The 72,089-nt window shown below is 38.4% G+C and overlaps 1 protein-coding gene across 1 annotated transcript; it reads right to left on the minus strand.

Moving 5' to 3' along the window:
* Positions 1-30,217: 30,217 nt before the first annotated feature.
* ELOVL4 (ELOVL fatty acid elongase 4) lies at positions 30,218-60,558 on the minus strand. Its single transcript, XM_004422057.3, has 6 exons — positions 60,184-60,558; positions 40,301-40,488; positions 38,274-38,354; positions 35,240-35,411; positions 34,062-34,189; positions 30,218-31,450 (listed from the first exon to the last, which is right to left on the minus strand). Exons 1-6 carry the CDS (start codon positions 60,281-60,283, stop codon positions 31,175-31,177), a joined length of 945 nt encoding a protein of 314 aa, XP_004422114.1. The 5' UTR covers positions 60,284-60,558; the 3' UTR covers positions 30,218-31,174.
* Between the last annotated feature and the right edge of the window lie 11,531 nt (positions 60,559-72,089).

Raw genomic sequence — 72,089 nt, forward strand, 5'->3', positions numbered from 1 at the left:
TACTAGAGATTATACTAGAAACCGAGAGTAAGAGTATTCTTTAAAAAAAAAAAAAAAAAAGGAAGGTTCTTAAGAGTCAAGTCAGATGCAGAAGCAGCACTTTTTGCTCAGAACCACATTCCCTCAGCCCACCTCTCATTTCAGTGATGTAACAGACAGTTCCGTGAATACTCGCAGTGTCCCATTTCAAGCTCATTTTTGCTGCTTCTCTTTGTTTTCTGCCTCAGGGCTGCTTAGCCTGAGAATAGGCACATCCCAGAAGCTGGGGGAAAGGTGCAGATAATACTCCCCAGGGTAACCAATGGGAGAAAGAAATCTGTGGATAGATGACCCAGTCTCCCATCCTCCAGATACAAAATTCTAAGGAGATTTGTTTGTGGTTCGTCGGAGGGTTCCCCGCAGAATTGTATTTCAGTGGCCCACAATGGTAACTAGCTTACAGTATGCCCTTTATTGGCTTTCCCTCTTTCCCTATCTTACTTTCTTCACACTGCCGCTCCAGCCTCCTGGAATCAACTCTCAAACTCTCTGCATACAAGACCTTGTCTTAAGCTCTTACGGAAACCCCCAAAATAAGACACAAGATGTCTAGGAATCACGGCTATGCTGAGACATGTGGGTGCCCAAGCTGGACCAATTATTTGACACCCCTTCAAATGTAGAGCAACATTTCCTCATTATTTATGTAGAAGAGTGCCTGGCCACATCAAGAGGAAAAGGCACATCAAAGATCGGAATGACCATTTTAGAATACTAGAGCCGTAGAAAACTTTTTTGCTGTTGCATTCTTAGAATAGTATATTTTTACATCACATTGTACTTAATTTAAGTGCCTGTGAAATTTCTTGATATTCATGTCTAATATTCAGAGTTCCCTGCAGGAAACAGAAAGTAGTGTTTTCAAGCAGGCAAGGTTTTACCAGAGGAAATTATGTGCTTACATAATGATGTGAGGCTGGAGGAACAGAGGTCAGGGAGCCACCACTACATCTTGTAACCCCAGGAAGCACTATTGTGGCTGGGAGTCAGGGGTCAGGAAACGGCTTCTGCCGTTGCCGCCACTGTCGATGGCATCACAGCTGCTCCACACTAATGAAGCTGATGAGAGGAGCTGGAACGTGGGCCCAGCTGCTAGCAAAGTTAAGGCTTTCTGAGCTGTTTGGGCTGCCTTCTCCTTCCAAAAACCCCACTCACTCAAGTGCATTTCACTGGCCTAGTATAAACTAGATCCAGAGCTCTAGCTTCAAGGAAGTCTGGAAACGTGGCTTTTAGCACTCTAGCCCTTCAATATGTGATGTGGAGGACAGTGCAAGAAAGAGGTGGGAATGGATGCCATGTGCCAATAGACAATAATGAGCACAGCTCTCTGTGTGGCTACCCAGCTTGCATAACCTTCTGCCCATGTTTAACTTCCAGACTAAAACCAGACCAAAACCAAAATGCCCCCAATCTTGCGTAATATAATTGGCCTTCATATAAACAAAAACATGCTCACTCTCTCTGGGAAGAGAAGATCCAAAGTCTATCCACTGTGTCCATCTAGTGATATTGTTCATTTCTCTTCTAGCTCAGTTATAATCCCACCATGATACCCTTTAAATCAAGGAATAAATTGTAAAGTTTACCACCATTAATATGCCTTATATCAAGTGGGAAGAGAAAGAGAGAGGAGGGCGTTTTTGGTTGTTATACAAATATAAACATAAAGCAAGGAAAAATATGCAGAAGGATCTCAGATCTTCTTCCTGTAACTGGCCATAAAACCATAGATAGTACGGCTAACCTAATTTTTGCACTGCTCATTCCAATCGTGTTTTGCCTCAGTCATAACTTAAGCTGCGCAGGGTTCTTCACGTGGTAGAGGGTAACCTGAACCTTCATTGCTGAAAGTTTGGAGCCCTTGATAGTTTTGTCTCTTTGGGGATTGCTAAAAGCATCCGTTAAATTTTGTCACTGGCCATGTAAGTACTTGGAGGCAACAAAGAGTGTCTGGCTTACAGACATGCACCTTTTTCTCTCCACTTGAAAGCAGCCATTACCTCAGCTGGTACTGCGCTCCCTTCTTTGCCCGTTTGCTCAATGGCATAAGAATCCCCAAGTTCCAGGTGGCAGTTTCAACTTCAAGTTGAGTGAAACCACTATGTATCCCCCTGTGGAAGCTTTCCTTCTTTGGGAACTAAGATCTCTAAATACAATACAGCGCGAAGTCGCAAAGATAAAAATTTTTAAATGTTGCTTGTAGGCGTAATAGTGAAAGGATCCACTTTCAAATTTATCCTTTGATTCCCAAACCCAAGTATTCTGGCTAGGGGAGAAATAGTACCATACGTTTGTGGCTGGTTTCAGAGCATATACCGCATCTTGTAGGAAAGCACTCCAGCTTCTCAAACTGTCGTCTCCACGCTAGGGTCGTAACAGTCTTCAATAGGACATTTTACTGATTTAAAGGCCAAATGCTTGAAGGAATGTGTTGCAAATAATGGTTAGAAGCTCACAAACAGATTTCCTCTCTTCCTGGAGACACACACAGATTACATTTCTCAGAGTCCCTTGCTCTTAAGTGTTGTAATAGAATGAGTTCCTGCCAATGGATTGTGGGTTGTATTTGATGACCATCACCTCCAAACTTGGCTCAATAACAGCCCCTCCCTCCATAAAATCCTCTGAGCAATCTTTCTCTAACCCCATCTATGTGGCTGAATGTAGAAGACCAGTTGAGGGAAGGAGACTTGGGGTCCCTGAATGACTGCGTGGAGCAGAGCCTTCCACCCTGCCCTGCTGACCTCTGTTGGACTGTGAAGTGTATGCAAAGTAGAATTTTTTAAATTATCAATTTATTGTATTTATTTATGTTCAACCCCTTCATTTGGTTTTGTTTGTTATAGTAGTTAGCCCATCCTGAACAATACATGGAAATATAATTAAATCACATGGGTGTGAGCCCATTGTCCCATTTCTTTTATTATAAAATGATTTTCCAGATCAGAAGCAATGTTCTGTTGCATACCATGGTGTTGAATAAAGTCTTCAATAAGTCCACAAATGGATAGTGTTGCTGGCAAATCCATTTTAGAATAAGTGTTACTCCACTAGGAACAAACTGACGCCCTCTCTATAATGGGAGCCACCAAGTGGCTGGCTATTCCAAGCATGGCTCCATACCACAAGTTCAGAGTTGGTCTCTGCTGTTGGCAGGTTGGGCACTCACTCAGCAGTGGTCCTGGCCAGATAAGCCTTGCTGAGAAGTCTATACTGTTTAAGCCCCTGTGTAATCTCCCTGTATGTATTAGCTTCCTGTGGCTGCTGTAACAAACTACCACAATACTGTTGGCTTAAAACAACAGAAGTTTATTTTCTCACAGCTCTGAAGGATGGAAGTCTGAAATCAAGGTGTCAGCACAGCCACATTTTCTCTGGAGGCTCTAGAGGGGAATCCATTCCTTGCCTCTCCTATCTTCTAGTGGCTGCCAGAATTCCGGACCTTCATCACTCTAATCTCTGCCTCCATCTTCACAACACCTTCTCCTCTTTGTGTGTGTCACATCTCTCTTTTATACGAACACTTGTAATGGCATTTAGGGCCCACCTAGAAAATCCAGGGTTATCTCCTTGTCTCAAGATTCTCAACTTAATCACATCTACAAAGATTCCTTTTCTCAAACAGGGTAACATTTATAGGTTCCAGGGACTAGGCCCTGATATCTGTGGGGCCACCATTCAGCCCATTACCTTCCACGTTGCTCATTTTGTTTATGAAGCCATTGAGCAAACATGGGATGGCTAAGAAGAGAGGCTGATTAATATCCATAGAATGGGTCACCCTATCCCTCTGTTTATTGAAAGCCTCTTCTACAGTAGGTGCCTTTGCTAAGCATTTACATGGAATACAAATAATGTCACACACACAGTTTCTTAGAACTTCTTGTCATCAATACTCAATTTTATTCCCACTCTATCCATCCTCTTATTGATCAGACCCAACTAGAAGCCAGCTGGAAAAGGAGCCAAAGCTATGCAGTGTCCATATGGGTCAGTATCCTAGGACACAAAACAACACAAAATGGATCAGAGGAGTGCAAAAACAATTAGCAACATTTCATAGGAGGTTTCAAGAGGTCAAACATGTGGGTTGAGGGAGAAGTCGCAATGCAGCAGGAGCGGTGCAATGGTGGTCTGAGGCACCGCTCATGCTACTTACCTGAGCCTTCATAACCCCCCACTTGGTGAAGGAGTGCTGCTGTGCATGCCCTAGTCTATGACCTGGTGGATCAGATGACACCCAGCCCATGATGGGCAGCTCAGCTTACGTGATTCTTTGATATTCCGTGATCAGATATACAAATTTCTACTGTGGTCTAGAAGCAATCCAAGATCAGTTTCTTTCTTTCTTTCTTTTTTTTTTTTTTTGAGGAAGATTGGCCCTGAGCTCACATCTACTGCCCATCTTCCTCTTTTTTAACTTTTCTTTCCTCCCGAAAGCCTCAGTAGATAGTTGTATGTCATAGTTGTACATCCTTCTAGTTGCTCTATGTGGGATACTGCCTCATCACAGCTTGATGAGTGGTGCATAGGTAGGTGCCCAGGATCTGAACTGGCTAACCCCAGGCCGCCGAAGTGGAGTGCACAAACTTAACCACTATGCCACTGGGCCAGCCCACAGAATCTGTTTCTTAAAAGAATAGTTACTTGGAGGTTAGGTCATGGCTTTGCTCTAAAACCCTAGAGGACTGTACTGTAACTCTAAATTAAGGCTTGCCAGAGGCCCCTACAGGATTGCTTTCTGCCAGACACTTCAAACACTATTTGATCTGTTGGATCTCAAGGCTCAAATAACAGAGTAACTTGCACTGCAGTCCATAGTAGTAACAGAGCCTTCTCTTACTCTGGCCCCATTCAGAACTGGCAGCCTTATGGGTTACTTGATAAGTGGGTCAAAGCAGCACCCTCAAATGTATATATGTTGTTTCAAAAGTACAAGAAGATTTACCAATCTCAGAAATTCATCTCTTTAGTAGTGATGGCTGACAAAGTGTAGCAATTGTCTTTCACTGAGGAGGAAAAATTTCAACCTGGCTATGGACCACTAGACTGCCAAAAACTTTGTTGACCTCATGGCCCTTGAATTTACATAGTTTTTTTCCCTCCCACCCTCTGGCACACATGTACCTTACCAAGGAATTTATGGTACTTGCTAATTTCTACTCACCACATCCAATCAGCATGATGGACCTAAGCAATGTCTTATGACATGATGAGACAAACAAGGTTCCTAGATTATTACTGAATACTGGATAATTGACATTGTCCTGAGATAAGACCGCGAAGGAATGCAGGTGAAAGAAACTACTTCTGTTATCTCTGTTGGAAAGGAGAAGAAAAACTTTAACAGATTGATAACTGAATATCAGATGCCAAAATTATGTTGATTTGCTTCAGTCATCTGACTACATCTGGAACAGCCATTGAACTTGGAATTACATGATTAAGTTAATGATAATCCCCTCTCATTCTTCAAGACTCTCCAATTTCTGCTCAGGTCAAACAGGAAAGTTAAATGGGTGTATGATAAAAAAATCATCACCCCTGAATCTTTCATGCCTTTGATGCTGGCATGAATCACTGACATTCACCCATAAATGTGGCCTTACTTTTGGTCCACTGTTTCAAGAAGGAGGAGATATTTTAGGAGCTTTGACTTGGGCCTTCATGCCATATTAACCCTCATCCCATGAGATAGAGAACAAATGTGGAGATTTAGCCAGAGGCTGAGTATGTCTAATCCAACTATACATTAAGGAACCAGAGAAGGTAGGTTTGGGGACCTACTGGGCCCAATGTGAAATGGACTCAGGCCAAAATTGCATTTATCAGCTGGTCTCCATAAGCTGCCATTTTGACCACAGTAGCAATCTCGGTGCTCAATAATCAGCATCAGATCAGTGTTCCAGTGCCCCAAAGTCTGCTTATTTCCCTTCCCTTTTGATGAAAGCTAGGAGGAGGATTTACAGGATATCCTTGTAACATTTTCATAGGGAATTTCCTCAATGGAACCCAACAGTCCCTTCTTTAAGAAGCTCTGAGTCTGTGAACTGACACAGATATGGAAATTGGTGAGGGGCTGTATCTCTCTATTATGATGACTCAAGCCAGGCCTATATTCACTAACTTTAGAGTCAGGTAACAGATCAAGTAGGACTTTTGGTAGGTTGCTTATCTATTTCAGTCCTAGGGACATCATAATAAATTAGCCACCACCATAGATAATCATGGACTAAGCCATTCTAATAACCACTCTGACTCTGCTGCCCATTACTATAACCATGTCCACTTTGTCTCTGGCATTTAAGTACCGCCATGTGGCCTCTGGCAATGTGTAATACCATCATGCCTACTGAAGTCAGGGAACCCATTCCAGAAACAGCACACTCCATCCCTCATTATCCTGAAGGGGATCAGAATATGTCACCCCAAAACATGGAACTTTGACTTAAGGATTATTTTGAGCTGAAGGCAATTGAGAAAAAGCAGACACAAGAAGAGCTCTCTGACCTCCCTCTATGTGCCTTAGCAGCAAAGCATAAATTTCCCTTGTGAATCTGTCCTCCTTTCCTGTAACAGGAAAAGGAGAACAATACTTATCACAGGAAAGGATGCAAACACTGAGGTGAGTCTGCATAAATAAACTTTATGAAATAACCCTTGTCTACCATTAGTTTCTCCCATATGTTTCCTAGGCACTTACCCACAATTTATCACCCCTAGAAGCCAAGAATCTCTTTCCTTGTCTGGACACTTCTCCACAATTTATTTCCTTTTGTTAAAATGATATATAATCCCCTAAATCTAACCCCTTCTTTGGGTTTTTCACTTCTTTTCCACAACACTCCCATGCATGAAAAATTAAAAATATCAGCATCAATAAAAGTTATAAACTTCTTCTCCTGTTACTCTGTCTTTTGTCAGTTTAATTTGCAGGTCTCAGCCACAAACCTAAGAAGATAGAGAAAAAGTTTTCATCCCTACAATCCCCAGCCTACAGAAAACAGCCACTACAGAATTTTTCAAGGACATATTACCAATGTACATTTATGAACGTATTTCTCAAACATAGTAAGGGGGTTGCACATGATAAATCGATTCCAAGATTCTTAACTCCCTAAGCTTTTGGACTCTCTCCTCCATGTTATACCAATGAATTTCTAACATATGTCTCATTTTAATGTAGGCCACCAATGATTCCAGGTTTTAGTCAAAAACTGACAAATCGAGGTGACGTCAGCCTCATGGTGGAGTGAGCTTTCTCCTTTAGATTCTCCCTAAGATACAATGAAAAGGACATTCATATGCCAACCAAGAGGTTCATTACATTCATATATAAACCAAGAGGACATGCACACAACACACAAGACGTATGAGAGACCCACACAGCCTTACATCTGAAGGTGGAAGTGCTGGTGCCCCTGGAGGAAGTGGAAGGAGGGATGACGTTCCCTAATGACAGCCATTCTGGGACCGGGACCACAAGGCTCTCTGAGAGAGGGGGGAGGGGCATCCCTCTGTAGGAAAACCATCTTTCTCCAAATTCTCTCACAGCCCATGGGAAATTCCCATACGGAGGGGACTGAACTGCTGTGGGGGTGTCATAATCAAGCTAGCACCCCAGGAGAGCAGATAGCAAGGGAAGAGCAAGAAGCCCCCAGGGTTGGGCAGGTGAAAGAAAGAGCCCCTCCCCCTGCCTGGAGCACCAGCACAGCCAGTCCACCAGACTGCCCGTGGATTGTGGTGGGCTCAGAATACAGAGCTCTTGACACCCATCCAATGGCAGCAGGTGGAAGCTGCAACCAGATATTTTCAGAATTAGAAAAAAATAAGCCCATGCCCTCAAGCAGTAGGCAAAAATATATTAAATCTCCAGGCCAGAAGGAAAATGATAAGCACCTAGAAATCAATCCTGGAGGCACAGAATTTTATAACCTAAACAACTGAGAATTCAAAATAGCTATCATAAAAAAGCTTAATGAACTATAAGAAAATACAGATAGACAATTCAACGAAATCAGAAACTTCTTCACAAAAGAGATAGAAAGTATAAGGAAAAACCAACTAGAAATGTTGGAGATGAAAAACACAATGGAGGAGATAAAGAAAAATCTGGAATCTTTAAAGAACAGAGCTGACAATATGGAGGAAAGAATTAGCAATATTGAGGATAGGAATGCAGAAATGCTCCAGATGGAGGAAGAGAGAGAATTAAGACTAAAAAGAAATGAAGAAATTCTCTGAGAAATATGCGACTCAATTAGGAAATGCAAAATAAGGATTATAGGTATTCCAGTGGGAGAAGAGAGGGAAAAAGGAGCAGAGAGCTCGTTTAAAGAAATAATAGCTAAGAACTTCCCAAACCTGGGGAAGGAGCTGGAAATACCAGTGAATGAAATCAACAGATATATCAACATGAAAAGACCCTCTCCAAGGCATATAGTAGTAAAGTTAGCAAAAGTCAATTATAAAGAAAAAATATTAAGGGCAGCAAGATAAAAACAAAAATAAACTACAAAGGAATTCCTATCAGGCTCTCAGCCGATTTCTCAGCAGAAACTCTATAGGCTAGGAGAGTGGAATGATATATTCAAAATTCTGAAAGACAAAAACTTTCAGCCAAGAATACTCTATCCAGCAAAAATATCCTTCAGATATGATGCAGAAATAATAACTATCCCAGATAAACAAAAGCTAAGGGAGTTCATTGCCACAAGACCCCCACTACAAGAAATGCTCAAGAAGGCCCTCATGCCTGAAAAAAAGAAAGGGGATGTAAAGCTTTGAGCAAGGAGAAAAATAGGTAGACAAAATCAGAAAAATTGCAGCTCTCTATCAGTATAGATTAGCAAACACTTAATTATAACATTGGAATAACTGTGACAATAATAACTTAGAAGGGGAAGAGGAGAGGGATGGAATTGACTTAGTCTAAGGAAATAACAGGCCATCAGAAAAAGGACTATCTCACCTATGAGATTTTTTACACAAACCACATGATAACTACTAAACAAATAATCAGAACAGAAACACATATGATAAATAAAGAGAAAACTAAGAAAACCATCATACAGAACTACCAAACTGAATTGGTACTCCAAAACACACAGGACGAGAAACAAAGGAAATGCAAAAGAATTGGAACATGAGTGATAAAATAGGAACATTAAGCCCTCATATATCAATAATCACTCTAAATGTAAATGGATTGAATTCTCCAAACAAAAGACACAGAGTGACAGGATGGATTAAAAAACAAGATCCAACAATATGCTGCCTCCAGGAAACACATCTCAGCTCTAAAGGCAAACACAGGCTCAGAGTGAAAGGATGGAAGACAATACTCCAAGCTAATGGCAAACAAAAGGAAGCAGGTGTTGCCATACTTATATCAGACAAAGCAGATTTCAAGATAAAACAGGTAATGAGAGACAAAGAGGGGCAATATATAATGATAAAAGGGATACTCCACCGAAAAGACATATCACTTATAAATATACATGCACCCAACACAGGAGCGCTAAAGTACATAAAGCAATTATTAACAAACCTAAAAGGAGATATTAACAACAACACAATAATAGTAGGGGATCTTAACACTCCATTTTCATCAATGGATAGATCATCCAGACAGAAAGTCAATAAGGAAATAATGGACTTAAATGAAAAACTAGATGAGATGGATTTAATAGGTATATAGAGAGCACTCCATCCAAACACAGCAGATTACACAGTCTTCTCAAGTGCGCATGGAACATTCTCAAGGATAGACCATGTGTTGGGAAACAAGGCAAGCCTCTATAAATGTAAGAAGATTGAAATCGTAACAAGCATCTTTTCTGACCATAATGCTATGAAACTAGAAATCAACTAGAAGAAAAAAACTGTGAAAGTGACAAAGATGTGGAGACTAAACAACCTGCTACTGAACAACCAATGGATCATTGAAGAAATTAAAGGAGAAATCAAAAAATATCTGGAGACAAATGAAAATGAAAATACACCATACCAACTCATATGGGATGCAGCAAAAATGGTCCTGAGAGGGAAACTCATAGCAATACAGGCCCACCTTAACAAATAAGAGAAATCCCACATAAGCAACCTTAAAATAACCTAACAGAATTAGAAAAAGAAGATCAAACAAAGCCCAAAGTCAGCAGAAGGAGGGAAATAATAAAAATTAGAGCAGAAATACATGAAATTGAAACCAAAAAGAAAACAGCAGAAAGGATCAATGAAACAAAGAGCTAGTTCTTTGAGAAGATAAAAAAATTGACAAAACCTTAGCCAAACTCACCAAGAAAAAAGAAGGAATGCTCAAATAAATAAAATTAGAAATGAAAGAGGAGAAATTACAACAAATACTACGGAAATAGAAAGGATTATAAGAGAATACTATGAAAAACTATATGTCAATAAATTGGACAATCTAGAAGAAATGGATAAATTCTTATACTCCTACAACCTCCCAAAACTGAATCAAGAAGAAATAGAGAAGCTGAATAGGCCAATCACAAGTACAGAGATTAAAACAGTAATCAAAAACCTCTCCAAAAATAAAAGTCCAGGATCAGATGGCTTCTCTGGAGAATTTTACCAAACATTCAAAGAAGATTTAATACCTATCCTTCTCAAACTATTCCAAAAAATAGAGGAAGATGGAATACTTCCTAACACATTGGCCATCATCATCCTGAAACTAAAGCCAGACAAGGACAACACGAAGAAGGAAAACTATAGGCCAACATGGCTGATGAACATAGATGCAAAAATCCTCAAGAAAATATTGGCAAACCGAATACAGCAATACGTTAAAAAGATCATACACCATGATCAAGTGGGATTTATACCAGGGATACAAGGATGGTTCAACATTCACAAATCAATCAAGGTGATACACCACATTAAGAGAACAAGGAATAAAAAACACATGATCATCTCAATAGATGCAGAGAAAGCATTTGACAAGATCCAACTTCCATTTATGATAAAAACTCTCAACAAAATGGGTGTAGAAGGAAAGTACCTTAACATAATAAAGGCTATCTATGACAAACCCACAGCCAACATCATACTCAGTGGGGAAAAACTGAAAGCCATTCCTCTGAGAACAGGAACAAGACATGGGTGCCCATTCTAGCCACTCTTATTCAACATAGTACTGGAGATTTTGGCCAGAGCAATTAGGCAAGAGAAAGGAATAAAAGGAATCCACATAGGCAACGAAGAAATGAAACTCTTGGTTTTGCAGATGACAGGATTTTATATATAGAAAACCCTAAAGCATCCATTGGAAAACTATTAGAAATAATCAACAACTACAGCAAAGTTGCAGGGTACAAAGTCAACTTACAAAAATCAGTTGCATTTCTAGACACTAATAACAAACTAACAGAAAGAGAACTCAAGAAGACAATCCCATTTACAATCACAACAAAAAGAATAAAATATCTAGGAATAAAGTTAACCAAGGAGGTGAAAGACCTATACAATGAAAACTATAAGACATTATTGAAAGAAATTGACAATAACATAAAAAAATGGAAAGATAGCCCATGCACATGGATTGGAAGAATAAACATAGTTAAAATGTTCATACTACCTAAAGCAATCTATAGATTCAATGCAATCCCAATCAGAATCTCAATGACATTCTTCACAAAAATAGAACAAAGAATCCTAAAATTTATGTGGGGCAACAAAAGACCCCAAATAGCTAAAGCAATCCTGAGAAAAAAGAACAAAGCTGGAGGCATCACAATCCCTCACTTCAAAATATACTACAAAGCTATAAAAATCAAATCAGCATGGTACTGGCACAAAAACAGACACCCAGACCAACGGAACAGAATTGAAAGCCCAGAAATAAAACCACACGTCTATGGACAGCTAATCTTCAACAAAGGAGTTAAGAACATACAATGGAGAAAGGAAAGTCTTGTCAAAGAATGGTGCTGGGAAAACTGGACAGCCACATGCAAAAGAATGCAAGTAGATCATCTGCTATCGCCATTCACAAAAATTAACTCAAAATGGATCAAAGACTTGAAGGTGAGACCTGAAATTGTAAAACTCCTGGAAGAAAACATCAGTCATACAGGGATGTTTTCGAATTCCATGTCTGCTCAGACAAGGGAAAGGAAAGAAAAAACAAACAAGTGGGACTTCATGAGACTAAAGGGCTCCTGCATTGGAAATGAAACCAGGATCAAAAAGAAAAGACAACCCACCAGCTGGGAGAAAATACTTGCAAATCATATATCCGAGAAGGGGTTAATCTCCATAATATATAAAGAACTCACACAACTGAGCAGCAAAAAAACAAGCAACTTGATCAAAAAATGGGCAGAGGATATGAACAGATATTTTTGCAAGGAAGATATACAGATGGCCAATAGGCAAGTGAAAAGATGTTCAATGTCGCTAATCATCAGGGAAATGCAAATCAAAACTACACTAAGTTATCACCTTGCACCCATTAGAATGGCTATAATCACCAAGACAAAAAATAACAAATGTTGGAGAGGATGTAGAGAAATGGGACCCTAATTCACTGCTGCTGGGAATGCATACTGGTGCAGCCTCTATGGAAAACAGTATGAAGATTCCTCAAAAAATTAAAAATAGAAATACCTTATGATCCAGCTATCCCACTACTGGGTATTTATCCAAAGAACCTGAAATCAACAATCCAAAGAGTCTTATGCACCCCTCTGTTCATCGTAGCATTATTCACTATAGCTAAGAAGTGGAAGCAACCCAAGTGTCCCTTGACTGATGAGTGGATAAACAAGATGTAGTATATATATACAATGGAATACTACTCAACCATAAAAAGGACAAAGTCATCCCATTTATAACAACATGGATGGACCTGGAGGGTATTATGTTAAGTGAAATAAGCCGGAGCGAGAAAGACAAATATAGCATGATTTCACTCATATGTGGACGATGAACTAACACACAGACAGAGAGAACACTTTGGTGGTTACCAGGGGGAAGTGGGTGGGGGTGAGCACAAGGGGTAAAGGGACGCATTTATATGGTGAGTGACAAACAATAATGTACCTCTGAAATTTCACAATGTTATAAACCATTATGACATCAAAAAAAAAAAAACTCAGAAAGACATTTAATACATAATAGGTAGTCAATCAATATTTTTTATTGCACATAAAATCGCAAAATTGTATATTGACTTATACTGTTTTTTTAAAATATATACATACACATACATACATATTTGTATATATTTGTTTTTAGACTAAAGAAAATAAAAATTCCAATTTAGATTCTATGAGGAGGGTTGGAAAAATCAGGCCCATAATTGACCCAATTATAATCTATGTCAAAACTGTGCTTTCTACCTTTACAGTAGCTAGAGATTTCACTCAGGATTAGTGGGGAGTATATTAGACAAAGTTTGCCAGTATGTCCCTAGAGACACTTGCCAAAGCAAAGACTATAACTTAAGAATAAGGGGAAGAAATATTCAAATATCATTATTATGATATTAATCTTAAATTAACTAATCCAGAATTAATCTTTACTTCCCCATTACCTAACATTTAGAAGAGACTATATCAGCATGGCTCTCAAACATAAAATGTCTAACGTTTACCAGGGAAAGAGGTATAGAAGCAGATGGTTGTCATAAATGTGAGAAGAAATATAAATGAGGTAACTCAACATGGGAAGTACCTCTTCACAGAACAGGCAATATTTCAGTAGGCCTTAAAGGATAAAGTTTTCCCTTCAACTCTCCATTTTTCTTGTAGAGAAGGTTGGTAGGAATGGCAAAGACAAAAGTAGAGAAGCAAGGAAGGGCATGTTGTTATTGAAAATGTAGACCAATTAGAGTAATTGGACCAGTGGATGTCCACTGATGGTTGGGAGAGTTGAATGGAATTGGGATTATAAAAATATTCAGGGATGAGATTCCGAAAAGTTACATATGCTTTCAAATATAATTCACACTTTTTATTAAAAAGCAAAATGGTTTGTATGTACAAAAAAAAAAAAAAAACTGAGAAATCATTAAAGCTACTCCTCATTGTTGAACTATGTCCTCAAATTAAGAATTTCTGGTAAGTGCACCTACATTAATCATTTCGATCCAATCTACAGATATGTTTCTTTCTGTTTTGCTTAGCACTATTACAATCTATTTCTATACATATCTGCAGGTGAAAATTAGCCAAATCCTGTAATCCTCCCAGGGTAGATTTTGTACCTGTCCCCCTAGGGCATGCTATGATCTAATGCTCCTTACAGATCTGATGGCATTGAAAGAGTAGAAGGCAGGCAGCAGCAAGATAGCATTCCTTTAGAAGATAACTATGTTGGTTGAAGTCATTACAGGATTTCAAGCAACAAAAGACTAATGTCCTCTGACAAGGGAGAAGAGGCTGCTTTTCTTAGTCAGGGATATTCAATGAGATTTAGAGATTCAGGTTCTCAGATTTATCCAAATCTATCTAAATTTCCCCATTCCAGTTCTTTGGGGTCCACGCTTTTCCAATTAATGCCACAACTTTCACTTAGGAAACTATGGAGACTGTGAACTTAAGTTGTAATTCTGAAACCCCCTTTTATCAAACTTTGGGTCTTGTTTTGAGACAGTTCAGATCTGCAGCTATGAGACATGGGAAGGTCTCCTCGGCAGCCAAGAATATACAACATGAGCTAATATCCCTTCTGTAAATTCTGCAGGGCGATCAGAAGCAGCTATCTCACTCAAGTCTTTATATTCCTCATTTCCATCATAACACTACAATGCAGCAGCCACTTGATCTGCCAAAGGCTTTGCTTTCAAAAGTTATTTCATTCTAGATAACCATAGTTGAAAATTCAGCTATTTGCTACATGGAAAACAGTATTCCATTTCCCACTGGTCATGAAGTTTTCTTTGCCTGTAAACTCAACTAGGTCAGATAACCAATTCCATATTACTATCTTTGGCAGTCTATTTCCTGATCAAATTTTGGTGCTGAATACTTAATTAGGTAAGGTTCACTGCATGAAATAGATACCACTCAAGGTATTTCAAGCAAAAAAGAGCTTTAATTCAAAGGATTAGATGCTTATAAGATTATTGATAATTTAGAGGAGTGAAAGTCAGAAGGCCTCCCTTAGTCCTCAACTCCAAATTCATATGACCACATCTGCCATGATTGTTATCACCATTACCACTGCTTGCATTCACAAAATTGTTGCCAACATGTGGAAGATGTAATACGGCTGTTGCCAACACTTACGTCTGTAAGGAGCCCATTTATACGATTGCATTACTACAGAAGGATGGCATCCATTTCCCTTCTGCCTTCCAAGAATTTCACAAGTGCCTCACATTGACAAAACCTAAATTTGTGAGGGAATCTAAGAAATGTAACTTTTAGTCCTCCAGACTCTATAATACCAGGGGAGGGAGGGAGGGAAAACATATCAAGAGGATAGGAATGAACTCATAGATCCAATAAACATCTGGCACACTGACCTAAAGACGGTGCTGAATTTCTGAAGTATTTCATATCTAGCGTAGACTCTAGGATGCAAATCCCAACTGTAATGACAAATTAGAAATTTGTTCCCCAAATTCATCTGGCTGCTCTTTTGCCTCACAAGCTCTCATACTAGCTTTCTAACTGGAAAAAAGACCAGACACTAATTTTACAAGGGCTGACAGTAGTAATTCAAGCATAATGAAAACACTTAAATGTTGTTGAATAAATATAGCTTTGAAAAGCAGTTGTTTGTTCTTTTGTGAACATATAACATCTTTATTAAATTTTCACTGAGAATTGAACCCAGAAAATATTTGAAATCCAAAAGAATGTGTACAGCTGATAAGCCCTAACTATATAATATGTTTATAAAAATGTAAATGTTGTAATTGATTCCCAGATTTATTAATGAAATTAGAACACAAGCCACATTCAAAGGTGAGGTGTGACTGTCACTAACATAATCCTACCACAGTGCAAGACTCATAATCTACCCACCCTCTCATTACCAAATAGCTAGGTAACCATCACTCTTGAAAGACTGGTTCTTAGGACGGCTTCCTCACAGGGAGGAGAACTCAGTTTAAATATAATGCATCATGAATGACCAAGAAGGAATTTCAACTGGATGCTTTCCTTTTTCCCCATGGAAAACTCAAAGAAAAGATTTAAAACTGAGGAAAGGATCAACCTACCTGGCTTCTCTAAAACTGCAGAAAAAGGATTCAGGAATACCTGGAGACTGACAGAGCACATGGAATGTGCACGTGGACTCAAAAAAATACTCTTACAACTCACAGTCTTATATTTAAATTGGAAAATACACAATCATTTCAAGACCCTATCTTTTTAGAAATAGCTGTATTATTTAAACCTTCGAAGATTTTTTAGTTTTAGAATGGCTTTTAATTTGGACATATACTCTGTGTAGATTTTCAATTACAATGTGACCTTGTGATAGCTGCATCAGATTATTATAATTAGTGTTAAAAAAGAGACAACAGGCCCAAAATGGAGTCACTTGTGCTAAGCCTATGTTATCAAACCGAGACTTTATACCTAACCTAATTGCAGTTTCAAACTTCCCTAGGAATATAAACTTAACCAGTCAGGCTGGAATTTCCTGGTTAGCACCAGTGAGGTAATTTGCCTGACAGACCCCTTTCATCCCTTAAAGGAAGGTGACTCTGCCTGAAACAATCCACTCTTTCCCTCTTCTGCATGTAAAATCCTCCCATTTTGTATAGCTCCTCAGAGCTCCTTTCTATTTACTAGATGGGATGCCGTCCAACTCATGAATCATTGAATAAAGCCAATTAATTAGATCTTCAAATGTACTCAGTTGAATTTTGTTTTTTACCAGATTTGGTGGCAGCTTCGGGATCTGAAGCAAATTTCTGATGGCATTTGGAGACAACGATAAACACAGGTGTGATATCCACGAATCCTTTTGAGTTCTCTGTATTTCTTGCCATTTCTGAGGGCTGTGGTTAAGTTCCTCTCAGTGCTGAGCTCTGCTCTCTTTGCAGTGAGCTCTCAATCTGGTTGGCTTTCCAGTCCACAATTCACCTTTTGTTTGGAAACCCAGTCCAGTCTTCATTTTTGGCCTTTGCTGGTTCAGTCCTTTCCTCAGTCCCCAATGCCACATTGGGAGCTGCTGGTGGTGTGTGCAGGGCCTTCTCTTGGCCAGTCTGCAGTAATATCTCTTCGGTTGCTGCTAGTGCGTGAAGTCTGCCATAACATCCCTTGATTACTGCTGGTATGTTGAGGTGCACGTTTGTTTGTCTTGTTTTATGTAAATAAAGTCTAGTGCTAATAGGAATCGCAGAAGCCAAAAAGCCACAAAAATTGGTGGGCATGGGTCAAGCACTCAAAAGCTCGAAGAGTGCTCTCCGCCTGACTCTAAGACTCCCATGTTAGGATATGTTGGTTATGGAATGAGTTAGATTGACACTAGGTCACCCGCCAACCTCATGAAAATTTCCATGCAATGAGGTACACTGTAAAACACACACAATTCCAAACCTAGTGGCACCTCTCTCTTAGGTATTAATCTGGCTCCAAGAGAACCAAGAGCTTTGCTAAAAGAAATGAGATCCTTAAATTCTACAGAGTTAAGCATGCCAACTTCCAGCACAACTACTTATTGTACGTCTAAGAACTATGGCCCTGGAAGCTATAAATATATCAAAAATGGCAAAATCTTACTGTGTCCTCAGAGCTTCACTTGGTAACCATCAGGTTGGGGGGCCCAGAATATGGCTGAACAGAAATGTGGGTTGCACCCTATTTGCACCTAGGTATGGCTAGACAGAAATGTGGGTTGAACTCCATTTGCAGCTAAGGGTCCTATCAAACTCCTGCCAGCCCTCAGGGAAATTACAATGGCCAATATGAAGAATGTTCCAGTTAGGTAAGATCATCTAAGAAGTGCACTTAAAAGCAAGGGCTCCCAAATCACACAAACAGAATAGGATACTTATTTTTGTTGGTACGCAGATGCCTCCAAAAGACTTCAAAGTTCCAAAATAGCTTCATTAAAATATTTGTTGCAAAAGGCTAATGAAAACTTAAAGACAAGAGGTGCCTAAAAACCAAAAACAGTAAGACTGATGTACCTCCTACTGCTTTCCTCTGTCCTCCTTTATTTGAACTCATTCTAGTAATCCTCTGTCTGAATTGCCTTTACATGACCATAAACAAAAGTCAACCAAGTTAAAGACCTTACAGACACCCCCATATCTACCTTGAAGGAGGGCCCCTGTATGGGCCCCTCCTGGGGTTGACAGGACTCTGAATAATTTTCTGGTAAACAGCTACATTATTCCCTTAAGCAGCCAAGGGAAACTAAAATTAAAATTAACGAAAAAACTTGTACAATTCTGGCAGGTACCAGAGGTACATCCTCTCCTTTAACCTACTTGGAGCCTGCATCTAGGATCCTGGGAAGATGGCAGGAGCTGGCTGAGGGTTAGAATTCTTACCAGAGTCATCTCTCTCAGATCTGTGTCTGTGCTATCTCAAGCCAACATTGAGGTAGACCACTTCCTTTCAAGGACAAGACTTCATACTTTAGGGAGAAGTCAAGATGGCGGCATAGGCAGACTCTGAACTCACCTCCTCCCACGGACACAGCCAGTTTACAACTACTCTTGGAAAAATTACCTGAGAGAGAACTGAAAACTGGATAACAGGAAACCCTGCAACAAAAGACAGTCCTAACTGAGGTAGAAGAGGCAGAAATTCCCTTCTGGAGAGAAAAAAATGCCCCCCTCACAAGCTGCAATCCTTCACGGCTGCCCAGAGGTAACCCAAAGGTACGGAGCCTTCCCTGGAGGAACAGCGGACCTGAGCCGGGGAGTGTTCTCGCTATAGGCATTTTTTGGACCCAGCACAAGGGAGACAAGTGGCATAGTATCTGGCTTTGCTGGCTACTAACAACAACGGGGAATATGCCCAGAAAATCTGGGTCACAAAGAAATTAAAGCTGGCTCTTAAAGGGCATATGCACAAATTCACCTGTTTCAGAAAGCAACCTAAAATCACAAGAAAGGTGCATAGTCCTTTGGTCAAAAGAGACTCACCTGATAGGCTCTGGGTGCATCTTGGTGAGAGGTAAGACCTCTCAAGGGACTGGGACTTTGGTGGCGGCCAATGTTGTGACCTGGTGTGGGCTTGCTGACACAGATGCTGGCAGACGCCATTGGAGTTCTCCCTGCGGCCTGCTAGCCCAGGGCCTGCCCCACCCACTAGAGCACCAATTTAATCCAGCTCAGCTAAGGAAAGCAGCCCACCCTAGGGACTGGCCCCACCCAACAGCAAGCCCTTGGGCAAATTGTGGGCCTGCTAAGAAGGCTTCCTGGATGCTCTGCAGCCTGGTCAGTAGGTCCACCTCTGTGGGGCAGGTATGCACGAGGAGCGGATGGAGAGTGTGGGGCATTGGTGGAGTGAGTGGGCCTCCTGCCTTGGAGCTATTGGGTCCACTTCAGAGGGTTGGGGCACGTGCATGGGGCAGGACTGTGTTGACTGCATGTGTGGACCCATGGGTGGTAGGGCTTGTCAGCTGCAGAAGACTTGTGCTTCTCAAACAGCTACATAGAGGATCGGCCCCATCTTCCAAAGCCTGAAACAATTGGGTGCTCCCCTGTCTGAGGCCAGCCCCACCCAGCTGCAATCCTCAGAGAGCTGACAGGAGCCTTATAGGCCAGAGGCTTATAGCAATTGTAAGCCCCTGAGCCTAACAACCAGCCACACTGGGGGCCTACTTACTTAACAGAAAAACCACAACAGGAATGTCCTATTAGACCTTGCAGCCAACTATGCTAGGGCTCCCCACACCCGATAAAAAGACTGAAGGGCCCACAACAACTACACACAGCTGAGCATTACAACCAGCCAGCCAGGGGGACAGCTCAGCCTCCCTGGGCACCTACAGCAAGAGCAACCCTGCCACAACAGAAGGACACACGTAGCCCACACAGGGGTCACTACTGGAACATTTGGAACTGGTGATGAGAGGGAAGCACACTGCTGGGCCTCATAAGGCATCACTTATATGAGGTCACCTCTCCAAGATCAGGAGACATAGCTGACCTACCTAATACATAAACACAAGCACAGGGAAAGAGGCCAAATGAGGAAGCAAAAGAATATGTTCCAACTAAGAGAACAGGACAAAACCCCAGAAAAGGAACAAAATGAAACAGAAATGAGCAAACTACCCAACAGAGAATTCAAACAAAGAGTCATAAGGATGCTCACTGATCTTGGGAGAAGAATGGATGAACTCAGTGAGAATGTCAACAAAGAAATGGAAGATATAAAATAGAACCAATCCAAAATGAAGAATACAATACTGGAAATGAAAAATTCACTAGGACTTAAAAGCAGAGTAAAGGATACAGAAGAATGGATCAGCGAGCTGGACGAAAGACTAGAGGAAATCACCCAAGCAGAAGAGACAAAAGAGAAAAGAATTAAAAAGAGTGAGGACAGTCTAAGGGACCTCTGGGACAACATCAAGTGCACTAGCATCCATGTTATAGGTGTCCTAGAAGAAGAAGAGAGAGACAAAGGGGCAGAGAATCTATTTGAATAAATAATAGCTGAAAACTTCCCTAACCTAAGGAAGGAAACAGATATCCCGGTACAGGAAGCACAGAAGGCACCAAACAAGATGAACCCAAAGAGGCCCACACCAAGACACACCATAATTAAAGTGTCCAGAATTAAAGATAAAGAGAGAATCCTAAAAGCCTCAAGAGAAAGACAGTAAGTTACATACAAAGGACACCCCATACGGCTGTCAGCTGACTTCTCAGCAGAAACCTTACAGGCTAGAAGAGAGTGGCACACTATATTTAAAGCGCTAAAAGGAAAAAACCTACAGCCAAGAATACTCTACCCGGAAAGGTTATCATTCAAAATGGAAGGAGAGATAAAGAGTTTCCCAGACAAGCAAAAATTAAAGGAGTTTATCACCAAGAAAGCAGTCCTACAAGAAATGCTAACGGGACTTATTTAAGTGGGAAAGAGAAGACTACAAATAAGAAAAATTATCTATTTCCACAATAAGAGGGTAACAGATACAAATGCACAAAAAAGAGGTTAAATATAATATCAAAAACATAAAATGTGGGAGAAGGGGAGTAAAAGAATAGAGCTTTCAGATAGAGGTCAAACTAAAGAGACCATCAACTTAATATAGATTGCTATATATGTAGGTTACTATATATGAATCACATGGTAATCACAAACCAGAAACCTATAATAAATACACAAAAAACTAAGAGGAAGGAACCCAAACATAATACTAAAGAAAGCCATCAAACCACAAGAGAAGAGAGCAAGAGAAGAAGAAAGGAACAGAGAAGAACTACTAAAACACCAAGAAAAAAGGTAAAAAAATGGCAGACAGTACCTACTTATCAATAGCTACTTTAAATGTCAATGGACTAAACACTCCAATCAAAAGGCATAGAGTGGCTTATTGGATAAAAAAACAAGACCCATATACACACTTCAGACCTAAAGACACTCACAAACTGAAAGTGAAGAGATGGAAAAAGATACTCCATGCAAATGGCAAAGAAAAGAAAGCTGGGGTGGCAATACCCATATCAGACAGATAGACTTTAAAACAAAAGCTATAACAAGAGACAAAGAAGGACACTATATAATGATCAAGGGAACAATCCAACAAGAGGATATAACACTCGTAAATGTCTATGCACCCAACACAGGAGCACCTAAACATATAAAGCGATTATTAACAGACATAAAAGGAGAAATAGACAGTAACAAAATAATAGTAGGGGACTTTAACACTCCACTTACACCAACGGATAGATCATCCAAACAGAAGATCAATAAGGAAACACTGGCCTTAAACGACACACTAGAACAGATGGACCTAGTAAATATATACAGAACATTCCATCAAAAAACCAAAGAATACGCATTCTTTTCAAATGCACATGGAAAATTCTCCAGGATTGATCACATATTAGGCCACAAAACAAGTCTCCATAAATTTAAGAAGACTGAAATAACACCAAGCATCTCTTCTGAGCACAATGGTATGAAACTAGAAATCAACTATAGGAAGAAAATCAGAAAAGCCACAAATATCTGGAGATTAAACAAAATGCTATTGAACAATGACTGAGTCAATGAAGAAATCAAAGGAGAAATCAAAAAATACCAGGATACAAATGAAAATGAAAATATAACATGCCAGAATTTGTGATACAGCAAACGTGGTTCTAAGTGGGAAGTTTACAGCAATACAGGCCTATTTCAACAAACAAGAAAAATCTCAAATAAACCATCCAACAGTGCACCTAAAGGAACTGGAAAAAGAAGAACAAACAAAGCCCAAAATCAGTAGAAGAAGGGAAATAATAAAAATCGGAGCAGAAATAAATGAAATAGAGACCAAAAAAACAGCAGAAAAAATTAATGAAATCAAGAGCTGGTTCTTTGAAAAGATAAACAAAATTGACAAACCTTTAGCTAGACTCACCAAGAAAAAAAGAGAGAAGGCTCAAATAAGTAAAATCAGAAATGAAAGAGGAGAAATTACAATGGACATCTCAGAAATACAAAAGATTTTAAGAGAATACTACAAAAAGCTAATGCTAACAAATTGGATAATCTAGAAGAAATGGATAAATTCTTAGAATCATACAAACTTCCAAAACTGAATCAAGAAGAAATAGAAAATTTGAATAGACTGATCACCAGTAAGGAGATCGAAACAGTAATCAAAAACCTCCCCCAAAATAAAAGTCCAGGACCAGATGGCTTCCCTGGTGAATTCTACCAAACATTCAAAGAAGACTTAATACCTATCCTTCTCAAACTCTTCCAAAAAATTGAAGAGGAGGGAAAGCTAACTAACTCATTCTACGAAGCCAACATTACCCTGATACCAAAACCAGACAAAGACAACACAAAAAAACAAAATTACAGGCCAATATCACTGATGAACATCAATGCAAAAATCCTCAACAAAATACTAGTAAATCGAATACAATGATACATTAAAAAGATCATATGCCATGATCAAGTGGGATTTATTCCAGGGATACAGGGATGGTTCAACATCCGCAAATCAATCATGATGAAACACCACATTAATAAAATGAAGAATAAAAATCACATGATCATCTCAATAGAGGCAGAGAAAGCATTTGACAAGATACAGCATCCATTTATGATAAAAACTCTGAATAAAATGGGTATAGAAGGAAAGTACCTCAACATAATAAAGGCCATATATGACAAACCCAGAGCTAATATCATCCTCAGTGGTGAAAAACTGAAAGCTATCCCTCTAAGAACAGGAACCAGACAAGGATGCCCACTTTCACCACTCCTATTTAACAGAGTATTGGAAGTCCTAGCCAGAGCAATCAGGCAAGAAAAAAGAAGTAAAAGGGATCCAAATTGGAAAGGAAGAAGTGAAACTGTCACTATTTGCAGATGACATCATTTTATACATAGAAAACCCTAAAGAATCCACCAAAAAACTTTTGGAAATAATAAATGAATATGGCAAAATTGCAGGATACAAAATCAACATAGAAAAATCAGTTGTGTTTCTATACACTAACAATGAAGCAGCAGAAAGAGAAATTAAGAATATAATCCCATTTCAATTGCAACAAAAAGAATAAAATACCTAGGAATAAACTTAACCAAAGAGGTGAAAGATCTGTACACTGAAAACTTTAAAACACTGCTGAGAGAAATTGAAGAAGATACAAACAAATGGAAAGATATTCTGTGCTCTTGGATTGGAAGAATTAACATAATTAAGATGCGCATACTTCCTAAAGCAATCTATAGATTACATGCAATCCCTATCAAAGTTCCAACAACACTTTTCACAGAAATAGAACAAAGAATCCTAAAATTTATATGGAACAAGAAAAGACCCCGAATAGCTAAAGGAATCCTGAGAAAAAGAACAAAGCTGGTGGTATCACACTCCCTGATTTCAAAATATACTACAAAGCTATAGTAACCAAAACAGCATGGTACTGGCACAAAAACAGACACACAGATTAATGGAACAGAAGCGAGACCCCAGAAATAAACCCACACATGTATGGACAGCTAATTTTCAACAAAGGAGCTAAAAACACACAATGGGGAAAGGAAAGTTTCTTGAACAAATGGTGTTGGGAAAACTGGACAGCTACACGCAAAAAAATGAAAGTAGACCATTATCTTACACCACACACAAAAATGAACTCAAAATGGATTAAAGACTTGAATGTAAGACTTGAAACCATGAAACTTCTAGAAGAAAACACAGGAAGTACACTCTTTGACATCAGTCTTAGCAACATATTCTCAAGTACCATGTCTGACCAGGCAAGACAAACAACAGAAAAAATAAACAAATGGGATTACATAAAACTAAAAAGCTTCTGCACAGCAAAGAAAACCATCAACAAAACAAAAAGACAACCTAACAATTGGGAGAAGATATTTGCAAACCATACATCTGATAAGGGCTTAATCTCCAAAATATATTAAGAACTCATACATCTCAACAACAAAAAAACTAACAACCCAATTAAAAAATGGGCCAAAGACCTGAATAGACATTTCTCCAAAGAAGATATACAGATGGCCAACAGGCACATGGAAAGATGTTCAACATCATTAATTATCACGGAAATGCAAATCAAAAGTACAATGAGATATCACCTCACGCTCGTCAGAATGGCTATAATTAACAACATAGGAAACCACAAGTGTTGGAGAGGATGTGGAGAGAAGGGAACTTGCACACACTGCTGGTGGGAGTGCAAACTGGTGCAGCCACTATGGAAAACAGTACGCAGATTTCTCAAAAAATTAAGAATAGAACTATCCTCCGATCCAGCTATTCCACCGCTGGGTGTTTATCCAAAGAACAGGGAAATACAAATGGGTAAAGATACATGCACCCCTGTGTTCACTGCAGCATTATTCACAATAGCGCCCAGGGACGAATGGATGAAGAAGATGTGGTATATATACACAATGGAATACTACTCAGCCATAAGAAACGATGAAGCCATTTGTGACCCCACATGGATGGACATTGAGGGTATTATGCTAAGCAAAATAAGTCAGATGGAGAAGGTCAAATACCATTTGATCTCACTCATAAGTAGAAGATAAAAACAACAACAAACAGACATAGAGACAGAGATTGGATTGGTGGTTACCAGAGGGGAAGGGGGGAGGGGGAGGGTGAAAGGAATGATTAGGCACATGTGTGTGATGATTGATTGTAATTGGTATGTGAGTGGAGAACATGATGTAATCTATGCAGAAACAGAGGTATAATGATGTACACCTGAAATTTATACAACCAATGTTACTGCAATAAAAAAATTAAAACAAATAAAAGTAATAATAAACAAGGAAAAAAAATAAAAGACTTCATACTTGAACTAAACATGAAAACTTCTCTTCTCTTTCTTTCCTTTACTCTGGCATTGGTGTAGAAAATAGTGCCATCATCTCTCTCTCAGACCATCGCTAAGGGGGGTAACCTTTCAGACTGCTGAACTTGCCATCATAAAACTTATCTGTCCATGAATCTAGACACCCCCTGGTCCGTTTCCCTGCCTCTGATCAACAACCCCAAACTTGGGGACTGTAACTTGCATCCAGGCTGTATGCAGAGAAAGGGACACAAGGCAAGGGTAACCAGAACAAAACTGCCTGTGTGGTCTACACACTTTAAAATTTTATTGGCCTCCATGGCTGTCACCCTTCCAGTCCTGAGTCACAGATTCACATGGGAATTAACAGGAGGTATTCATGATTCAGGATTTGCTTCCTTTGGCAGGGCCCTACTTTCCTGGTTAGGGATATATGTAAACGAGGCTATGATCAGGCACCTCTCCTTAATTCTTGAAAATATTGCAGAATCCGCTGTTAAAGCAATAGCTGCCCCCCAAAAATTCTTAGACTCGCTGGCCAAAGCTGTTCTTGCCAATAGGATAGCCCTTAATTATCTTTTAGCTGAGCAAGGAGGCCAACACCACCTGCTGCACCTGGACTAACACTTCTGGGGAAGTTGAGACTCAGTTACATAAGATCACTGAGCAAACCACTTGGCTTAAAAAGGTGTTTCCTTTAATGGGGTCTTTCTTGGACTTATCTGATTTTGACTGGTTTGGGTCTTGGGGATCGTGGCTCCAAAGAGCACTCCAGACACTGGGAATGATCCTACTTATAATAGTCATAGTGGTCTCCCTGGTGCACTGTATTCTCTTAAAAGCTTTAAGTGCATATTCACAGCTGCTAGCCACCAAACAAATGATCCCCCTAAGACTGGAATGTCAGAAAAGAAATGAAGAGAATGACTGACATAAAAATTGTGAACCTAAAATCATGGCCTATGAATATCACAGAAATTAAGCAAAAGACATCATGACCTGTGAATACCACACAAAGGATCAACAAAAACTGAGATCTTCAGAGCAATAGCTAAGAATGGCACTAATGCCTTAAATTTTGATAACATCTCTCAGCTAAGCTGAGAGACTGATCAAAAAGGGGGAATTGTTAAAAAAAGAGACAACAGGCCCAAAATGGAGTCACTTGTGCTAAGCCCACATTGCCAAACTGAGACTTAATACCTAACATTTGGAGTTTCAAGCTCCCCAGGAATGTAATCTTAACCACTCAGGCTGGAATTTCCTGGTCAGCAGTAGCAAGATAATCGCCTGATCAAACACTTTCATCCCCTAAAGGAAGACGACTTTGCCTGAAACAATGCACTCTTTTCCCTCTCCTGCCTATAAAAGCCTTCCATTTGGTACAGCTCCTAGGAGTTCCTTTCTATTTGCTACAAAGGATGCTGCCCAATTCATGAATCATTGAATAAAGCCAATCAGATCTTCAACTTTAGTCACCTGAATTTTTTTTTTTAATATTAGGTAGAAATCAAGTGATGTTTCAGCATGCATTTATTCTCAAAGGAGGTACTACTCGAAGAACACATTCCCTGGGAAAACCTCACCTATGAAAACGGGAGAAATAAAAAAAAAAATTCTAGTTAGATTTCTATTTAAGATCAGATGGATCTCCAAGGAATAAAGACATGAAGGAAAATTTCTTCACATGTGGACATGTAAACATGCCTTTATGTGGTAAAATGAACAAGGCAAAGAAAAAAGGAGACCTCAGTTCTGGGCATTTTTAACAGGTAGAAAAAAGTTTAGTTTCTCAAGGGATATAGTAAAAAACTGGATCTATAAGTCTTAAAGAACACCAAGGGGTAACTCAGATCTTCCCTTGCCCACCTAAAATTTTTGTTAATCATCTAAAGACAGCTATTAAGCACCTTCTCCATAAGTCACAATGCTCTGTTAGTGATATATTCTAGAATCTGTCTTCATCTGGTAGTGGTTCTACATGTCAACCGTAATTTTTAATTTAGATCTCTGAATCTCCTTCAGGAACATAGAGTTACTTTACATCCTCCTATTTTAAAAACTTACAAAAAAAAAAAAAAGTTTTGCCTTTCAACTCACATCTGTGCCTTGCCTCCATAATTTATATTAGGAAAACCAACTTGTAATACCTGTATGATTTGTAATGTTTTGAAACAAAGAATTTGTCTCTACTTCTTTTCCTTTTCACAACTATTCTTCTGGTTCAGATGTCATCTGCCTAAAATACCTAAGATTAAGCATGGATTCTAAAGTGCATTATTAAGGACTCGCTTTCCAAGGTTATTTGTCAAAACTGCTCGCATGCTGAGTGACACGTGACCAATCTCATTAAGCAGGTTTTATGGTTACTGCTCAGAAGCCGTGCTCCTACATATGTAGCTCAGCGCCACAGTGCCTCTCAACACTGCAGCCCTATTTATCATCCAGCAGGATCCAAGTCAGTCACCCAAGTCTGTGCTGAGCATGCCACTTTGCATCCCACACCTCTGTAGTCATCTTTTTCTCAATAAGAACTGTGTTAAGAACACAGCTAGCTGAGAGTAAGGCTGTAACAAGGAAAGAGCTGAGACAGCGTGAAGAGCTCAGTGTGATGCTACATTCTAATGAAGGTGAGATTCACAAGTGCTGCCCCAGGGGCCGGCCCCATGACGTAGTGGTTAAGTTCGGCACGCTCCACTTCGGGAGCCTGGGTTCATGGGTTTGGATCCTGGGTATGGACCTACACCACTCATCAGCCATGCTGTGGCAGTGTCCCACATGCAAAATGGAGGAAGAATAGCATAGATGCTAGCTCAGGGCTAATCTTCCTCAAGTGAAAAAAAAAAAAAAGAGGAAGATTGGCAATAGTTGTTAGCTCAGGGAGAATCTTCCACAACAACAACAACAACAACAACAACAAGTTTTGCCCCAATAGTCAATATGTAATGCCTGAATTGTATTGTCAAGCAGATAAGACAGGAGAAATCATTTCCACCTCTAGGTTTTCTTTCTTATTTATAGAGTAACTGAGTTACATAAATGGAACAAACCTGTAAATTAAAATATTCCTAATAAATATAAAACACTGCTAGAGTCCATGTTCTAAAATGTGAAAATAATAATCCATATGAAAATATTTGTGAATGCTTCGAGAGTAAAAAGAGAAAAAGAGAATGACTAAATTAATAAAACTAAAACTAGTCAACAGTGTCCATCAGCAGAGTCAAGAAGGACACAGAAAAGGGAAAAGAGAAGAGCCACAATCATCAATTCTTTTGGAAAGCACACTGTTACATGCCTCAGGTATTTCCTGTTATTGCAAATATTTAACAAATTTCCTGTTTTCTACATAAGAAAATGTTTCTTTAGTGACAAAGTTTTACCAAAAGAGGATGCAATCCTCCTTCATCGATTTTTAGGTATGAGGCATGCAACTTAGTGTGATGCTGATAGAGAAATTATGAAAGCTACTAGAAAAGGCTATATTTATCATACCTTAAAACCATCTTTGATAAAGAACCTTAAAGTATAGTTAGGACTGAATGATTTAAATATAAGAACACAAGAGCTCCCAACTTTATTTTTGGAACAAAAAAAAAGCACAGCATTAAAAGTGTTAAAGCCTACATTTGAAACAACAAACCTAAGAATAATTTAGAAGAAAATGGTATGTTTTACGTCTGGATCCAAAAGCTCTTCCGAAGCCAACTAATTTTTAAACTAAAATACGCTACCACAAAAAAATAAGCTTTTTACCAGAAAGTGTAAACGACCCACATTCTAATTTCATATCTTTTCTACATTAGAAATTGGCAGCAGGAATTCAGATTAACAATTGAATAAATAAACAAACACCTAGCAGATAATTTACATTATAATAAACTGATTAACAAAAAAAATCATTTTGCCCACAGCAGTAGTATATTTATTGTGCTGAAATCAGGTAGCAGAGAATGAATAGCTCTGGGGACCCAGTACAGAACGTTCACAAAGATTTACAAATCTCTAGTCATTACACACTGAGTAGCAAAACAAAGTGTTGAATCCTCTTAGATCAAACTATTATATGTGTTGCAAATTTTCTATAATTCTTATGACTGCATGCCTTTGGGGAAAAAGTATGTAATTTTAATGCACAACAAATATTTTATAGTTTACAAAATACTCTGAAATAGTTTGTCTGCACAAACAGCACACATTCTGCTCATGCAGTTTGGACATGTTGAGATACCTAGAAATATTCATGCTTTTTTGGTCACATTTTCTCTTTCTATGATGCCTGTGCAACACACCCTAACAAACGAACCTGTGTAATATGACACTGTACATGCTTCTTTCCCAGCGAATCTCCGGTTGTTCATTTATAGTACATGAAATACTTCATTTGTAAATAGCAAATTGAATTTTATAGTTTTGTCTGCTTTCTCTTTTATTCATTTTGTGTCTTAATAATTAATACCTTGCAACAATCAAGCACTGAATTTAATGATCTTTAGCACCAAGGAGTCAAGAATATTGCACCAAAATGGGTTTACTCTTCATATCTAGCTAATAAATATGATCTTGCAACTTTTTCACAAGGAAAATATCACTCCAAAATTAAACACAATCAAAGATAAGGATCATTTCACAGAAAAGTTTGGTGTAAGCTATTTGTAAAAAAGCAAAAAAAAAGACTAGTGGATTCTAAAGTTAATATTGAAATTTACACTAGAAGACTCCTTGATTTTTAATTAAAATTTATTTAATTTTAAATGTTCTTTCCAACAGAAGAGGTAGGTATATTTCCACATATGAAAAATCTGTTACAGCCACAAATCAAAACAAGGAAAGCCGAATAAAAATCAACATACTCTCTTCTAACAGCACAGAAATGTCACTATTTTATGTTACTTATAAAGACACAAATTGTTTCATGTTTCAATCAGACAATAATCTTAATTTTCATAATATATTTCTGATAGTAACAGGAGTATTGAAAGGCTGCCTTTTCATCACAAAAATTGTTCCCCACAGTGATTTGTGCCACAAGTCATGGTGACCTCTGGGTCACCAGACAGGATTTTACTGTAATTCCTTCTTATTTTTACCAACACCATCATCATCGAGCCTCTAAGAGTCTACAGAGTTCATCAGATTTTTAAAATTTAATTACATCTAAAGGGGTATATTCAGACTAGAGGTGGAGAGATTCGACCATTCCAGTCAGCAAACGAATTCAAATGTGCAAATTTTACAGTATCTGCATTTCCAGCTTTGGACTAGAAAATGTAAGGTGACCGATTTTAATCCGTAGGTAATTAGTGATTTAGCCAAAAAATGCATAAAGACTGTGTTTCTTTGATCATCAGACTGAAGAATGCCTGTATATAAGATACATGAAAAGTCTCATGCATTAGACAAACGGATGTGAAGGGCGGAGCGTCTCCAAAGTCACATAATGATTGCTTTGGTCTGGACAACAGCAAGGCTAATAAAAAAAACGTTTAAAATAAAAACTTCATAAATAAAACATCTGGGTATCATATTTAACACTTTACTCAGTCTAAAGGTTACTAATACATAGAGCACATTTGCCTTTTTCTCCCCATCCTCCAACCCTCATTTGCTTGTTTCCCTGAAATTATATATGAAACGGGAGCTTCCTCACTGTCAACAACAGTTAAGGCCCAGTTCAATTTACTCTCCTTTCGCTTTTCCGTTTTTCTGCTTTTTTCCATTTTCTATCACTAGCTGTTTTTCTGATTTGTTCACACCATTTGCTGAAATACCATTCACAGCCGTTTTTCCAGTTTGGGATTTCTTAGGCTCATTGTATGTCCGGACATAGAAGTTAAGAAAGAGGAATATGAAGCTGATTGCGTAGGCGATGAGAGCCCAGTGCATCCATTTGGGGAAGGGGCAATCAGTGTACAGAGACAGCGCTGTGTGCCCAATGGTCACATGGAACTGAATCTGAAAAACAAAACAACGCAGGGCACATTTACTGTGAACAGTAAATAACTCAATATCAGAATATTCTTTCTAGCTAAGACAGGCCCAAATTTTGCCACACTGTCCAAGGTTTAATAGTTTTCTGGCTCCCACGCCTGGTTCCTTCTCACTCAGGTCTCTGCTCAAATGCCATCTCCTCAGCGAGGCCTTCCTGATGACGAGAACTAAAGTACCCTACGCTGGGCTGGCCCTCTCAATCCCATTAACCAAAGGGGTTCTGATTGTGTGGGCTTTTTTCTTTACAAGGATTATAACTATCTGAAATTGTCTTTTGCATTTGTCCACTTCTTGCCTGTCCATTTTTCCACTGTATGCACCTGCAGACGGCAGGGCGCTGTGTGGCTCCCTGATAACCCTGAATCCTTGGCACAGTGTCTGGACTCCACGAATACTTGCTGGATGATGTTGAATAACGTTGTTATCTAAGGAGAGGGAGTATCAGGGGCCTAAGAGAGTAAAGTAACAGTATTGTCGGCTCTTCCATTTCTGTTTTCCTCCCACATTTTAGACAGATTTCTTTCCACAAAATTGTCAGCAAGCTGGTACATATACTTTTAAAAATGAACTTATCAAAATGGTTCATTATTTGTTTCTTACAGAATAGCAGACAGGTAAATATGCATTTGAATTAACACTATCCTCTAAAAACTAAGATTTTTGGTAAAATTTAATAGATATTTGAGAATAAGTGCAAAAAAGAGAGAATCACTTTCAACTTTAAGAGTTTTTAAAAGAAGAAAAGCCAAAATTAAGATGCTTTTAATTAAGATGAGGCAAGTCAGTTTAAATTCTGATATATCAACAAATGAATGGTTCTTGATATAAGAATTATGAATTCCATGGTGTTAACAAAGGTTAAGTTTTTACAAGATTAACTTACATGATTAATGTTGTGAGAACTGGCTTGGAAATACACTCCCCTTCACAAAATTAACATCTTATTTGGAATGGACAATTGTGCTTTCTCTTTTAAGGACAGCATTATCAATACTGATTATTATATTAAATATTATTGAAATAATTTATTCCACATAAACCCAAAATTTATATCAGATTAAACAACTTTTAAAATTTTCCATGGCAAATCCAGATTTTAAGAACTTTTGATTTCACAACAATTCTTAGAACCTGCATCATCGAAAAAGGGTGTGTATATGGGTGTAATTGAGTTGGCATCACCCAAGGAGAGCCACATGCAGGCTCCAAAGAAATAGATATAAATAGTTCACATGACTTTTGTCATCCCTTCATTTTCTTAGGACCATTTACTAATTACTGAGAGAAATGAATTACACAAACTGTCTAAACAGCTTACACAAAAACTGGAGGAAGCTTCCTGTAGCATTTTGGTTACAAATGAATCCTTCACATCCAGCATTCCCCAAAAGTTGTGTTTCCTGTTTGGTTAGCCAGCTGTTTAGCAACTTAAAGTGGGGGTGGATAATATTTCCAAACATGATTCCACTGATAAAATCGTGCACACGCTATGATTAAAGCAAATTATAATAAATTCCAAGGCTTGAAGAAGAGCTATCAGGTTGGTTTTGGATTTCCAGTTTGATTCTGGGCTAGTGTCTACCTCTGAATGTCACACTGATGCACCAGGATGCTATAAGAAGTCCTACTGGGGTATGTGCTGAAAACTGTCTGGTCTAAAGACTAGATCTGAAAATACCTAGCTCTGCCCTCTACGGACTGTGTGTTGGAGAATTAAGAGTTCTCTGTCCTCGTTCCTTCCTCTACCCCAATCTTCCTTGGCTCTGTGCCTTCGCTTCAACTTCTACATTCTAAATGTATGGGATCTGTTAACAAGGACTGAAAGATGGAACAGAAAACTGAAAATTTAAGCAAAGACAGGATGAAGAGAGGTACTAATAACATTTGAAGTACAAACAAAACAAAAAAATCACATGACAAAAAGTTATATTATTTTTCTAGTCACATATGAGTCTATGTACTTACTAAACTATGTGGTATGTTTAGATCTTGACTCACCCATTTCACAGATATTTTTAAAGAGTATTTCTCTTAGAGAAACAAGAGCTGTGTCTAGTCTTTTGCAAAGTGAAATAAGTCAGAGGGAGAAGGTCAAATACCGTATGATTTCCTTCATTAAGTAGTAGATAATAACAACAATAAACAAACACACAGAGACAGAGATTGGATTGGTGGTTACCAGAGGGGAAGGGGGGAGGGAGGAGGGTGAAAGGGATAATTCGGTACATGTGTGTGGTGATGGGTTGTAATTAGTATTTTGGTGGTGAACATGATGTAATCTATGCAGAAATAGAAGTACAATGATGTACACCTGAAATTTTTACAATGTTATAAACCAATGTTACTGCAATAAAAAAAAAATTAAAAAAAAAAAAAAAAAAAAGCAAGTGGCTGAGACCACTAGGTCTCTGCACAGGTAGCTCAGAGCCAAGCAGTCTCAACTCTCACAGCTGGAGCACAAAGAAAGTCAACTTTGTAAAAGAAAATTCTTGAAAATGACTCAGCACTTTACAAATAATAAACTCAAACATTTTCAGTGTTGCACCAGAAGAAACCTTAGAAGCATTTAACTCACCAGCTGCAACATAGTCAGGTATCGTTTCCACCAAAGATACTTCTGAATCCATGGGCCAAACGCAGTTAACCCATAGTAGGAGTACATAACCACATGGATGAAGGAATTCAACTGGGCTCCAAAAAATGCTTGACAAAACAAGAGGTAATTACAAGATACAGAAACCCTTATTAGGCAATAAATCATTTGGACATAAATAAATGAATCCACATTATTTTCTAACATTTAATCCTGAGTACAGATTAGGAATAAAAATTGTAAAGGAGTACCAATGGCAAAGCCTTCTCTTCAGATCATGCTAGGTATTTTTAAAGTTGAGACTCAAGCTTTTAGCATATAAATAAAAATGGGTGTTCTGCAAATGCAAAGGACTTTCAAAGGGGCGACTTTTTAAATGGGGTACTCCAGTGGGTTAAGTAGGCCCTAATATAGAACTAGTGCCTGTATTACTTTTCACTCTATTATTCTTGGGGGGAAAGTCATGGTACATATAATTATTTAAATAGATTTGTAAATGTCCCATTATTGCCTTTAGACATGCCAATATACATATCTACAAGAAAACAGTACTTATTGCTTAGGTTTCTAAATAGTTTTAAATGGAAAGTAGCAAAATGAACTGTACCATAATGACTTGTACCCTGGGTCCCCGTCAGAGGAGCCATCTGTTTCCAGCTCAATAATGTGAATCATCTTCAATCTACAGGCATCTGAAAAGCTGGAGGCAGATCTTGGCCAAACTATGACTTCAGATCCTCTTTAACATTAACAAGGTTATATACAATTTCCTTTGAGTAAGAACTGACAGGTTCACGCAAGGCCTATTTCAGAGCAGGGGTGGGCTCTGGGCTTGGCCTAGAGATGGAACCTTCAGGCTAACGGGTTATATCTTGGCATCCGTTGGATCAGAACCACTGGAACTGCTCCCCATCAAAATATTATTTGCTACATTTAGGCTTAGTTTATGCTCATCTCTGGGGCAAATCTTTAGGTGTTAAAGTAGTCACAGATGAAAAGCTAAAGCTTAACTTTCTTCAAATTTCTTTAAAATGAAATTAACACAGAAATAATTAGCAAGTTAAATTACAGACCAAGGCAAATTCCCAGGTTCTCATTACTTTCCACCCAACACATTTTTGTAATTCAACATGTGCAGATATTTTCCTGGAAATGCTCACCTTGTCCCCCTGCGACCCACTTAATTCCAATCCACCACAACGTAAACATTGTACAGTGATGATAGACATGAAGGAAGGAGACTTGGTTGTTTTTCTTCCTCAAGATAAAAAACACCGTGTCCAAATACTCGACTCCTTTAGACACAAAGTACCACCACAGAGCAGCAGCTATCTGCAAAAAGAAAGGAAACACGTGTTATACACACCTATCATATGGTTTTATACTCACTGTAAATAAGTCCTAAATCATCTTCACTGCACAAAATGTACAAGGCATGGACTCATTTTTTGCCTAAGTAGGTGAGAAACCTGAGCAACTATCCACAGGGGAAAAATGGGAAAGAAAGAGCCAAAGCTACATGTCCACAGTGCCAACAATTTGGAGCAAATTTTCCGTCTGTTACGTAGCTGGATGTCATGCAGTACAGACTGCGGAACACAGAGCTGCCAACACACTCACACTGCGAAGGTTTTCAGTCTGGTAGAGAAAATAAGACAGTCACTTCGTAAAGGTATGTCAGTTGTTCACGCTTAGCCTGTACTGTACCTCAGACATTCTTGCAAGTATGTTTGTGTAGCAACTGGTCTCTGTTAGTGTCTGACTCTCTCTCACTTTAACGTGCAGCAAAGTAAGTACCCAATCACAGTAGTCTGCATTAGGCAGTAAAATCTTTAAAATGATCAACTGAAACAAATAAACAAAAACAACAAATATTTCCTAGGTCATAAATATAATCCTGCTTACATGAATAAGTCTTGTCTTTTCCTGGCTCTAATTAAGACACCAGATGGTGCAGAAAGATTACGTTACATGCTGAGATTAAGGATCCAAGGACCCAGTGAGAGATGACCTCTGTATATATGTTTTAAAATATTTCACAAGAATCCTACTATAATAACAACCTAAACTCCACTTTTTAACATCGTATTTTGTATAATAAATGCCCTACGTACAAATAACAAAGAAGGCAGGACATAAGTGAGATCTGATTATAAACCTTCGTGCGTCAGGGGTTTGACAGACTTATTCTTAGACCGGCTTCGGAGTTTCAGAGTTAAAAGATCCCTTCCTCATTTTATTCCTGCGTCTATTAGTTGTTATGGGTTTTTGTATGTTTTGGTTTTGTTTTTTGCTTTTAAAAAACAAAATTACAATTTTAAAGTGTGAGCAAGGAGGAAAGAGAAAGGTCCAATAAATAAATAAAGTCTCGTATTTACAGGTTGAGAATTATTTACTGAATTTGCTTGAGCAATAATATTGTTGAAAATGATAAAACTGGTTGAAAACAGGCTTGAAATAGCTACTCACAGCAACACTAGGTTTAAGGTTCACTATTATGTTAGTACTTTAAAACAAAGTAATTACAACCATTTTGGCAAAATAAACTTTATCTAGAAGGTAACAGATAATGTCTTATTTTTTCTCCCATCTGGGCCTCTAAATTAGCCACAATTCACAAATAGCTATAAATAATCCTCTTTAGTTTGTAAACTGCATTATCTTTGAATAGTCTACATCAAAGTGAAAAGTGATACTTCTTGGCCACATAACAATGAATACAAAAATGAGTCTCTGACTGAAATATTCATTCTACTACATTTACTATGAGAGAGGAGAAGAGAGTGGGAGGAACGTTGCAAACGCAATCTGTGGTGAATCTCTGGTTCTTTCTCTCCCTAGATTACAGTTCTCACAATAGCTCATTATTTAAAGAACTGACCCTTTATGCATGTCAGGAGGGTAGGTTCACAATTACCAGAGTGGTATTTTTAAACTTTTATCCTCGAAATGTTAGTATGTTGTTTCATCCAGGGGTTTTTCTAAGCGCACTCCTAAAAGAAAGCAAGATAAATTCTTTGCCTTTTCTCCTCCCCCAAACCAGGCAAGACCGCAGGAGGCAGCTCTCCATTGAGGAGCTTCTCTGCAGTGTGGTCATCAGAAGAATTTTCTCCTAGCCAACGAATCTAAATAAAGCAGCTCCCCTCACTCTCTCTCAGCCTCGGCCAGGGTTTTATTTTGTTGTTAACCGTTTGGTGCTGTGATTACTGTCTGCCTCTCCCCTCTTCTCTAGAATAATAGCTCCATAAAGGCAGGAGCTCATCTGTCTTTTCACCTGTATCCCCAGGGCACCCCCCCCACACTATCTGCACACAGTAGGTGTTCAACACACATTTGCTGAATGAATAAAACCAACATGACGACCAAAGGGGTGATTTTTCATCCGTGCCTAAGTCTTCTAACAGGCAGATGAACACATGGACATACAATGGTAAGGACAAAGCCATCTGCTCTTGGGTCTTGATAAATACTGACATTTATATTTCCCAATTCCAATTTCAAAAATCCATTTTTTTCAATGGAAGCTACTATATATATTATTACCACATATATTTCATGTAACACAAAACACATAACATATGTTTTATATATATGTCTTATGTATATATAATTTTTCATATGAACCACAGTACACAAGAGGAGTTCAATAAATCATAAAATAATTTATTGTTTCTTCCACTTGAGTAAAATGGTAATTTTATTGATGTAGGTGGCTGGAAAGTAAAATATGATAACATTATATTACTAGTGGTTTATTTTTCTGCAATTACAATAAAAACTGAGTTTATATACCAATTGTGCTATGCTTAATTTGCTAAACATTACATCATTTATAAAATGTCTGTTTTTCCTCAGACTTTCTTAAGAATTAGACTTTCTTTACAAGTTTCTAGTCTTGACCAAAAATAACAAAAATCTAAAATATCATCTTTACACTAAACATGAAACTTTTTTTTTAAGTAATGCATTCCAGTAATCCAACACATATTCACTCTCACGCCACCAAACAAAAGAAGATAATAGGGGTATGCAAATAGATTTTCAATCATGCACTTGAAAAGAAAAGCATAGCTTTATTGACTCAAAACAATCCAATACACATTTACCACTACATTAAAGTACGTTTTTCACAGACTGGGGACTATAAAATTAAAACCCACTTCTACTCATTAACAGCATTTTTAATGTACTTACCCTGACTTCGTTAACATTATCAGAATAATCCACACTCTGGCAAATATAGCTATATCCTGCATTATATGATCCCATGAATAACTGGGGAAAAAGGGAATAATATTTGGAGTAAAGTTTTAGTAGATACAGCATTAAAAACACTAAATACAATATGCAACGTTTCAAATTGTTTTTAAAAGCAATATTGTCTAAAAAAATGTCAAATGCATTAAACATTAACACATTAAACATAAACACATGAAATGTGTTAGAATTTCTAAAATTTACTGTGTCAATTTATTCTAAAATTGAAGTCTAAATTAAAAATCACATGTAACTTTTGGACTGAGACATCAACTGTATCTACTTCATAACATTAAGAGAAATTTTGATTAACCATGACTTAGATCTAAGAGCTGCACTGATTTCTATTCTTGATCTATAGTGGTTTGCATCTAACAAATTAGGTAAAAGTATCCAAATAAAGTTTTTTACAAATTTGAAATTCTGTAGGCTAAGTTGTCAATTAAAGAAAGACTTTTTTTTTACTTCTTTTTTCTTTTTGCGAGGAAGATCAGCCCTGAGCTAACATCCATGCCAATCCTCCTCTTTTTGCTGAAGAAGACCGGCCCTGAGCTAACATCTATTGCCAATCCTCCTCCTTTTTTCCCCTTTTTCTCCCCAGAGCCCCAGTAGATAGTTGTATGTCATAGTTGCACATCCTTCTAGTTGCTGTATGTGGGACGCTGCCTTAGCATGGCCCAACAAGCGGTGCATCGGTGCGCACCAGGGATCCGAACGCGGGCCACCAGTAGCGGAGTGCGCGCACTTAACCGCTAAGTCACGGGGCTGGCCCCAGATTTTTTTTAAAGGAGAGTACTATTTATTTTCCTAGCATCACCAATCCAGTTCTATGGGTTCATATAGAATTTTAATGAGGAGTCTCTTGGGAAACAAATTTCTTATACTCTTACAACTTAAAAAATGGCTGTGTCAATCTAGCTTTTAGGATTTCCTTTCAAAATATCATGGAGAATTTGTTGGTGCCCAGAAAAGTACACGATGATTAGCAACAGTTGTGTTAACAGTTAACTCATTTTATTTTTATTTTTTATTTTTTTTATAAATTCTAATCATTAGTTACTATTTCTTTTATTTATTTATTTATTTTTCCCCCAAAGCCCCAGTAGATAGTTGTATGTCGTAGTTGCACATCCTTCTAGTTGCTGTATGTGGGACACGGCCTCACATGGCCAGAGAAGCGGTGCGTTGGTGTGCACCCGGGATCCGAACCCGGGCCGCCAGCAGCAGAGCACACGCACTTAACCGCTAAGCCACGGGGCCGGCCCAACAGTTAACTCATTTTAGCTCCAACTCAAAATACACTGACATTCTGTAATAGGATTTAACTTGAAATTGTTATTTTACATCTGCATATTTTGATCACTTACCAAACTTGAAACTGCTGAATGAGAATCATAAATAAATAGCTGCGGCTACTTACTGAGTGCTTAAAGTGCCAAACACTATGCAAAAATTATATCACTTATCTCTGACAGAAGGTAGGTATTATCCCCACTTTACAGATGGGGAAAATGAGTTTCAGAAAAGTTAAATAACTTCCAGTGTCAGAACAGCTAGTAAGGGTTATTTTAGGATCCAGACTGTCTGCTTCAAAATTCCATTTTAAGTAACTGTCCCATACTTTATGTATGTTTCATATTTTTGTCATCCAAAAATGAAAAATGTCAATAATATAAAATTTACTTTGAGTAAAATTATACTCTGTATAATAGTATATATATATTAGTATAAATAGTATATAAAATAGTATAAAAATAGTATAAAAGTATATAAGTATAAAAGTATAAAAGTATAAAAAATAGTATAAAAGTATATAAAATATACTTTCAGAGTATAAAATTTACTTATCAGAGTAGATAACAGTTATCTTGGGGTACAATATTATAATGATGGTTTTAAACATTTTCATTTTGTAATTTCAATAACCCTGGGGAATTATTATAGACTGATTTTAATACACCTACCTCTCTGAAGATATAAAGGTTAAGCAAAACCATCCCAAAATTATAGACAATGAGCACGAAGCGCATCTGAAAAGGTTCCCGGTGCTTCATCCATTTTGGACCCAGCCACACGAATAGGAGATAAAAAGTGCTGATACAAAGTGTAGCCCATGGGGACTGCATCAGAGGCCAATTCTCCACACGTTTGTCTACAGAGAGAACAAAATAGTATAAAATTCATTACACAATAAATGTTTCATAAAATGAACTTATTAGGAATTATAATGTTTCAACTTCATTTTCCTAATTTGACCAAATACAGATCATTGTCCTTTGAGCCCCAACAAAATACATGGCATAAAAACCAAAGAAACAGGACCGATCCCTGTGAGCTTTTGAAAATGAAATTTCATTACATACGGCACGCATTATGTTTTATAAAGAACCATAAGAAATAAGCTCACTAAAAATATAGAACAAGCTTGGGATGAAAAGTTAATGAAAGACTTCACAGACAGAAAACAAAAACTTGTCTTCCATATTAAATGTGTGAAATTTATCCATATTAAATGTGTGAAATTTATCAGGGCAGTTTAGAACCGCTCCCTCCTGTGCCTAAAGCAGGAAAGAATCAGTCAACTGAAGAGGCGTGAGCCAATGGAAGCCATTTCCTGGGATATTCTGGATACTGAAGACAGGAGTCCAGCTATATTAGGAGATTAAGTTAGAGATCATTATAGTTCTGTAATCTATTTAAATGACAATCCTCATATTTAAGACATTTTTCTAACTTTTTCCTTGAGAACATGAGTCTATTTTTTTAACCCATAAGATAACCAATTTATATGCTTTTCTCTAAAGCTATAAATCATTTACCTTACATATGTATAAATATAATGTATATAATGCAACGTGTTATTTCATTAAAATGAATCAATTGTCCTTAATATTCAAATATGCAGCCCTGAATCAATTTTATAATAGAGTTTTGCCACAAGTAAAACATTTCTAAGAGAAGCATGAAAATGAATTCTGGGGTTAACAAAAAGTAATATTCTAATACATTATAAAAAGATATTGAAATTAATTTTTATATTTCTAAAAGCTAAACAGTATTTTAAAGGTTGTGAATCTAATGTCTAATTTATTCTTGGTAATACAAAACATTTCTATGTTCTATTCTGAGGAATATTATATATTTTTTAAATAATAAAGAAAAATAAATTTCTAACCTTTCAGCCAGTTCCTAAACCTAGCCTAAAGGAATTTAACTTAATTGCTTATTACAATGTCCCCCTATTTAAAGTGACAATTTTACTAAAACAATATATGCAAGAAATCTCTGGACTAGGCAATTATGTTTCAAAATACTTTACATAAAAATAAATCAATCTGTTTCTATATATTGTCAATAGAAAATAAGATACAAGATGTGAAACACAAGTAGAACAATATTTAATCACACAGTCTCCAAAGTCAAGAAGTGACATATAACTACGGTTTCTAAGAAATAAGAGTTGTTAGAAAAGGTGGGATAGTGACTTGAAAGAAAAACACATGAGAACAAGCAAAACAGAAAAACTCATCGTATTTCATAGTTTACAGAGGAGGCCTACTATCTATCTATCCATGGAAATTATGGTTCTATCACTCAAATCAAAACATACTCCAGAGTTAAAAATAAACTAAAATACTTAGAAGACAGGAGAGAAGGTAAACCTCTGACAAGGAGCGAGTGGCTGACTGCTGTGCAAGACACTGTGCCACTGCGGTCTTCTCAGTGACTATTCACTTTTCTTTAAAGCTGTCATATTATCCTTCTATGACCATATCTTTCTACACCAAAGGCTCCCTTAAAACATGGGCTGTTTATCTACTTAGATCTTTATTTTTCTGTATTACAGAAAAAAAGATTTAATACAAACCCCCTAAACCCTAAAGCCCTGTTCTACTCCAGGTCACCAGAGAGCAGATACTATTTCTTCCATGAGATTGATGCAAATAGCAAAAGGACTCTGTTACGCGATAACCTATGTAACAAAGAAAGCAAGATGAATTGATCTGTAAGTAGACTCTCATTTCTAACATCATGGACTATTTCTCACTCTTAGCGCACACAGAATTCCTACTGACTTCAAAGGAAGTTCTGAGCAACAAGTAAAAAAATATTAGAGAGGGGCCGGCCCGGTGGCGCAAGGGGTTAAGTGCGCGCGCTCCGCTGTGGCGGCCCGGGGTTCGCCGGTTCAGATCCCGGGCGCGCATCAACGCACCGCTTGTCAGGCCATGCTGTGGCGGCGTCCCATACAAAGTGGAGGAAGATGGGCACGGATGTTAGCCCAGGGCCAGTCTTCCTCAGCAAAAAGAGGAGGAGTGGCATCAGATGTTAGCTCAGGGTTGATCTTCCTCATAAAAAAAAAAAAAAATTAGAGGAATAGGTCCAAAAATTTCCCAGAAATCAAGAATAAATAAAAGTGCTCATTCTTGTTGATGTATAGGGTGGGTAACCTGTACCATTCTCTCATTCAACAGAGAAATTTAAAGAGAAAACTACCAAAGGCAGACAGAGAAAGAGACACGAGTAAGAAGCTGCAGATCTGACAATATGAAACACTAACAGAGGCCAATAGAAGAGGAAAGAAGCAACTGAGGCAGCAGAGAAAGCACGAAAGACTCTATCAGTAAACAGCTTTGCTACTGGGCGTAGGGCCTTCAGGGCACACACTCTCCATCCCCTTCATCTACAAAACCTGGTGAAGAGAAGGCGAACTGGATTAGTGCTTCTCCACCTTTGACGAGAAAAACAATCACCTAGGGGGCATTGTTAAAATGCACCTTCTGACTCAGTAGGTCTAGGGTGCAGCCCATTTTTAGTAAGATTCTGCACTTCCTAGAAAGCTCCAACTGATGCTATGCCAATATTCCATGGACCACCCTTTGAGTAGCAAGAAACTAGGTGATCTCTTGGGTTTCTTTTTTTCACTTCTGAAAGCTGTTACCTTTTAAAATAACAATTAGGAGGAAGAATGGAATTGAAGGCAAGCAAAACTGGATCAAGAAAATAGGCAACTTTAACTAGTCAGGGGACCCACTGTGTACTGCCCGAGTACCTGCACATGATTCTATTCCATTACAGCAGCCATCACACTGTCCCGTGACCTTCCTCTAAAATGTAATCTCTCTGAAGGCAGGGCTGGGTCTTTCATTCTTGTATTGCAAGGCCTATCAAGGTGCCTAAACATTTATTTGATGAATAAATGAGGGGTGGGTAATTTTTTTCATATTAGTCCTTTATTCTCTATCCCTGCAGTGAAATCCAACAGTACATTCATTAGTACTAAAGCTTCTTCAGTGTCCAGCAACCCTTTCCTTCAGCTCTTCCCAGATCCTCCTCTTTGATGGCATACAATTTTAACCTGAAGTCAACAGCACTTCAACCGGCTACTTGATGAGTACGTGTGTGCTCTATGAGGCTCAACGTCTTTACTTCTTTGCTTTTTCCAGGGAAAAAAGGCAATGCCCTCTCTTCTTTGCCCAACAATGCAAGTCATGCATTTATTCAGCAACCACTTAACAAAGCCCAGTTTTCAGCCTATAAAAGGCCACAGTTCACACCATACCCTTCTCAAATTAGCCCTTCCAGTTCACAAGGGTCAGACAGTCTCACAGACTCCACCTCCAATGATTATGACGGAAGGTGTAGTAACTGCCAGCACCTGAACCACAGAGCAACCACTCCCATCCTATAATAATATTCACAGGAAATTTCTGCATGACTTTGCTGTTATGTATGTGTTTCTGAATTTATTGGCATTAATATTTCCTTTATTACATCTGACAAGGTTCAAATATCCTACACTTCTTTTATCTATTCCTTTTTCTACTAAAAATAAGGACTGAGTGTGTCACAATAGTGTCATATAATGATATGAAAATTCACCATTACTAACAGGTGCCCCCAAGTCTTGAACCAAAAAAACGATGGTGGATTATAACAGTAAAGGAAAATCATGAGTACTGAAGCTTTATGTATTTTATAATCTTTAAATCCATGAAAATAATGAACTCTCCAAGTTTTCATTAACTCAAATGTTTAAATAACGTATTTTAAAGCTAAATTAAATCCTCTATTCATTTGAGTTACACTGAATCCAAATTCAGATTATGCATATTAGAATAAAAGAAGATATATTTCTAGACGTTGTCAATATCCTAATCCTACATAGTTATGGGTGGGATTCCATACCATGAATTTATTAGAGGAAAAAAACAGAAAAAAATTCTATTAAAACCCTATCCCTCCTGCCCCCATGAAAGTCAAATTCTGTCATCAAGGAACACCAAGATTCAAATGGGTTTTATGTAACATTCTTGGAACTTCTCTATTTGAAAAGCCTTTTTTGGGGGCGGGGGGAATCAGTATGGCACAAATATAAATTGACTCTAGTCAATTTGTTTGACAAATCGTCTTATTTGTATATTTTATATTATTAATATGTTTAGTAACATAATGTTTATATCGTCATGTCTTAGTGATTTTGCTCTTAATTTGAGCCTATTTATTAACAATTTTTAAGGCTTTCATGTTGTCATGTAAACCTTTATTTGAACTAGAATTGTAGAACTGCAGATTTAGAAATAATCCCTTTATCTCAAAATGAGATTCAGAGAGGCCAAGAGACTTGCCAAAGGCAGTGGAGCACAAGCCTCACGCATCCTGGTGGCTATTCCAGCACCACTCAGTCACCAGGCACCTTCGTATTAAAGAAGATAATTTCTCATCGATTTCTTCCTAAATTGTTGGTACAAATGATATTTTAAGATAGAATTGTGACTATCAATCACGTTCCTTTAAGGGAAAGAAAATAAGAGAGACCTACAAAAATTTCCTTAGCAGAAAGGAGGACAGGAGAAACTCACACAAACCAAGTCTCACTCTCAGGTGCTGCATCTGGCAGACCTGGTCTAGGGCCGTGCGTGCTTTGGAAGCCATGACACAGAGTGGTGGGCAAGCACTGGGGATGTGGAGCCTGGAAGAGAGAAAGAGGCCTCAGCAAATACTAAAACGACCCAAAACGAGACCAGATTTATTCTATATTTCCAGGGGGCAGAATGAGAAGAAGTTTTAGGGACTAAATTTTAGGGACTAAATTTCACCTAAATTCAGAAAATTTCTAACCACTGGGTCTTTCTGTAAGTAGAAAGAGCTGTCTCCTTTGGTAATGAGTTCCCTATCCTGGTTTTAAATTAAATTAAAGCAAACCTAAAGCTAAATATTATAGCAAATCAAGTTCAGGAGCAAGAGATTTTATTTTAATAATAAGAATTAGTAAGATGCATTACCTTAACCCTTCCAGACCCTTAAGGGTTAACTTTTTCTCGGGAAATAGTGTCCACTTAAAACATTTTGACTATTTCATAAGCTCATGTCACGTAGGACTGATTTATTTACAAACATTAGTTTGGTCAGCAATCATACACTTTTATCTGTATTAAAAGGCCAAGTAATGGTTACACAACTATATGTATTTACCAAAACTCACAAACTTTTCACTAAAGAGTTAATTTTACTATGTGTAAATTATTCTTTTATAAAAAATGGGAGGAAAAATGGTCCATCTGAAGTGGGGCATCCCTTGAACATCCTCCACCAACAGGTTTTTATTCTTAACTTGATTTGTATCTTAAAATGATGCAGCATGGAGGGATAGACAGAACAGACTTTGAAGTCAGACCCTCTGCTCCTTCTGAGCTAAGAGACTTGGGGTAGGTTACTTGGTCCCTGACCTCTCAAAACTCATTATCTATTAGTGGAGGGAACAGACATGAAAAACCAATTGCTTTGCAGCATGATGAGTGCAATGTCAGGGACCAGTCTTAAGAACAGTGGTAGGACAGGAGAGAGGGGACAAGGTGGACTTCAAGAGCAGACATCTGGACTGTTTCCTAGGAATTTGCCAAGCAGACAGGGAGGGAAGGAGGCCTCCTGGCATAGAGAACCATATGTATAAATAGCCCAGAAGCAAGAAATAAAACACTTATGTTGGCAACTACGCAGGCCTGAGGTAAAGGATATATCCAAGCAAAGATGGCAAGAAATGACTGTGGAGATTTATAGGTCAGCTCAGACCAGGTACAGTCTTACAAACTATGCTGAAGAGGCTGGAATTTATCCTGTAGATAATGGGGAGATACTGGATTGGTTAAAATTAGGGGATCGCATTTGGCTTTTCAAAGCTCATGTGGAGGCAGTAGGAGATGGCCAGAAGAGGAAGGGGTATGTCAAGAGGCAGGGAAACTGGCTGGATCAGTGGTTCTCAAACTTCTGTTTGTTGCTAGGCTGCACACATAAGAGTCACAGGCTTGTTAAAAATAAAGATTCCTAGGCCCCACCCAGATCTACTCAAGTAGAATTTCTGCTATGATCTCAAAGGTCTCCTGGTGATTCTGATGGGCAGCCAGACTTGGAGACCATATAAAGCAAGAGATAATGGAAACCTGGACCCAGGGGGTGCTGCACATGTGGAGGTTATAAGAGTAAAATCTACCCTTGATATGGTTGTGAGAGGTGAGTGAAAGAAAAGTTTAGGATTACTCCCAGACTTCTGGCTTGGCTGGCAGCACAGATGGTCAAGTCATGACCCAGGACAGAGCATAAAGGAAGAGGAGCAGATCTGGAAGGAGATGATCAGGTGCATTTTCAAACGTCTTGTGTTTGAAGTACTTGTGGGACACCAGGTGGAGGTATCCAGTGGGCTCTGAAGCCGCGGAGGGACTGCCATGGCTGCAGACGCACAGAGGAGTCACTGGCAATGAAAACTGCCTCAGAGGTTGACGTCACAAGGGAAAGAGCACACAGAATGAGAGAATAACATGAACGAGACTGAACCCTGGGGAACACTTAAAGACAGAGTGGGAGAAATGGCATCAACGCAGCTAGAGAGGAAGGAAAACAGAAAATGACACCATGGAGACCAAGAGAGTAAGATGTTTCAAAACGATGCAGTAGGCCACAGACTCTACAGATGGAGAATCAACTGTTCTTTTCTATTCTTTCTAATGAGGAAATAATAACTACCTCATAGGGCTGATGTGTGATGATTAAATGTGAAAGTCTCTAGCACACATGGACACCACAAAGTCATTCCTTCTGCAGCACCCGTTCCCTCTCCACTCCAAATCTCACATGTCAGGAATAATCTGAGCCCTTCTCAGTAAAAGTCAAGCCCTTCGATGTCACCTAGGCCTTTTCTTCCTGATCCAGAGGAGTTCTCTAGGTTCTAAACAGGGACCCTCAAGTCAGACAACCAGCATTAGAATCTCAGCTCCCTCATTTACCAGCTGAATAAACCTGAGCAAGTTACTTAGTCTCTCTGGCCTTACAGATGATAGTAGGGTTGTTGGGAGGAATAAGATACTATATATACAGTGTCTAACACAGAATAAGAACTCAATCAATGTTGCATTGTCATTATTATTGACAATAATCAAACCACTAATATCCTCCTCTCTTCCAAGAGAAGAGTTAAACCAAATTAAAGAAAAATTACCATCAATAATTAATCCTGGGAGAAGAGTTTAAACTGAAAAGACTGAACATTTTATAACATATACTGAGAAGATAGCATATTTTATAATTCAGGAGATTAAACAGATAACAAGTCTAACTCTGAATTCTGAATTACTTAGAAAGACTCTTTTTTAAAAAAAAACACCTCTTTTTTAGATAATGTAAACCAGATTTTAATAAATAATAAAATATTCGTCATCCAATTGTTTTGAAGTAACCCACATCCTTTAGAAATCTCTACTTATATACAAACAATAGTAATTAATTCTTACAGCAAATTATCACTACGTATATTAAAGCAACTTTCTTGAAAATCTCTAATAGACCTCCTGCCTTTGTAAAGGCTGATTTCTTTTAAAGCTTTTTATAACTCAGGATTTCCACCAGTCAGAATGAACTTCTTCCCTAAGTAGTCTAAGCTGGCCATCATCTCCCAGAAGAAAAACCAGTAAAATTTTTAATTTTTAGAACATCCAGATTCCTAGAATTAACAAGAAAGAGCACAAGACTACAGTAGGAAATAATCCTAGTTGGGTGATGAAGTCACGTAAAGCAGAGGGAATGTGGCACCGGGCCAGAGACAGGACCTGAATGAAGAACAACTGGATTCCAGCCCTCATGGTCACTGTCTAACCCCATAACTGTGAACCTGAAACTCTCTGAACCACATTTCCTCCACGTAAAATGGGGCAATAACAAGATTACCCAAATCACAGAGCTGCTTTCAGGCTCAAATTGAAAACCCTCCGCAGGAAGCTCCTCCAACATGAGCTCTTTTTGCATTTAAACAGTAGTAAATATCTATTTCTTTTGAAATTTGTAAAGCACACTGTGATTACCTCTATCATACCATACCAGTCCGGTCACTGTCTGCTTAATCGTGTCCCACACCAGACTGGGCAGGTGCTGTACCATTCTCTCTACAGCCACGAAGGCTTGCACAGTGGATGCACCTAGCAAATGGCTGAGGACTAGCAGACTGAATCAAGGCCACCAAGTGTCTAGAAAATTAATATTATTATTAGGGCCACTGCTACTGTGAGAATCAACACTCGAGACATTTCTAAATCTCCCTTTGATTCAGGTAAAATGAGCAACAATTATTGGTCAATACGGTTCTAAAAGATACACAAAGTCCCTGTTGGGGTAAAAAACAACTAAACGTAGGGGCCGGCCCCGTGGCCTACTGGTTACCGCACGCTCCGCTTTGGTGGCCCGGGCTTGGATCCCAAGTGCAGACCTACACCACTCATCAGCGGCCATGCTGTGGTGGCATCCCACATACAAAATAGAGGAAGATGGGCACAGATGTTAGCTCAGGGTGAATCTTTCTCAAGCAAAAAAAGAGGAAGACTGGTGACATGTTAGCTCATGGCAAATCTTCCTCAGAAAAAAAAAACAAAACTAAATGTTCTATAAAAATCCATGCCATTGTTTGGTTTTCTTACATATATTTTAAAATTAATAGCTTAAGAATATTTTTAAATTATTCCTTTTTCAGAGTACTATATCATAGCAGATTATCAGAGAAATTAGGAACACTCCATTCCCTTGCTATTCAAAGTGTGGTCCATGCTCCAGGAGAAAAGCATCACCTGGAAGCTTACTAGAAATGCAGACTCTCAGGCCTCACTCCAGTCCTACTAAGCCAGAATCCGTATTTTAATAAGATTCCCACGTGATTTACACATGTAAGTCTAAGAAGCACCGTTCTAAGACTACTCAGAAAGGGGGGCCTACTTTACATAATATGTAATCACGTCATAAAAGTTTGGTTGACTTGTTCCAAGAGTCTACTGAATAAACCAGCTACTTCTTTCTCTTTTGACGTCCACATCTGTTTAACCTACCATAAACAAAAGAAAAACACAAGTCTAACAACCAACTAGTAGCTTCGGAGTACATTTAAGACATCAAGAAGTATGTACTACACATCATTCTCTGAAACTATTCATCCTTCTTTAATAAGTTAGAACCAACAATTGCAAATAAACTCCATTTTTTTATACCTGGCTACTAATCACTAATATGCAAGTGATATTGTTAAAAATCCATTTGCCTCTACTGACTACACAAAAATAACGGTTACTCAACGTCACACTGTATACTAAAGGCCCCCAAAAGAATCTGCAGTCCTTTTCCTGATTAATTGATGTCTTCCTCCACGTGTGAGAAATGCCATGAGGGTCTGGGCCACAGCCCTGATTCCTTCATGTACCTCCATAACAATGCCTACTATATAAGCACCCTCAAACATTTGTTAAAAGGAATTGTTAATGAAAAATGTAGATGACTGTTGTCAAGAAGAGTTTGAGAAAGATCTTATCTGACAGGGATAAACTCAATGACGCTGTCAGGCCTCTTCTAGGTTCTAGTTTAAAATGGGATGCTTAATATATTCTCGAAGCCAAGTAAGAGCCTGGGTATCAGGAGGTGTAAAGGGCAGAGGTAAGGGAGAAAGGGTCTTCACACCACTCGATACAATGGGGCAGGGAACCATCTGAGATATGCTCTAGAAATAAAACACAGATTCTGAAGGTGGTGGATGAATGAGAGAGATGCGTTTCCTACTGAGTCAGGGAAATTTCTGTTTTATCCCCCTGTGTACTCAGGAACGAGGATGATGGTCTGGGTGTGGAAGAGCGCCTGGATGAACGTTAAGGAAGGGCAGCCCTTGCAGAATGCAGAGGTGAACCAGGCAGAGGCTGGGCTCAAAAATGACCAAGAGGTCAGGGTGTGACGGGCACAGGAGGGAACAGGGGTCTTCACCGCAAGACAAGGGTATGCTGCAGTGTCTGAAGGTGCAGGGAACAAATGGCCTGAGAGCAGTCTGGCGCAGGTTAGAACAAGAGGGCAACAATGTTCTATGTAACTCAGTTGTGTAATGGTCACTCGAGAGCCTGAAAGAATGAGGGAGCAGTTATAAAAGAGAGGAAAAATGAATTCTGGTTCCAAGTTTGCCTGAAGAGAGATCATGATAAACGTAGAAAGTAAGAGAAATTATAAAGTTCCCCATAGAAAGCAGACAAACAGGGATGGATTCAGAGGCTGCAAAGGAGAAAAGACAAGAACATAGATGAGATGAGTGAATTAATGTGTGAGTCAAGCTGAAGACTGATTACTCTGAGGTTTAATGTGGGAGGGTTAGTACCAGATGGATAAGATCCAGGGAAAGTCAGTATACTCACTTGGAAACCGGGGGTAACAATGGTATTCAGCCCACAGGAAGACGAGGATTGAATGTGATTATACATATAAAGCATTGGACATAGCGCCTGGCACTCAGCAAGCATCCCATACATGTTCACTATTATTAGGAGGCAATAAAACAGTATTTGTGGGATGAACAGGGAGGCCGTGCCACATCATGAGAAGGTCACCGATGTGAGAAGGAGAAAGGTCCTGACTCCATCCCAGCACTGTTATTTCCAGCTGCGTAGTTTTAAGTCTATTATTCATCACAGAATGGCTAAACAATACCTACCTTATGGGGATGCTGTGAACATTAAGTGAGATTAGGTGTACAGAACGCATACTACAACATTTTACAGCCCATGACGGTCCTATACTAGAAGCTCAATAAATGCAGAGTTTCACCATGTGCAGATGATTATCTAAATTCATGGTTGAAAAAAGGACATATTTGTAAAAGCTAGTTCATAGGGAAAAGCGAAACAATGCCGGGCAGCAGGGGGATGTGGGGCAATAAGAGGTCTGGGGGAAAAATATACATTTTATTCATAAATACATCTGATACAGAAGAATGACGCCTCACATCCTGGAAGCCAAGATGGAATGCAGATACAGAGTTTTCCTTCTGACCCCATTTTCACATTTTGCTGAGATTCTCAGAAAAAGCATTCATAAAACTGCCTCCCTGTGCTAATCTGGGGGTTTAAAGTCCAAACATCCCCCCTCAGTGCTGCCAATGATCTTAAGGTTTTAAGAAAATTGAAATGGTGTTTCCCTTTAGCAAAAAAAGACTGAAGATACCATCGGAGTGTGTATGTGTGTTTTACTGGACACTTTGGACAAAATATTCTCTTGCTAACAGTTCTATAAGCTGAATATCCACTGGGTAAAATACTGTTGATCCTGAATTTATTCCTTTTCACTAATTAACAATAGTTTCTAGTTGTATTATGAAATTTGCCAAACAATTTCATACCTCACTTTGAATATACTTTTTTATCGTCCTATCTACTCCATCATATGGAAGTCAACTTCATCTTCTCAAGCTAAATACCACTTTTTATATTTTATATGTAAATTATATATATTCATATATATGGTATAAATATATAAATTTATATAAATAAATATCACTTTTTAGTTTAATCTCATACAACAGCCCTTACAGTACCTTTGAGCATTTCCGATGTCTCTTTAGATTATCTCTGGGGGTATTATGACTTTGTTCAGATTTAGTATTCTAAATAGCGATACTATATAGATAAGCTAGCGTTATAAGATAAGGTAAAATAAGAGAAGACACACAGGTCAGCGAATTGATTATTGCTTTGGCTAGTGTGATGGGGAAACAAAACAACCCATTTAGACCCATTTCCACTACAGCGCTCATCCACAAGTTACTTAGCTTCCAGGACACAGGGACTTCCAACATATGGAAATAACAGTGCCTGTCAGGTCTATCTCCAGGGTTGTCTGAGGTTCTTGGTAAAACTGTAAAGCAAAATACAAAGGCAAGGTTGTCTTCCCTGTTATCTGCTACTTCCCAGCCCCTTGGGTACTTTTTTAAGGCAACAGCTATGCATTGTCTTTATAAGACCATTTTACTATAAGCTGAAAAAAGAATCAGTTGTTTTACCATTGAACACTGAAGAAAGATCAAATCTAGAGGTGCTATCATATTAATTCCATAATATATGAAATTCTTTTTTTTTAATTGTGGTAAAAAACATGTAATATAAAATTTACCATCTTAATCACTTTTTTAAGTATACAGTTTGTGTTAAGTATATTCACATTGTTGTGAAACCAATCTCCAGAACTTTTTCATCTTGCAAAACTGAACCTCTAGACCCATTAAACAAAAACTCCCCAGGCCCCCAGCCCCTGGCAACCACCACTCTACTTTCTGTTCCTATGAATCGGACTACTTTAGAGACCTCACATAAGTGGAATCATCACTATTTGTCTTTTTGGGACTGGCTTATTTCACTTAGCATAATGTCCTCAAAGCTCATCTATATTGCAGCATATGTCAGAGTTTCTTTCCTTTTAAGGCTGAATAACATTCCACTGCATGTCTATACCACATCTAGTTTATCCACTCATCCATCACTGGACATTTGGGTTGCCTGCACCTCTTGGCTATCATAAACAATGCCACTATGAACATGAGTGTGCAAAAACATATGAAATTCTTTAACAATACATACCTGTGCTTAAGTTTTCATTCGATAAACAAATAAAACGAAACAGAGAAGCTTATTCCTTCTGAATACTCCAGTTCAAAACCACAAATGCCTTTACATGATTACACCTAACAGTGAGTAACTGATTCCTGCAGTGGATTCATGCACCTGCTTTCAAATTCCAAGACTTACATTCTAATTAAAATGTAATCACAAATAAAATACCATACCGACGTATTTGTTTAAGAATGACAACATTCCATGAAGAAAAATATACGACAAAAGTAACATTTTAAAATTAACATTTTGGTTAAGGAACATACACCAAAATCATTTTGTTTCTTTTGTTTTCTCCGTATTTTAGGACCTACACATTCTTAGCAATTTTACTAAAATTTTAAGCCATACTTCCAAAGTTGTTAGAAATGCTCAAAGATAAAGTGCCTATAATTGAAAATCTTTTGTAATGATATATGACCAAGTTTTGCATTTTCTATAGAAAACTATAAAGTAAGATTAAGTTTAGACTAACTAAGCCACTGCTTTAGGAGATACTATAAAGATTCAATCAAGTGGCCTTAGGAGATCATGAGTTTCAATCTTCTCATGGTTCAGGTAGAAATATGAGACCAAAAGAATTATGAATAACTTGCCCAAGACCATCTAACAAGCCACATAAGCTGCATATTACATAATAAACGTAATGTATAATGGTATACATTACATAAATAATGTATAATAAACTTATTCTTTAATGTATTGCTCCTGCTTTTGACGAAATAGTTAACTCGTGGTTATTCAAGGAATATCTAGATAATTAAATAGGTACAGTATCATGGCAGCAAACACAGTGCTGTGTGAAAGCAGGTGCTGAAATATCTGTATCCCTTTGTTTTTCTCTTCCTTTACCTACTTCTTATCGAGCAGATAAGAGAAAGTAAAAAAGTCTAAATATGAATCTGTTATTTTTACTATTTGGGCAGCACTGATAACAGTTTTATTGGAAATGATTGGAATTATTGCATCAAATGAGGCTTTTGAATTACTGATTAATGTCTGTTTATCTGAAATTGCTTTACCTATCTAAAGAATTTTTACAAGTTGCATCTGTATCCAGAATTTTAGAGCCAGGTCAGACCTTAGAGACTACCTAATTCAACTGTCTCAATTTACAGATGAAAAAAGTTGAGGTTAGAAAAGCAAACGGACCTGCCCAAACTCTCCCAGCTAATGAGCAGAGATCCAGGACTAAAGCCTGGGTCATCTGAACCCCGGGCCAGAGTTCTTTCCATTCTCTGTTCCCTGCCGCCCTCCTCACATCCACACACACAACAGTGCTTCCGCAGAGACAATGAAGACAGAAGAATCGTATCTGATTTTATATCTCTTGAAAGTAACTATTTTATGCTAATAAATGATTTAATGGTTTGATTTCTTCATTAAATTTAGTCGTCATTGAATTTATGACTAACTTATGATAAAGATCATTAAAAAAAACTATCTGTAATTTAGTGTGGTTCAAAACTTTATTAGTGTCTATTTGAAATTATGTTAGATTAAGGGGGTCATCTCTTGATACATATCAAATCAACAAATATATGTGGCACTCCCTAGCGCTGGGGAGAAAAATACAAAGAAGTGCAAAAGTAAATGATAATGAAGGTTTAAACAGTTCAAAACAAGAGAGTCAGAGAAAGAATGGCACAAGGACTTACACAAGGAAGTGCCAAGGGCAAGGGGACCAGATGAAGGAAGGACCCGCTGCGGGTACCATAGCCAAGAACGCTTTGTGAAGGAGGGATGCGGCGCTGGGCCCTGGCGAAAGCGCTTCTGCAGAGGCAGACAGCGGGAAGGGCAGTAGAGGCAAAAGGAGCAGTGTGATGGGAAACACAAAGTTGGACATGCACACATTTTACTCAAGGGCGAGTTACCCAAGTTGGAGGGAGTTGCAGGTCTGTGGGTGGGGAAATGCGGCCTGACCACGTCAGAATGGAAATTTGGAAACTGGTGTTTGAAAGGCCATGTATTTCCTCCCTTCTCTTTTCTAAAAGTCCAAACCCACATGATTTTTAAAAATGGATTCTAGTACATTCTCATTGCAAGGGAAAATAAAACAACAGCACCTTGTTTTGTGAACAGGAGGATGTTCTGATATTGAAAAGGACAAAAGAGCCATCCAAAGTGAGAAAAGACAAATTCCATTATGCAACTCTTCTCTATGTGCTAATATATGTGTAATTCAAATTAACAAGTGACTCAATAAATCCAAAATAAACCTTATATTAATAATATTAAATCACTTACTAATGACATTATCATATGACTTGAGAAAAAAATAAACCAAATTGAATTTTAAAAGGATGACCAGCTTCTTTCCGGCTCTTAAGATCAGAAAAGCATTGTCTGATATAATTATCTGTGTAATTCTTAAAACCACGTCTCTCTAAGCCAAAGAATCTGACTATGGAAAACTGTGTCCTGACACCAGTTTTAGAATCTGCACTGTTTGACCCTCCTAGAATTCCATCTGCGATAGGATGTTCTGCTCTGTGCTCTTGGGGAACAGACAAGAGTATCAGCCACTACAGTCCAGCAGACCCAGACCTCAGTGAAGGGAACAACAAGAACCAAACAAACAAACAAACAGAACTCTAAAATGGCATGGACTTGCTAGAGGCTTCAGGGAGCTTATGAGAGAAGGATAATTCTAGAAAATCACTAAAACACCAACCAAGGGAGATCCCACATTCGGAGCTGGTACTGCTCCACTCGTCTTGAATTAGCTGCCTGGAACTTAGAAGGTCTTTTCTCAAAGAAACGTCAAAAATGGTGACAGGGTTCCCAGGCTGGACCAACCAAAAAAACAAAACCTATTCTAGACATGACATGGATGAAGAACCAAACACTGACTATGACGAATAATAAAACTAATGTAACTATACTGTACAGTGTAAGACACACGCTGTCTGGGGCCTAGCACTCCTGGGACCGACCTGCTCCCATCCCAGCTGACTTCAAGCCCCAGTCTTGGCAAAGCAGATGACTCACCGGCCCTTAAGCACATTCCCAGTTTCCATGCATTTTCAGTCTCTGACACCCTTTTCCTTAGTCTACCTATCCAAGTACTCTCGGACAGCAGCCACATCAACTTCACATGGTGAAACAGCTACAAGATTCTAAAAATAGAGCTCGCGTGTTCTCGTCACAACTCAAGATTGCAGTAAAGACAGAAGTAGAGATGAGAAGAGTAAAGCAGGACTTTTCTGACCTTCCCTAGCCCCCAGGGAGGCCTGACTGACAGATCACACCACCTCAGACCACAGCCATGACCCCTAGACTTCGTAAGCTGCACGGGGGCAGTGACCAAGTGTCCTCAGTCTCTCCCCAGAGCCCAGTACTGTGCCTGCACATGACGAGTCGTGTGGAAAGAATGAATGATTATATAAGCCTAGCCTTCAAATTTTATCTCTTATAGGAATCCTTCCTCCTCCTGTACCACTCATCCCCTTCTCCCTTCTGCTCCCTCCAAAGTGAATTTAAGGACCCAGCTAGGCTGGCCTTTTATGTTCTAACTTCAACTCTCAAATAGACATAAATTTTTCACCAAAATGTGAACAGAGAGCAATGCCAACCACCCCCCCACACACACGTGCACGTGTATACATACTCCACGAACAATGGCTGTTTAAAAACATGTGATCAAAAAGAAATATGGTGGCTCAGGAGACACCTGGCCTTACTGTGGGCACACTGGCTTTCCAGGACATTTCTAGGCTAAATGTCAGTTACACAAAAGGCTACCAATAAGTACTTATTAAAATAATCAGTGAATGCAATGGATAATGTAGATAATTTGGGTATTTATAGATTGGGGAATATTTAGATGCATCTGTTTAAAAAATTTCTATACAACTTTTCTTGATTAGATATACACTTTGTGACCAGGATGCCAGTGCTAATAATTTTAATGTACTCATAAAGTGAAAGAATAGAAGAAGAAAACAAACACAATGACATCAGAGGACCTATTCCCATACCACTAATAGGTATAAAGTCTCACATCAGTCTCTCTCTATATATAAAATAAACCAAGATGAACTTACTTGTTCAAAGTATCTAAAAATATAATATAGAGAAGCAGAAAATTATTTTTGCTGCTTTTCTAAAAGTACATCTCTTTCAAAGTTTAAATTCCAATGTATAAAGTGTTAATAATATAGTAAGAGTAACATCTTCTGTGTTAATACACTACGGACCATATTCTGTATTTGCTAGATATGTGCCATTGAAAAGTCCACTTTTCAAACATTGCTTTGGACATGCTTTATTAAATAGCACCATTTGATATAATTGCTCAAAATGATATTTCTCCAGAAACTGTTTTCCCTAGGGCAAAAATCTCTTGGATCATCAAATATACTCTACAGATCTGTAACTATTCTATGTCACGCCAGTCCAAAGTAGATATAGGTTATTTACACTGAGGTAGAAACCTTGGTGGAGAGAAATATTTAATGAACTCATGAAACAGAAAGATGGAGGCATATAACCACAGTCCTGGGAACGGGAGCACTCATGGCACAGCTCCTTGCTCATTTCCTGCTCTCCCTGAATAATCTGTATCCTTTCCCCACACTCACCCCACTATTTCTCAAGATCATCTTTCTCTCCACCCATTCTTATTTCCCCCTCTTTCCAAACATCTGACTCATCAACTTTTTCTTCAGCCTCATTTTTCTACTTCGAAACTCCTTCACCCAGATTTTCACGAAATTGTAGTGAGAGGAGATCCTCTTGGGGTTGGAGCAGTGTGAAGGAGGCAAAGAAAAGGAAGGTGGAGAGCATGGAAAGGAGGGGGGAGGCAGGGAAAGGAAATGGGATACCATAGGCTTCAGGTCTATTCTGCCTCAATCTGAAAAATATTCCTCCTTACCCAGCAGCAAGCCACAACAGACTATATCCCACTAAGCCTCTATGCTGGTTAAGAAATACCATCCACCTACACTAGCAGCTCGTTACAGAAAGCAAGGAAGCTGTCTCAGGTTTCGTTAAGTGGATAGCCAGGGCATGGGCAAATACCTCCCCTCCCACCTGTGAGTGAGAGGTCACTTGTGTTCCAGTGGCTACTCTCACTTCTAAGGCTTGGGCCACAATATGATATTATTTTATATGCCCTTCACACGCTAGTAGCAAGCCTTCACATGAGGCAACTGCACAAAATTTCCTATTTCATTCACGATATTTTTTAGGAACATCACAGAAAGGTGTAGTCTACCTTTGCTCTCAGTTCTTCTTTCTGAGACACAAGAGATGGGAAAGCTCTGCGATAGGAAGGGAATGACAGACAGGAATGAGAACGTCCAGGTGTGGCGCTATACCAAGATTGGAGGACCTCAACAATGTCTGAGTTCTCAAGTATGCAAAGTGCAATTATCTGCCAAAGAGCTAGTCTGATGTTCAGCTCTAACAATTGTGTAATGGGAAACCCTGATGCAATGTTCAAATAACCAAAATCACAGAGATGAAAGGAAGGGTGCATCTTGCCCAGTTTTTGTAGGTACAGCATATCCGCCGTGTAAGAGTACATAGAAAAAAGACATAAAAAGGAAAAAATCCACTAAAAACTGCCTTTTAACCATTTTCAATTGCAATGGCTAATTAAATAGCTTATTTCTCAATATTGAGATCTAGAAAAAAACACACTAAAACACACTTTTCTAAAGAAGTTAAAGCCACATCAATGTCAAAGAATCATTTTATCTCACACAGAAATCATTCCAGCAACACATTTTCTCCACAACATATATTCCATGTATTGTACTGTTCTCATGCTGTACCCACTACCCCATTTACTCTAACAGCAAACACAAACACTACAGGAATATATTTTCAGTTCTAGGGACGGAAGGCAGAGTCATACGGCGGAACGTGGATTTCCTCCACTGCTGGGATGCAGTGCAATACCGCAAAAGGACTAGAAAATTTTAAATCATAAGATCATTTCCAAAATCCTGTTAACATTATTTTTTATTTCAAAAACTTTTAAATTCTTTAAAACCAAAAGCAAGTGAAGCAAATGAAGCAAACAAATGGTAAATGTAAAAATAACATATTACAGGTGCTCCCGCCAGAAGAGCTGCATAAATCAACCAACTGACAGCCCTGTCAAATAAACTGCAACAGCTAAAGGGAAAAGTTTGCTGATTTAAGAAAACCGTATATATGTAGGCTTCTGGGACAACCTCTAGGTGCTGCTGTAGAGACCCTCTTCGTAAAGACTTCTTTCTTTCCCGGTGTTTTAGCCTCCCCCTCCCCCTGACCGCACTGCACTGCGCAAGCGGTTACAGACAACAGTTCAAACGGATGTGCTGTTGAAGAGGCCTCAGAAACCAGCATTCTTCAAGGTTCAAGGGGCCAAACAATGGCTTTTTACTTTTCGTTCCAAATTATACTGTAGATGGATGAGCTAGACTAGAAAATATTAGCAGGTTGTGTCAAAGCAACCAGGAGGGCGAAGACGCAGAGACAGCCACCAATGGAGCCTCCCCCTCCTCCAGCCATCTCTCCGTGCGCAATATTATTAAATGTTAAAACCAATCCCGCGCCTCAGAACTGTCAGATGAGGGGAGATGCGGGAGTACAGGGTGGGGCGGTTCCTGCGACGAGCCCTTAGCTGCACAGCCTCCATCTGATGTGTCAGCTCCTGCATCCGAGGAGCTGATGAGAGATGGTGGCAGCTCAGAGGAAAACCCTGCGAGCATCGCGTCGGGGGGAGGAGGAGGCCTTAACGTTCGGATCAGATTAACCAGTGCCCGACCGCGGCCCCCGCGCCCGGCGCCGCCTCTGATCCGCAGCATCCCAAGAGCCGCAGGCGGCGGGGCTGCAGGGCCGGGGCGCTCCGAGGCGGGGACCGGTGTGTCCCGCAGGGCTGGGCGCAGATGGGGAAGCGGCGGCTTTACCTGCGATGGACCAGGTCCAGCGGTAGAATTCCACGGTGTCGTTGAGCGCCGTGGACACCACGTTCAGGACACTGCCTGGCTCCGAGTCCAGGAGCCCCATCGCGGCGGTAAGCGGGCGCTGGTGGCGGCGAGAGGAGAAAGCGGAGACCCCGCCGGAGGGGTGACCTCGGGGGCGACGGCCGAGGTAGGGAGCGGCAGCCGGGGACCCCTCTCACGGCGGCGGCCCAGCCGCGTCTTCTCCTCCTCCTCGGGGCGCCGCGGCGGCGGGGATGCGGCGGCGGCGAGCCGGGCGGAGGAGAAGGTGCCGTCAAGGCTCCCCGGAGAAGGAGGAGGAGGAGGAGGAGACCCTGCCGTGAGCGCCGGGCACTGCACCAGCCTGCCTGCTCGCGCCGCAGCCGCTCCAATCTCCTCGGCCCGCGTCACGTGAGCGCGCGCGGGGCGGAGGGGCCGGCGCGCCCCTCCTCCCGCCCGCGCGGGGACTCGCGCGCAGGGATGCCGCCGTCGGGGGGCGGCCGGAGCCGGGTCCGCGCAGGCGCGCGCCGCCCCGCGCCCCTCGTTCCCCCTTCCGCGGTAGCGCCGGAGCCAAAACACCTGGGCTTCTGCGTGTCGCCTCCCCCCGCGAGTCTCCCCAAGCTCCTTCCCCGCCTCCCTCCCCGGCATCAGGCTCTTGCGGAGGAGTACGCCGCCTTTCCACGGGTAACCTCGCGTCGGCCCCGGGTGCGTCTGGGCCAAGATGAGATGGACGAGGTGTTTTGGTCCTTACCTGTCACCCACCTCGATTTACCTTGTGTTCTGTTTCCTGCACCCACACCAGCACATGATTGTCACCGTGACAAGGGAAATGCACAAGTTATCCCTCTACATAAGTGAAGGGATGTTTGTCTTCCATGCTACAATAATGGAGAATGGACTTTGGGGTCTACTCGGTGTGCTGTAGACACTTTTAATATACATGAATTAATCAAAGCAATATAATTGTGTTAAATGAAGCCATTAGGAGTTCAGAGAAGAGGGAGGGCCTAGAGGGGCCTTACAGTTGGAGAAGTCCGCTTGGACCTGAAGGATTTGAGGTGAATCTTAAAGGGTAATTGCTCAGGAAACAAGGGGCAATCTAGGCGAGACAGGAAAAAGTAATTTTTTATTCTAAAAAATTGTTTAGACAAGAAGGTGGGAGGAAATAAGAAAATCTACCCCTGAAAAGTGAACCCTTGCAAAATAACAAAAATATACTACATACAATTCATAATTTGATAGTTTCTGACATCAAACAAGACCTTTGAGAACAGTCCAGTAACCTTTTCACCTAATTTTTATTTAAACAGGTCACCTACTTTTTGTTTAATCTTTTCTCCAACTGTTGATTTAGGATGCGACATTTAAAGGCCACTGAGTCAAGTGTGTGATTGTTTCTGCCCTTGGACAGTTACAATAATGTGAATGCTTTTATCACATTTATTTGATGTCTTTATTTTCGGGTTAACCTGGCTATATATTCTTTGACTGTATTTTATATTGGAAGTATCCTACAGGATAAAAATTATTTTTGATTCCTTGTTGAGGACCTAACTCAGTGCTGGATGATGAAAAATTACAGTTTATATGTCTTTCAAGCATAATAAAGACCATTATAAGTGGAGGAAATTTACGGAGAGAAGATAATTAAAAGTAACTAATTTATTATATCACTCAAGGAACCAGTCTGCATTAAATGCTCTATTCTTGAAATTAACCAAATAAAATGTAATTTATCAAATGTATTTGCCAGATTAAAGTTTTTTGGATTGAAATTATAGTTTCTCAAGTCTCAACCCCAAGTTATATGTATCAGACAGATTCTAGTAGCTATATAAAAAAAGTCCAGTAAAGTTTCTACATTTGGCAGGTGGATCAAGATCAATGATCTACTCATATACTTTGATGATCTAGCAAAGTTTGGATTAGTTTGAAATTTCCAAACTTCATCTAGAAAATTGATTACTTCTTCTCTATTGTGAAATCCTGGATGCTTTTTACTGAGAACAGATCCCCACCCTCACCCACATTCACATACAGGAAACCTCAGCATCTTGTTTAATACAATGTGAAATTGTTAAAACTGCCTCAGCTGTTTCCCCAGCCTCTCTTATAGTGGAGGCCAACTTCAGTCCCTCTATTCACTAGGGGGCGCCTGTCTCATATAAGAAAATCCTAGACAAGTGATGACAAATGTAAGTCAGGAGTGACACTTATACTTCCTCCACATTCCACCTGGAAGAGTAATATGTTTGTTTGCATTTATGAGCTGTCCAAACATACACCAAGAACCAGAGCCCTAGAACTTACCCTCTCTGGAGCCCTATTACCCAACATGGAGACTAACAATCTGGTACTCAATTCTTAAGTAGTTTACGAGTACCAGTGACCAACCAACACCAAAACCCACCTAGGCTGTTTGTGCAAAGGGAGGGAGACCTACCTGTCCACTCACCTGGAGTGACAGCCATCTAACCAAGATCTTGGTGGCATCATGACAGAACAATATCAAGTACAAGTATTGATAATATCTGCAAAATTTTGAGAACAGAGAATTCTTTGTTGTGGGTTGAATACAAATAGGATACAGTTATCTGCAAAAACTAAGAAGATGATTGTAATACAAATGATTTTATATAAAATAGCAAAATATTTTTAAATGTCTTACAGCTTATATGTTTACAGAGTTAACAATATGAATCAAGCTATCTATTTTTTTTCTGTGTTTCCACCTTTCCACGTTGGCAATACTGTCAGCAACCTGTGCTTTCAAAGAAAAGTGAACCTGGCAGCCTGTTGAATCAGGAGTGAAAAGAAGTAGTCTGATAAAGAAGAAGCAGAGCAAGACCCTCAATCTTACAGAAGTAAATTTTGCTAAGTGGATAATACTTAACAGAAAATGGAGAAAATGTTGATGATACTAATTGCTGTCTATTAGATTCCACTCACCACTCCTCCCCAACTCCACAATGATAAAAAATATGTAGCACACATGACATAATCAGGTTCTTAACTAATTGGGAATTACATTCTTGCCTTAAGACATCTTTCATTGTAAAATTTTTAAGATGTTTACTTTTTTTTTACCTTGTATTCAATTATTTTTATTTTATTAAATGGATATAGATTCTTCTTATAATACATTAGCATTTAAAAAGTAACAAACAATACAATGAAGCAAAAATCTCCCCATAATCTCATCTCTCATTCTTAATAGAGATTATTTTTCCAGATTTTAACATGCTTATATAAGCTTTTTTCTTTACACAAATGGTAATTTATTATAATGATGTTCCATAATCTGCTTTTTAAAAACTTAACAATATATCAGAAGCACTTTTCAACATAAAAATACTGAATACTTAAAATTTCATTATATGGATATACCATAATTCATTTAAACACTACAATATATATGGGTATTTAGATTGTTTCCAGTATGAGCTCTTATATCAATTTGGCTATTAGTAGCCCTGTATACACAATTTTGTGAACTTGTCTAATTATTTCTTAGCATAAATTTCTACAAGGAAAATTTCTGGGTCAGGGAGTTTTAATTTAAAAATTTTGATACATGATGCCTGATTATCCTCCAAAAATGTTATATCAATTTACAATTCCACCAAAATCTATGAAAGTGTGCTCATTTCCCCACAATCCATTCTCTTTACTGAATTTAATTATGTTTTGTAATCATTACAAGTCTGATAGGCAAATATTGATATTTCATTGTTGCTTAACAGTTTATCATGTTTCTTGGCACTTGTTTGCATTTTTTTGCACATTTTCTATTAGTTCTGTCTATTTTTTCACATATTTAAAAGAACCGTATTAAGGTTATTAACAATTTGTTATATATGTTGCAAATATACTTTCCCAGTTTACTTGTCTTATACTGGATTTATTATAATAATTTTTAACTGGGTGTACTGGAGGCTCAGGATAAGTCAGGTTCCACCAGAATTATGTATCAGAATGCCTCATGGTATTTTCAAACTGTATAACCCTTGGCAGTTCTGATCCACACTTCCAGGAGTATATGCTACTCCCTTCCCAAAAATCTCAACTACAAATACCTAATGTATATTCATTATTTGGGGGTCATTCAGTATGTACATCTATACACCCGGTCTATATTCTTCCTCTGTTATAGGTGAACGCCATTGGTCTGATCTCTCTTCACATAGCCATACTTCAAGGCAATGTAGCCATACTTCAAGCCTTGCATTCAAGGGCATAGTGATAAGACTCCCAAACTGTGGTATTTCTGCCGGTTCTTCCTGGCTGGGTTACACCAAGGAAAGTTCTGTCACTCTCAAATGAATATTGTCTGGGTTTCCAGTTACTTAATTTACTATATCCTATAACATCTCATCTTCACCAGTGATGTAAACCTTGACCAAGAAATCTGATAATAAATGGAAGGTGTTAAGGAGAATGCCTCTTCACCCTGCTCTTCTCATTACTAAAGAATAGGCTGGTTTAACTGTAGGAGAAGACAAAAGGGGCCCCTAAGAGGAAATTAATTCACCATGATAAAGGAAATAAACTGGCTGTATTTCAAGGACTTAGTATAAAAACCCAACTCTTGGTTCCAGGCCAGCATTTAACTGATTACAGAAGCAATTCCTCGCCAGCCATCCTGATACTCTGGGACTGCCTTAAGGAAAATGGCTATATGTGAATGAATATAAAGAAATTTGCTAGTAATGACTGTAAGTTTTGGGCCCAGCAGGTGTGCAGTGGGACTCTCAGGAAAAATGAATGACCACACAAAAATGAATGACCTCCATCAGACCTTGGAGAAACAGCTTGGACCCGGAAGAATCCATATACAAAACTAAAAGGCAAATAACAACTGAGGGAAAATATTGGCTCCTATAGCATCCCTTGTATATCTGGTCCCTCTTTCTCATTCTTTTTCACCAGCCCTTCTTCTTTCTGACCTTTGAATGTTAGAATTATTTCTGATTGCATTATAGTCTTCTTTTTTTCTTATATTATACTTCCTATCTAAATTATTTGATCCACTCTCATGGCATTGGTTGCCATCTGTTTATAACTCCCAAATATATATCTCTAGCTTAAATCCTCCTTTCAAGCTCATATATTTCACAGCTTGTGTGATATTTTTTCGTTGATGTACCTCAGGCATCTGAATCTCAGCATGTTAAAACCTATTTCCCTCCCCCCAATCTGCTCTTTCTTCATAGTTATCTATTTCAACACATGCCAAAAGTCATCACTGACACTTTCTTCTCCTTACCACTCACATTCAATCCGTGATCAGGTTCTAACAATTCTACATGCAAAATATGTCTTGACTCCTTCCACTTCCCTCAGCTCTACAGCATACACTTTAACCTAAGCCTCCGTCATCTCCTCTTTACCTTAATCACCTAAGTCACCTCTTAACTGGTCTCCAAGCATCCATTTCTTGTTTTCTACATCTTATTCTCACTTAGAAGTTTGAGTATTCTTTTAAAATTGCCCATCAGATCATAGCGCTTCTTAACTTAAAACCTCTTAATGCTTTTACTGCTCTCAGGATGCTCCAAAGCCTCCACATATGCCTCTGTTCAACACTCCTCTGCCACTTCTGCATTCACTCTAGAGTAAAGCTATTCTGGACTTTCATTTTCTCCAAAGAGCCAAGCTCCTCCCTGCCTCAGGGCTTTTGCTCATGACTTTTCTCTTTCTTGGAATGCTCCTTCACAGCCTCCTATTAGCACTAACTCCCACCTTTCCATTAATATATCGCTTCCATGGAGAAGCTCTTCCTGATCCCATAACTAGGTTAGTTCCTTGTTTTATGCATGATACCTTCATGGTATCTTGTACTTTTCTATCATACTATTTGTATCATTTAGTATTATGTCTGGATATATATTACAGGAAAACTCCATATAAGAATACCTGACACATGATAGATGTTTTTTTTTTTTTTCTGATTTAAAGGAAGTCAGGAAGTAGGCAGACCAAAGCTAGTAGAGAGAAAAGGATCGGTAAAAGGTAAGCACCTGGGGCTGGCCCGGTGGTACAAGTGGGAAGTGCGCGCACTCCACTGCAGCAGCCCGGGGGTCACCAGTTCGGATCTCAGGCGCACACCGACGCACCGCTTGACAAGCCATGCTGTGGCAGCATCTCATATAAAGTAAAGGAAGATGGGCATGGATGTAGCCCAGGACCAGTCTTCCTCAGCAAAAAGAGGAGGATTGGCAGATGTTAGCTCAGGGCCGATCTTCCTCACAAAAAGAAAAAAAAGGTAAGCACCTTATAATAGCTTCAAAATACGTAAAGCAGTTTTTTACAGACTAAGGAAAAAACTTGACAAATTCAAAATCATTGTTAGAGAATTTAATACCCTTCTCCTATAATTGATAGAATAAATGGACAAAAATAAGCAAAAATATATATTTGTATCACTATGTAAACCACTTGACCTGGTTGAGGTTTATGGGATACCATATCCAATTACTGCAGAATAAACATTCCTTTTAGTGCACATGGAACGTTCACAAAGATCTATAATTTTCTGGGCCATCAAATAATTCTCAATAAATTTCAAAGAATTGAAATAATATACTCTATGTTCTCTGACCACAAGGGAATTAAATGAGAAGTCATTAACAACAAAATACCCATTAAATAGATAACTACTTGTACATTAAGCTATATGAGGTTATATAACACATGGGTCAAAAAAGAATTCAAGGTAGAAATTTGAAAATAGCCCAAACTGAGTAATAATTAGAACACAACATACTAAAATGTGTGGGATGCAGCTAAAGTAGCCTTTGGAGAAACAAGTAACTTCAAATAATTTTATTAGACAAGAAGAAAGATTTACATTCAATGTTCTAAACTTTTAACTTAAAAAGATGGGGGGAAAGTAAATTAAAATAAAAATAAGTAGAAGACATAAAATAATAAAGATAAGAGCAGAAATAAAAGGAAATAGAAAATAGTCAATTGAGGAAATCAGCGCAGCCAACAGTAGACTCTTTGAAGAGATTAAGAAAATTGATAAACCCTGGGCTAGGCTAATCAAAAAAAAAAATAGAGAATGAACGAAAGTTATTATTACAGAACCTACAGGCATTAAAAGAATAATAAAGGGCCAGCCCCAGTGGCCTAGTGGTTAAGTTTGGCGTGCCCTGCTTTGGTGGCCCAGGTTTGGTTCCCAGGTGCCGACCTACACCACTCGTCTGTCAGTGGCCATGCTGTGGTAGCAGCACGCATACAAAAAGAGGAAGATTGGCAACATATGTTAGCTCAGGGCAAATCTTCCTCAGGAAAAAAAAAAGGATAATAAGGTAATATTATGAATAACTTTATGCTAGAAGATTTGATAAATTGGATAAAAGAACTAGTTCCTTGAAAAATGTAATTTGTCAAAACCAAAACAAGAAGAAATGTAAAATCTGAACAGCCCTGAAACTATGAAATAAATTAAGTTTATAGTTTAAAAATGTCCCAATAAAAAGCTCCAGGCCTAGATAGCATCATTGCAATCTATGAAACATTTAAGGAAGAAATAATACCAATCTTACACAAATTTTTTCAGAATATAGAAGAGAAGTCTTCTTAACTCATAATGTCAGCACAACTCTGATATCAAAATCTAAAAGGACTTGTCAAGAAATGTAAATTACAGTCCCACATTCCTCATGAACGTGATGTAAAAACCATTTAAAAATTTATCAAATCAAATTCAGCAAAATATAAAGACAATACATCTTTAATGTGTATGCACCTAATAACAGAGTGTCAAAATACATGAGGCAAAAACTAATAGAACCGCAAGGAGAAATTGAGTATTCCATTATTATAGCTGGAGACTTCAACACCTATTTTTCAGTCATTGATAAGTCAAGCAGGCAGAAAATCAGTAGGGATATAGTTAACCTAAACAACACTATCTGTCAACTTGATCTAACCAACATAAAATACTCCACCCAACAACAGAACACACCTTATTCTCAAGTGCATATGGAAGATTCACCAAGAGACTACATTCTTGGCCATAAACACACCTTAACAAATTTAAAAGAATAGAAGTCATACAAAGTATGTCCTCAGACCACAATACAGTTAAACTAGAAATCAATAACAGAAAAATAACTGGAAAAACCTCAACTATTTGGAGATTAAGCAACATATTTCTAAATAACACATGGGTCTAAGAATAAGTCTCAAGAGAAATTTAAAAATATTTTTAAATGAAAATGAAAATATAATATTAAAATTTGTAGGATGCAGCACCTAAATAATTAGACACCAAGATCAAGTGGGATTTATTCCAGTAATGCAAGGCTGGCTCAAAATCCAAAAATCAGCTAAAGCAGTGCTTAGAGAGGTGTTTTTTATAGCATTAAATGAATATATTAGAAAAAAAAGATCTAAAATCATTAATCTAAGCTTCCATCTTAGGAAACTAGAGAAAGAAGAGCAACATAAGTCTAAAGCAAGCAGAAGAAAAGAAATAAAAATTAGAGCAGAAATCAGTGAAATTGAAAACAAGAACAACAGATAAAATCAACAAAACCAAAAGCTACATCTTTGAAAATGTGAATAAAATTGACAAACCTCTGGTCATGCCAACTAAGGAAAAAAGAAAGAAGACACAAATTTTTAACATCAGAAATGAAAGATTTGTCATCACTGGTCATTAAAAGGATGGGCATTAAAAGAATGATAAATTAGTACTCAGAACAAATCTATGCCCACAAATTTGATAAATTATATGAAATGGACCGATTTCTTGAAAGACACAAACTACCAAAATTCATACAAGGAGAAATAGAAAATCGGAATAGAACTATATCTATGAAAGAAGTTGAATCAATTATTCATAACCTTCCAAAAAAGAAAACACCCAGTTCCAGATGGTTTCCCTGGCAAATTCTACCAAACATTTAAGGAGGAAATTATACCAATTCTCTACAATTTCTTCCAGAAAATGAAACCAGAGGGAACACTTTCTAACTCATTCTATGAGCCACCATTACCCCAATACAAAAACCAGACAAAGACATTACAATAACAGAAAATTACAGACTAAAATCTCTCATAAACATAGATGTAAAAATCCTCAACAAAATATTACCAAATTGAGTCCAACAGTGTATAAAAATAATTAGACACCAAGATCAAGTGGGCTTCATTCCAGTTATGCAAGGCTGGCTCAACATCCAAAAATCAGTGTAATCCATCACATCAACAGGCTAAAGAAGAAAAATCATATCAATTTTATTAACTGATACAGAAAAGACATTTGACAAAACTCATCATTCATTGATGGTAAAAACTCTCAGCAAACAAAGAATAGAAGGAATTTTATCAACTTTACAAAGAGTCTCTACAAATAACTCACAGCTAACATCATATTCAAGGGTGAGAAACTAGACATTTTCTCCCTAAAATAGTACACAAAGCAAGGATATCTTTTCTCACTACTCCAATTCAACATCATACTAGAAGTCCTAGCCAGTACAATAAGACAAGAAAAGGAAATAAATGTATGCAGATTGGAAAAGAAGAAATAAAACTATCTTTATTCACAGATGACATGATTATCTATGTGGAAAATCCCAAGGAATCAACAACAACAACAACAACAACAAAAAACTCTTAGAAATAATAAATATAGGAAGTTCACAGGATATGAGGATAATATACAAAAGTTAATTGCTTTATTAGTAATGAACAATTGGAATTTAAAATTTAAAAAACAGTATCATTTACAATGGCATCTAAGAAAATGAAATACTTAGGTATTAATCTAACTTAGGTATATAATCTAAATTATATACAAGATCTACATATGAAAACTACAAAACCCTAATGAAGTAAATAAAAATATAAATAAATGGAGAGATATGATATTCTATGTTCATTGATTGGGAGACTAAATATTGTTAAGTTGTTAGTTCTTCCCAACCTGTTCTACATATTCAATATAATACCAATCAAAATCCCAGCAAGCTATTTTGTAAATATTGTTAAACTGATTCTAAAGTTTTTTGTGGAATTCAAAAGACCTAGAATGGCTAGCACAATACTGAAGAAGAACAAAATTGGAGAACTTAAACTACCTGATTTCAAGAGTTGCTCTAAAACTACAGTAATCAAGACAGTGTAGTATTGGGGAAAGAATGGACAAATAGAACAATGGAAATAATACAGAGCCCAGAAACAGACCTACACATATATAGTCAACTGATCTTTGACAAAGGAACAAAGGCAATTCAATGGGAAAAGATAGTCTTTTAACAAATGGAAAAATTGTATGTTTATTTACAAAACAAATCATAATTAAAAGACCTAGACAGAGCCCATATATCTTTCACCAAAATTAACTTAAATTGTATCATAGACCTAAACATAAAATGCAGAATAATAAAATTTCTAGATTAAAACATAGGAGAAAATCTAGGTGACCTTGGTTTTGGTGATGAGTTTTTTAGATACAACACTGAAGGCATAATCCATGAAAGAAAAAAATTAAGTCATTAAAATAAAAAACTTCTGTGAAATAATGTTTAGAGAATGAAAAACAAGCCACAGACTTGGAGAAAATATTTGCAAAACACTTATCTGATAAAGGACTTGTATCCAAAATATACAAGGAACTCTTAAAACTCAACAATAATAAAAGAAACAACTCCATTTAAAAATAAGAAAAGGATCTGGACACCTCATCAAAGAAAATATACAGATAGCAAATAAACGTGTGAGATGCTTAATGTCATTTATCATTAGAGAACTTCAAATTAAAACAACCAGCTACCACTACATGCCTATTAGAATGGCTAAATTACAAGAAAACTGACAATACCAATTGCTAGTGAGGTTATAGGGCAACAGGAACTCTCATTCACTGATAGTAGGAATGCAAAATTGTACAGCCACTTTGCAAGACAGTTTAGCAGCTTCTTACAATGCTAAACACAACCTTACCATACAATCCAGAAATTGTATTCCTGGGTCCTTACCCAACTGATTTGAAAACTTATGTCCACACAAAAACCTACACATATTTATAGCAGCTTTATTCATAATCACTGAAAACTGAAAACAACCAAGCTACTCTTCAATAGATGAAAGGATAAATGAATTGTGGTACATCCATACAATGGAACATTATTCAGCAGTAAAAAGAAATAAGATATCAAGCCATGAAAGACATGCATGAAACTTAAATGTATACTGTTAAGTGAAAGAAACTAGTCCAGAAAGGCTACATACTGTATGATTCCAATTATGTGACATTTCTGAACAGGCAAAACTATAGAAATAGTAAAAAGATCTGTGGTTTCCAGGGAATCAGGGAGATGGAAGGTTGAATATGCCTAGTATAGCAGTGAAATTATTCTGTATGATATCATAATGGCAGATAAATAACACTATACATTTCTTACAACCCATAGAACTTTACAGCAGAGAGTGAACCTTAACATATGAAAAATTTTTTTAAATCATTTAGAAGGTTGGGTAATCCCAGGATGGAATACAGGCTGTGACAAAATAATCTAAATGTATTAAAATATGTATGGAACAATCTCACTGAAGAGGATCAGGGTAAAATTTGCCAACCTAAGTAAATTTGGAAATGAGTAGAGTTGGTAAGACTAAAGGCAAAAGGAACTGCACATAGACAATGTACTCTAGTTGATAAAGTTGTTTGCCATTGGGGTGTGAGCCAACAATTCTGATATTGCTAAACGTATATACTGGAATTGAACAATTAAGTAAATGGATGGCAATTGGTGTGAGCCAAGTTTCTCACTGTTGGAGTAGTTTACAAAACAAGGAGAGGAGGCTAGAATGATCCATGTAGTAATAGATTAGTGTTAGAGACACCAGTATGAACTCATGTTTAGCTTAATATA

Source organism: Ceratotherium simum, chromosome 19 (assembly GCF_057802395.1).
Source record: "Ceratotherium simum simum isolate JZ-2026a chromosome 19, ASM5780239v1, whole genome shotgun sequence".
NCBI classification, from domain to species: Eukaryota; Metazoa; Chordata; class Mammalia; order Perissodactyla; family Rhinocerotidae; genus Ceratotherium; species Ceratotherium simum.

Coding starts and splice junctions, on each gene's coding strand:
- ELOVL4 (XM_004422057.3), bottom strand. CDS start 60,283: ATGGGGCTCCTGGACTCGGAGCCAGGCAGTGTCCTGAACGTGGTGTCC. Junction 34,190..35,239: donor GTGGGTCGCAGGGGGACAAG/GTGAGCATTTCC, acceptor TGTTTTGTCAAG/CATTTTTTGGAGCCCAGTTG. Junction 31,451..34,061: donor ACCTGACTATGTTGCAGCTG/GTGAGTTAAATG, acceptor TTTGTTTTTCAG/ATTCAGTTCCATGTGACCAT.